Source organism: Hordeum vulgare, chromosome 5H, assembly GCF_904849725.1.
Source record: "Hordeum vulgare subsp. vulgare chromosome 5H, MorexV3_pseudomolecules_assembly, whole genome shotgun sequence".
Lineage (NCBI taxonomy): Eukaryota > Viridiplantae > Streptophyta > Magnoliopsida > Poales > Poaceae > Hordeum > Hordeum vulgare.
The window spans coordinates 569,697,058-569,769,146 of NC_058522.1; the positions used below are offsets into that span (position 1 = coordinate 569,697,058).

At 45.1% G+C, this 72,089-nt stretch overlaps 2 protein-coding genes and 2 pseudogenes across 3 annotated transcripts; all 4 read left to right on the top strand.

Annotated features, from left to right (window-relative positions):
- The first annotated feature begins 6,187 nt into the window (after positions 1 to 6,187).
- LOC123399350 lies at positions 6,188 to 8,808 on the top strand (annotated as a pseudogene).
- Positions 8,809 to 10,032: 1,224 nt separating this feature from the next.
- Positions 10,033 to 12,671, top strand: LOC123399380 (annotated as a pseudogene).
- A 14,352-nt stretch (positions 12,672 to 27,023) lies between these two features.
- On the top strand, positions 27,024 to 30,847 carry LOC123399351 (BTB/POZ domain-containing protein At2g46260-like). Of its 2 annotated transcripts, none has more exons than XM_045093770.1 (5): positions 27,024 to 27,241; positions 28,612 to 28,724; positions 28,803 to 28,866; positions 29,233 to 29,518; positions 29,671 to 30,847. In XM_045093770.1, the coding sequence occupies exons 1-5, from the start codon at positions 27,061 to 27,063 to the stop codon at positions 30,506 to 30,508; spliced, it is 1,482 nt and encodes a 493-aa protein (XP_044949705.1). In that variant the 5' UTR covers positions 27,024 to 27,060; the 3' UTR covers positions 30,509 to 30,847. The 2 variants fall into 2 exon arrangements, with proteins under 2 accessions (XP_044949705.1, XP_044949706.1); XM_045093771.1 differs by having other exon boundaries at positions 29,239 to 29,518.
- Positions 30,848 to 45,809: 14,962 nt separating this feature from the next.
- LOC123453193 (galactokinase) lies at positions 45,810 to 51,985 on the top strand. The gene is made up of 13 exons (XM_045129970.1): positions 45,810 to 46,076; positions 46,172 to 46,344; positions 47,310 to 47,356; positions 47,434 to 47,528; positions 47,615 to 47,697; positions 48,274 to 48,342; positions 48,804 to 48,989; positions 49,260 to 49,394; positions 50,500 to 50,634; positions 50,928 to 50,998; positions 51,155 to 51,232; positions 51,354 to 51,495; positions 51,663 to 51,985. The coding sequence occupies exons 1-13, from the start codon at positions 45,863 to 45,865 to the stop codon at positions 51,771 to 51,773; spliced, it is 1,539 nt and encodes a 512-aa protein (XP_044985905.1). The 5' UTR covers positions 45,810 to 45,862; the 3' UTR covers positions 51,774 to 51,985.
- The last annotated feature ends 20,104 nt before the right edge of the window (positions 51,986 to 72,089 follow it).

The following is a 72,089-nucleotide window of genomic DNA, read 5'->3' on the forward strand; positions in this document are numbered from 1 at the left end:
TCTCGAAAACTCTTAGTTGAAAAATATATGTGCGCCTACTATGCTTATCCTTCTCCATCCCATTATAGATAGTTGGGTAGAGTGAGGGATTATTCATTCGAAGTTTTTCTCTTCCATTTGGTTCGTTAGCCGCGGAAATGCTCGCTTCTAAAAGGCTTAAAGGTTGTTCTTGCCGGAGCGGGCGGTGCTCAGAGAAGGGGGTGACCCCGAGGACACGGAGGGGTTGTTGTGTGCAATCCGCCACTCCGTGAAGGCGCGGTGATTGGTTTCACCGCTAGAGCTCGATGACCCAACTGACATGGTGGACGAGCCGAGTTATTACAGCTCTATCCGCAAGTCGATGGGGGCGACCGAGGACCCGCTCGCCTTCCACAACGACACCAACGACGATGACGATGTCGGCGAGGTGGAAGTCATCGACCACAGCGGCCGCGATGGAGACGTAGTCTATTTTTTTTAAAAAAAAATCAAGTTTCGTTCAAATGGCGGTGTAAGATATCGGAAAATTTGAATGGATTTTGAGTTTTCTGGATGAATTATGAATGATTTCAATGAATTATGGGTTATTCATTAAAATTTTGAAATTTTAGAAACTAAAAGGACAACAGAAAAAAAAACCGCCATCTCGCTGGCTCGAGTGAGCGTAATCGGCCCATCCCGATCAAGCCCATGGATGAAATGGAAAGGCCTTTCGACCGCATAATGGCTCAGCGACGGGCCCCACAAGACAACGACGGGAGTGCTAACAAATTTGTAATTTGGCGAGATGATAAGGTCCTCTTGACAATTCTACTCGAAAAGGAAAAGGTTGGCGGGTTTTGTATTCGACCTCACTCTCCTCGCCTTCTCCACGAAGCCTCCGCGAGATAGTTAGGCTGCGTTTGGAACGTTGTTTTTTTGCTACACTCCTTTTTGTGGAATGTCTCCCTCATTCCCCCTCTCTTACTACTACGTATCTTCAGTCTTCCATCGGGGTTGAGCAGAAGCCGAAGCGGAGCGGCGACCTGCGACGCGGCAGCCGTGGCCGGGCTAGGCTGCTCGACGGTTCTTCTCCCGGCGCGCGTCGTGCAGGCTCTCAATCTCAACGTCGAGGACCTCGTCGCCCGACCGTGCTACCCAGGGACCTTCGTTCTTGATCACGGTAAGCAATTAATCCCTTCTCATTACGCACTAGCAACCGGCGCAGATGACAATCTCTATTCGGTGGGCTGAGTGCCGGAGATGCCATTAGAGGCTTTCATATTTTGTAACACACACACGCGGACTACAGTCCTGCTGGTTTCCAGCTCCGCCCCCATGTGCGCGCTCCAGTTGGCTGCTGTTGGTTGCCAGCCCCGCCCCCATGCGCGCGTTCCTGTTGGCTGCTGTTACTTGCCGTCGCGAATGGAGCCGCTGTTGCTTGTCGTTGGAACGTGAGCCCCTGCTGATCCGAGAGCGTCTGTTGTGGGGGAACTCTCATCTCAAGTTGTGAACCATGGTCGTGTCATGCGTTCGCCTCGCCCTCCTCCTCTGAACCAAAGAGATTCATCCACCGTTGCCTCACCTCGGAGCCTACGCAAATCCCCAGCCAACGTGTCGTGGCTGACCACCTTCTTCGATGTGGACCGCCCGCTCCGCCGCAGCTCCGGCCGGTGCTCCACGCTCCTGCTGTCCGCCTCCTTCGGCTCCACATTCGGCAAACCCCCCGCCACCGCCGCCTACTCCCCGTCGCGCTGCCTCGTCAAGGCGGGCGGCCGCGCCTCAGCGATCTCCCTCGCGGTGCTCGAGTGGCGCGCCGCCTGCCGGTGAGCCCAGCTGGACAGGGTCTTCGGTGTCTGGCTCGGCGACGCGGAGCTCCTCCGGGATAGCACCGCCGCGCCACCGCCCAACGGCATCGTCTGGTCCGTCTCCAAGGACGTGACCAAGTACGCGTCCCTCCTCGCCGCCGCCGGCAAGCCCACCTTCGTCGTGTACCTCGGCAACCTCGTCAACGCCACGCTCACCGGCGTGTACCATGCCAACGTCACGCTCCACCTCTACCTCCGCCGCACGCCGCCGACGAAGCCGCCGCCCGCCACAGCTCCGGCCGACCTCATCGTCCCGGTGTCGCGAGCCCTCCCTCTCAACGGCGGGATGTGGTTCCCGATCCAGAGCGCCGCCGACGTCGCGTCCAAGAGCGTCGCGCTGCCATCCAACACGTACCGCGCGGTCCTCAAACTCTACGTCTCGTTCCACCAAGACGACGAGTTATGGTACAAGAACCAGCCCGGGTACCAGAACGGCCTGTTCCGCGAGGTCATCGCTCGTGTCGACGGTGTCCTTGCCGGCTCCGTGTGCAAATGTTAGACGATGCAACCTTTTACTAATAACTTGCAAAATGGTATGCTTGATCCGAGAGCATGCTGTGCAGCAATTGTTTGATTTTTCTTTATTTGTTCACGTGAAGATATATGTTAACTTATTATCATCATACAAGGCAATAGAAATATGCAATGATTGCAAAGTTTATATATACTATGCATGTGTATTGTACTTTTGTTGATTAGTATGTTTTTTTTCGGCATTGCCAATGTGTTGCTTCCAAATTTATATGTTACATGTTTGTTTAAATTGTATAAGATGGCGCCAATTAATCTTAGATGTCAACGGACATTTGCAAACTTCACAGAAAACCCAGTGAAGCCTACGTAAGTTTAACATGCTTTCTCATATTTAAAAGAAATTGAAAAAAATATTATCTAATCTAATCTATTTGTTATAGATTCATAGACTTTGACGACTTCAACTGGTGGGATACATACAGAACATGTAGCATTTGCGTGAGGATAGATGTCAAATTTCCTGTTAATCCGAGTGGTGATAGACTTCACTTCATTCTGATGGATAGAACTGTAAGTCTCAAACATGTTTAGATTGGTAGAATAAACATGTGTTTGTCATCATCTAACATTTTCTGATGCAATTCTAAGGGTGCCAAAATCGAGGCTATAGTTGCCGGAAATGATTTAGTGCATGGGTCGTAAGTACATCATTCATGGTGTTACTATTCGGCCCAACTTTGAAAAGCTGGAGTGTAGATTCATTAACCACACATATGAGTGCTCCTTCAGTGCAAGGACATTTGTTGAGTCACTCTCACTAGAATTTCCAAGATATCCAAAGCATTTGATGTCCATCCATGAAGTTATGAGGTGTCCAAACAAAACATTCGTAGGTACGCATTCAAACATATATAATACTAACACAAAGATAACCTTTGTATATCAATTTGACTAATGATATTTAATACAGACATAGTTAGCATAGTTGTTCAATATGATGACCATCAACTCATCGGGAGACACCTATCTGCTGAATTGTACAGAGAGGTCACCTTCATGGATATTTGGTATGTGTAGTTAATATACATAATTGCAACTCTTTTATACTGAATTATAAGAATTAATTCGTGAAGTCCTTGTATAGTTACTATTTTCAAATATTCAAAATTGTAGGGGCAAACTTATAGTTATTGGCATTTCGGGTGGCAACTTGATTCAAAACTCGTATAGGTGGTCAACAACTGAAGGCAATAAATCTATTGTCCTTGCAACTATGCTTCGTAAGAATAGAAAATATGGTAATCGATGCATGTACATCTTTATGTATTGCATATTCTGAGAAAGTGTATTGTTATGTCGAGCTAAATAGTTTTTTAATCTTGACAATAGGAAATTTAGAAACTTCAAGTTACATCACCCTTGCATTTAACCCGGATCATCCTTCAGCACGTGCACTTGATGGTACTTCTGACATATAATCAAATACAAGTCAATTACTTGTGATTATTATTGATATGTGCATGCAAATTTTAAATACTAAAAATTACAACATTTCTAATAATTATTTTGCAGACATTCGCCAGAAAATAATAGGTGGGTTGATTGAGATGGAGTTTGTTTGAGAATTTATTGAGAAGAGGTCGGATTTGCTAGCAAGCGGGCTGTCTACAAATGATCCCCGACACAAGATGTATACAAAGAAAGCTCGACCCATGTAGTAGAGATAGCAGAAATCAGTTGTCTATTATGCATGATTGTGCCTTTCAATTTATAAGTTTAGTTGTCTCGTGATGAAGATCATATGTAGTATTTTTTTAATGAAGCTTAGTTATTGTTAGTTTTTGTTAAACACATGTGTTATGATGGATTCTTACGGAGCTGATCTGAGCTTCTGTTATCTGAAAATAATTAAGTCATTTTTAGCCTGTCTTATGTTTGTATATGCAATGTGTTTTGTTGAGGAAAAAAACCCTCTGTTATATGTAAACCCTCGGTCCGTTGAGATGCTGGGTCATGGTGAAGTTGGTGCGTTGCTACGGGATTTATGTCTGAGGATATGTGTGAGAGAGACAACTGCTGCCATATATGAATACAAACTAAATGTTATCATGTTTGACACATGTTTTTGAAACAAAACAATTCTTTGATCGTTAACATTTATTATTAACCCGTGGAAATGCACGGGCACTCAACTATGTTAGCTGAATGTTAGAGGGGGATCTGCCGTCTGTCGTGATGGTTCGACCACGGCAGATCCCCCGTCGGTACCAGGCACAGTTTCACCGATTTTTTTCTATCCCTCCTTAAACCTATCGATTTTTTTCATCCCTTCTTAAACCAAACCGGTTCACCCAGGACAAAACCTGTACCTCCCCACCTCGTATGCTCGTATGGTCAAAACAAAACGGTTGAAAAAACCCTCTGATGGTTCGACCACCTCTGGTGTCTAGCGATCCCGCTCCCGCTCCCGCATCCACCTCCCTCGATTCCGCTCCTGCTCCCCCTTCTCGTTTCCTTGTTGGATACTAGAAAATAGAAAAGAAAACGAAAGAGCCGCATCCCATAGACCACGACCCCGTTTTCTCCCAACATCCTCGATCTCGATCACCTCCATCTCGTGATGCCCACGATCTCCCCTCTCTTCTTCCCACCCGGCCAGGCAGGGAAGCCGTTTAATGATCCGCCGCCGGCCGTGCTCGCGCGGGGTAGGGAGGCTGCCGCCGACCGTGCTCGCGCGGGAGGAGAGAGGCCGCCTCCATCTGGCCGCCGCCGGCCGTTCTTGCGGGGGAGGAAGGAGGTTGTCTCCATCTAGCCGCCGTCGGACGCGTCCACGCGGAGGAGCTATCACCATCGCCTCTCGTTTCCCCACGCCGCACAAGGTAGGCCATGTCCACCTCGAGTCCATCTCGGGAGAAGATGCTCCCCTGCGTTGACCCCCTGCAGTCGTGATTCATCTGCTCCATAATATCTGTATACACAACAAATAATCTCTATCTGCAGGCCGTAGTGAATTGCAGTGCCTCAAGAACAATTTACCCTAGCAAAGCACGAGTTGTGGCACAAACCAAACAAAGCATAGATTTCTTATGGTTGCCAATACGCGGTGCACAGTGTCGTATGTGCGCCTTTTCAGTATGGGCGTGCGTCATCGCGCGTGTGTCTGCGGACGGCTCCGTCACGAGGGATGGGTTTGTGCCATGGCACAGGTCGTTGGTCCATGGAGCGTGGAATCCAGAGCCGTCATCCTGTCGGCGTGGCCCCGTCATCGCGGGGTTGCTCTTGGATCTCGAGGGAACGAGGGCGACGTCGAGGACGACCGGCGGCGTGGTAGGATGGAGGAGAATGTTTTGACGTCAAGAAAAGATTTGTGAATCAATAGATGGGGCGGCGAAAAAAAAGAACTTACCTGACCGGCATACGAGGGGTCCGTGGATTAAATGTTTTGACAAACCAGTTCACAATTTCCTGAGAACACGGTACTGTCTGCAACACACCAGGTTAAGACTAGGGAGTGCACCACCGGACAGAACTTTGTGCGCTTCACGGATGACTGCACTGGAGCAATCGATACGGAAGTTTGCTGAGGAACCGACAAAGAGTGTGATTAAACCAGAATTAGGAAAAAGTTTTGATTCGTTGGACGAGGCATATGACTTCTACAGTCTGTATTCATGGAAGTTGGATTCGGTATTAGATATGGGAAAAGCCGACTGAATGACAGAAAGAACCACAAGAGATAGTGTGCGGTTGTTTGCTGAGTTCTGTGGTACGGGATACTATGTGTGGGTTTCTTTTTTGTGCAGTTTTGGTTTGAAAAAATGGCATCATGGACTGAGCTGATGTGCCATCACTTTTTTTTCAGGGGAAGCCTGAGGAAGAGAATAGCCAATCATGCAGGTGCAAGTGTCAAAAATTTTGAATGAGTTTTTGTTGAGTTCCTGAGAATGTTGGGAGGATCACCGCCTACGACAACTTTGACAGGTATTTGTTGAGTTTCTGTATTTTCATCGGTGTCGATATTTGTGCAGTTTCTGTATTTTCATGTGTGCAGCAATGCTACATGCTGTATCGTTATTTTTTTTTTGTGAAAACCGTTTTACCTGAAGAATATTTCAATTAATTAGCTGAACTAGGGTAAATTGTTCTTAAAGCAGTACCTGCATATCTTGTGGTAAATTTACCCTAGCAATTCATCGTGCCGATCTGGATCATGGTCATTAGTGTTTGCTCCATAGCAAAGCCCGAGTTGTGGCGCAAGCCAAACAATGCATAGATTTCTTGGCCGTTTTACAGAGATGGTCTAGCTGAAAGCACATTTCTCCTAACTCATTAGGCTAGGGGAGTGCAACAATTTTTTCTCTCCTATTGCAACGCACGAGCATATTTACTATAATAATAAAGCAAACAATGTTTCCATCCGTTCCCGTTGAGGTGTTTTCTTAAAGAAGCCCTTGTAGTTTCTGTTATTCAACCCGCGGTCCTTTTATAAGTGGTTAATATGGAAAACGATTCGTTCTTGTAAACAACACCTTGCATTTTCGAGTATTCAATCTGCAATCCTTTTTACATGGCCAAACTGAGATAACATCTCGTTTGTAGGGGGCGGCCATGGCGGGCATGCGGCACTGCGCTCGGGGGCCGCATCTGGCGAAGGCGGCGAGGCTGGAGGCGGGAGCGGAGACGAAGGAGAAGAAAATGGAGAGGTGTGGAGGAGAAGCGGGCGAGCGGGAAGAGTCGGGGCGTCGCCCATGACGCAGACGAAACCAGCGCCGATCTTCCAGGAGCTTGCGGTGGCGCGGTCCGCGAGGACCTGTCGGATCTCGCTGGACCCGGTGGTAACTGGCGGCCATGCGGCAGATCTGGAAGAAAAGAGGTCAGAGCCGGATGGGACAGCGTGTCTGCCGCGGACATCATGGCGTTACCAGTTTGGCAGTTTGAGTTATATTCACCCATTCCCAGATCCCTCGTCGCTCCTCTCCAGGGTGCTCCCTCTTTGCTCATCCCTTCATCCTCTCCATGCTTTGCAAATCTTTCATTTGGTGTCACCCGACTCGAGTGGGGAAATGGGATAAAACATGCTTGAATTTCAGTGATCTGGTAGGTAGTACAACTAATTGTCCTGCAGATTATTAGATGGGAGTCATCCACATGATGTCAGCATATGTGTTCCTGCTCTGTCAAATCTGCTGAATTCCATTGATGGGTGCATATATCTTGCTTCCATTGATGGGAACAATATTGTACACGGATAGCGCAAAATTTACTATCTTATAACTTTAGTTCCATTTGACTGCATCCATCATCTGCTACTGCAGCCTGGAGTACAGTAGATGCATATCCAACCAGAGGACATGTAGTGATGAATGTACCCCTTTGTGTAAGCAACACCTTACATGGTAGTATCAATGAGTATGCTACTAAGGTTTAGTTCTAGCATCAAACTGGATAAAGACAATAGTCGAACTGCTACAACTGAATTCGGCATCCAAAAGACCAAAACTACTCTTTATTACTTCATAGATTTATGTTAAGCTTCATGTTTTAGCTGGAAATACGAGTACTATTTATAACATGTTCAACAATTGCTATTTTAGTGCTCCTGTCAGCGTGTACTTACCATATCTCCTGCTTTGAGTTGTCCCCTCACCCCTTCACTTTATCTTACCTAAAAAAAGGCATATGAAATATGTAGTGAACATCCCGTATGATGAGAGTTTTCTTTTTGGAAAAAACACTAGGTAGCCTTGATGTTAGTGCTCCATAAACTATGAATGAACCATGTAGTGCTGAAGTGTACTCCAGAATTCATTTTTGTAAGCTACACTATTTGAAGGATTATACATTTTTTATCTATTTAAAATAAGAGTCAACTTATAGAATTTTGACCTTAGACATTGAAGTCCAACATAATATTATACTGCTGAAGTTCTGTCATATCGATATTCTTCCTTTTGCAGGCATACATTATTTGTTCGAATATATCTGTTCTTGCTTTTCTTAGTGATCTTTACTGTACCTATTTTGATTTCGTAGCCGCGCATGTTGCTCTGCCCTCTGTTTGAAGTTGACAGAGACAAGAAGGAAGATGGGTATAGCGCAAATGTGATAGTAAATTTCATTATAATAAATATTTGTTGATTTACATGTATGGTTAGAAAATCATGCAACTCTTTTGTCAAGAGTGGAACCTTCTATTCTATTTACTAATTTCTTCAAATTTGTGTTACATCATATAAGCTTGCATCTGAATTGGGACAATGCTGCAGTTATGCCTGATGGATCAATTGGGTTATGCTGAAGCTAATATACTTCCCTGAGTTGCTTCAATCGGGAATGCCGATATACTTCCGCCAGTTGCTCCAAAAACCCATCTCTTGCTCTTCTTTGCGCCAATCGGACAAGAGGTGCGAGCCATTACTCGATGTTCTCTTCATCCTTTCTTAATATGGATTTTGTAGGTTGCCAGACGTTCTCTCGTTGTGGATTGGAAAGAATACTGTAACTCTTAGTCAGGGCTTGAATGAAGGTTGTAAAATGTCTTCATTGCACAATACACATCAATTTTATTGCTCGTGCTTGTCCGGTTGTAAAATCTGCTCAATATGTATATTGTCCTTTCGTGTCCGTCCCTTTTGAGATAGAACACTGAACCTTTTGGATATATCTTTGTATATAAAAATTGTGTTTTGTCTCCCGATTGAAATGGACCTAAATATAAATGCGAACCAGTAATTGTTTTGTGTTTTTATCACCATGTACAACAACAAATTTCTTGCTGCTGCTGATCCACGTGCCTCCTGCACACCGCCCTGAACTCCCTTTTGCCATGAACGCCCGTCCATTGAGTCATCCGTATATTGGAATACATATGATTAGATATGATAAAAGGTAGAAGCATCAGAGAATGTACACTCTTCGGCTCTGAACTGCTTGGTAATGCAAGTTCGATCTCATTACCTTATCGCTGATTCTGTTGTTAAATAACTTGTGAATTTATGTGGAAAAGTATGTCACTATCATTTAGTTTTTTAGCCTGTTTTGCAGAAGTAAAGTCAGAAATGGATCGTAAAATATGTATAACATATCTGAGCTACCTTTTTACCGTAGTCTACTGGTTAGAAAGTGTGAGGGCTGAGAGGGTGCTGCAGAAGAGGAGCACTAATCTCTAACTATTTCTTCTCATATACTCCCGACGTTCCTAAATATAAGTTTTTTTAGAGGTTTCGCTAAAAAACTACACACGAATGTATATAGACATACTTTAAAGTATAAGATTCATTCATTTTGCTTCGTATATAGTCCCTTAGCGAAATGTTTAAAAAAACTTATATTTAGGAACGGAGGGAGTATAAAAGGAGGATAAGCGGTGATATTTTTTCTTGGACCGTTTTTATTGGATAAGGGCTGGTAACATTTTTTTCTCCCGTTACAACGCACGGGCTTTTTGCTACAAATAAAAGCACCAACGCACAGGAACATAGTGTACAGAGATGTCTGGAATGGTTGAGATCGTTTGGATTCCTCCAACTTGTAAGTTTTTTATAATAGTATTGAAATAAAAAATATCGTGATTGGAAAAGGGTTATTCTCCCATGGAGCTTTTCTCAATACTGTAACTTAAATAATTATTTAGGGCACAAAAAGATTGTCTTTTTTTGTTTACTTTTGTATTGAACTGTTCTCTTATGAATTTTCTGTTTTCGTTTTACTTGGAACAGAGGAAAATGCCCTTATGGAACTTTTAAGCTATATGTACAGTGGAACGTTGACAACAACGAGCCCACTCTTCTGCTGGACATTTTGATGGCTGCACACAAGTTCGAGGTTAGAGTAAAAGGCGCTGGCGGTCTGAGAACTTGTCTTGTGGGTACACTTAAGTCCCACTACATGCAAACCGAAAAAACCCATCACAGAACTTGTGTTGCGGGTGTATCTAGGTCACACTGGTCATTTGGACCGGTCTGCCACCCGGTTTTCTTTTTTCGGAGGTCACGCGAGGCGCACGTGTGGCATGTGGGGGTTGTTTTTTTTTGCAGAAAAGACCCTCCTCTCTTTGCTAATCATGTATCAGGAAAAGAATGCAAGCAACAAATGGCATGATCGCAAGGTAATCTGATGGAGAGAACCTAATGGACGACCGTGGTAGAGCAAGGGTTTCTCCTAACACTTGTGCTGACGAGGAGGTGAATTTTATCCGCCAGGCCCAGCGTCAACTCCCTGCAATGCTGCACCTCCTCTGCCGATCTTCCTTCGAGTCGATTAATTACCTCCGCCGATCTTCCTTCTCCTCCTCTGCTGCCCCATGATCGTTCTTGAAGGAGGTCACAATGGAGATCGAAAGGCTAAATCCTTAACATTTGTGTGCCTCCATTAGACCGAGTCTACAATTGAAGAAGAACATGGTTAATTCTTGCCTACGTCAGCACTGAATGTTTTTAAACACGTGGTTAATACACATGACAGTGTCCAGGCCCCTTCCTTTCCTAACCAGCAACCAGGCAAGCACATCCACATCACGGTCGTGCTGAATCTTATCCAGAACTCGTTCCTAACAATTTCTGCAACCTGTCTCTGTTACAGGGTCACGACCCAAAGATTCAAGAGGTCCTATCATCTCCGGCGTGTTCCTCGTCTGGATTCAGCAGAACATCAGCTGGGGCCTTGGCTTTGGCATAGCCACTGCCTGCATCGCGCTCGCCTTCGCCGCCTTCGTGCTCGCCACACCCATGAACAAGCGCCGGATGCCCGCCGGCACGGTGCTCAAGACCCTCTGCCAGGTCGTCACTGCCGCATGTATGAAGATCAGCGTCAAGGTGTCCGCCAAAGCCGGACACCTCTACGAGGTCAGCGACAAGATCGACTCGCCCCAGTCCAAGAGAAGAGGGTCTTTTCTGCAAAAAAAAACAACCCGCACATGCCACACGTGTGCCTCACGTGACCTCTGAAAAAAGAAAACCGGGTGGCAGACCGGTCAAAATGGCCAGTGTGACCTAGATGCACCCGCAACACAAGTTCTGTGACGGGTTTTTTCGGTTTGCATGTAGTGGGACTTAAGTGTACCCACAAGACAAGTTCTTAGACCGCCAGCGCCTTTTACTCTCGAGGTTATCTCTTGCATGAGGTGTTGCAGTCAGCTGCTCACAAGCTTGCCTATGACAACAGAATCTGCACTGCTCTACATAGACCATCCTTGCTCGACTTCAATGGCCGCTGAGGTCCAGCATGTGATAGGTGTTGCCAAGGAACTCCTTGCCAATGAGTACAAGGATTTTCATAAGTTAGTGATCCCCATTTAGTGGAGCCATGTTTTATTTCCTTTTCTGAGAAAACTGTAGATATTGATGTCATGGAATCATGTATTTAGTATACTCATTGCATGGTCTGTCTCATTTCAGGTTCAAAGATGAACTGATGTGCATTTCTCTTGCTGGGATCGAAGCCATCTTTTCAAATACGGACATACAAGTGGTGCTTGAAGATTACATATATTACTTCATGCTTGAGTGGGCCCGTGCACGATACGTAGAACCAGAGGAAAGACGCTAGATCTTGAGTTCTCGTTTACTTCCGCTGGTTCGATTCAGTCATATGTCACGTACAACGCTTGAGGAGATCCTAGCATGCACTGATAATGATATAGACCACGAGCAAGTAACTAAAGGCCTGTTCGGATGTCCTCCACTCCACATCTCCACTCCCGGAGTTGAAGGAGCAGCAGGTAAAAATTGCAGAGCTGGCTAAGAGGTACTCCGCAGATTCTTAGATTTCATGGAGCTGGATGGTTACCGAACAGCTCCTAAGTGTATCGCTGAGGTACTTCTAGACAAAGCTTACCCAAGACAGATGAAAGGTGCTCTCAGTACACAAACCTGTCCGCAATTTGCTGAGCGAGCTTACAAGTACAAATCTGTGAAATTGGTTGCTTTTGATCGACCCCGTCCACAGGTTACAGTTTACCTGGATCTAACGCGCGAGGAGTGCTCTCGACTCTACCCGTCTAAACGTATATTCTCTCACTGCTTCTGGCTTGCTGGCTGGGACTTTTATCTCAAGGCTTTCTGTGAAATGGACAAGCAGAGTAAGTTGTGCAGTTTTGGCTTCTGCTTAGGAGTCCATAAGAATCAGAAGGGCCTCATAGATGTGACCGTACATATGGAGCTTGCTGCAAGGTATGGACCGTCAGGAAAATTTGTAAGCGGGTTGGAAGATAAGGTTACCTTTGATTCACCAGATTGGATGGAGGGGTGCAATGATTTTTTTTGTGTTCCATGGTCGACATTCATTGCTGACGACAACCTCTTCATCGATGGTGTGCTGCATCTGAGAGCTGATTTGAGGTTGGTGGCTGGTCAGCCGGAAATAAAATCTTGAACTCAGCAAAGTTAGGTCGACCGTGTTGGCTTTTGAACGTGCGTATGCAGCTGTACAGGCGTGCCTACGCGATTCTTGCTTCGGCCGGCTACTTGACGGAACTTGCGTAACTAGCGACACGAATAAAACTGATCGATGGATTCGATGGCTAAAGGCCCGTGTCGAGCCTTTGCTTTGTATTGCTTTTCGTTTTTCTGGTGTTACAATCAACACCCCTAGGGTGTCTTTTATACACGTCCACAAGGGACTATGGAAATAGACTAGGACTAGGAATCCTAATACTACTAGGACTCGGTTTGGCTTTCTTTCCTAATCCTACATGAGCAACATGATTAACATCTACATTCACCTCCTTAATCTTGTTGCTTGACTTCACTTCTTGCACTCCGACTTTCCTCCTCATCTCGATGAACTTCTGTCGACCGAGGGACTTGGTGAAAATATCGGCAAGTTGGTCTTTCGTGTTCACATGTTGAACCTCGATCAACCCTTCTTCAATGCACTCCCGGATATGGTGGAACCGGGTATCTATGTGCTTGCTCCTTTCGTGATGAACCGGATTTTTGCACAACGAGATTGCAGCTTGGTTATCGATCTTCAGTGACGCCTTCTGCACCTCCCGCTTTGCAAGAATAGCTAGGTGTCTTCTCAGCCACACTGCTTGACAAGCCGCCGTGCTTGCCGCTATGTATTTTGCCTCGCATGAAGACAGTGCCACCACCTTTTGCTTCTGAGAATTCCAGCTAATCGGATTCGGGCCAAGGTAGAAAACCATGCCCGTTGTGCTCTTTCGGTCATCAACATCACCTGCCATGTCGCTATCTAAATATCCACGAAGGATCAACCCTTCCTTTCCCTTTCTGTACGTGCAACCAAGATTAATGGTGCCTTTCACATAGCGCAAGATTTGATTGACCGCGCTCATGTGCTCGGTTGTCGGATTCTCCATGAAACGACTCACGATCCCGACTGAATAAGCCAAGTCAGGTCGGGTACGCACCAAATATCTTAGGCTGCCCACAACGCTTCGATACATTGTGGTGTCCACCGGCGGATTTGAGCTACGCTTGCTCAACTTGTGACGTTGGTCCATTGGAACTTGTGTCGCGTAGCAATCTGACATGCCACACTTTTCCAATAACTTGATCGCATAAGCCGATTGACATAGGAAAATCTCTCCGGAGCTTTGCTTCACTTCGATGCCCAAGTAATAGCTGAGTAATCCCATATCACTCATGCTAAACTTGTTCTTCATTTGCGCCTTGAAACGTTCAATTTCTTGTACGCTATCTCCGGTGATAATCAGATCGTCGACATAAACTCCAACTAGCAGGTTTGAGCCTTTGGAGTTCTTTGTATAGACTGCGTGCTCGAGGGGACATCTCTTGAACCCGAGCGAGACCAGACTTCGGTCTAACTTTGAGTTCCAAGCTCTTGGCGCTTGCTTCAACCCGTAAAGTGCCTTCTTGAGCTTGTAAACTTTCCCTTCTTCGCCTTTCTTCTCGTAGCCGAGGGGTTGTTCCACGTACACTTCTTCTGTGAGATCGCCGTTGAGGAAAGCGGATTTAACATCCATATGATGAACCTTCCAATCCTCTTGTGCTGCCAAAGCTAGGAGCACTCTCACCATCTCGATTCGAGCAACCGGTGCAAACACCTCATCATAGTCAACTCCTTGACGTTGAACGTAGCCCTTTGCAACGAGTCTTGCCTTGTACTTCACAATGTCACCCTCCGTGTCCTTCTTTAACTTGTAAACCCACTTCAAACCTATCGTCTTTTGGTTTGGAGGTCGGGTTACCAAAGTCCACGTGCCATTGTTCTCAATTGCCTTCATCTCCTCATCCATGGCGTGCGTCCAGCTAGGACTTTTTCTCGCCTCTACGAAGTTCGCCGGCTCCTCAACTCCGAACAGACATAGTCCGGAGTACTCGAGCGTAACTGGCTTTGTGTACTTGTAGACTTTCTTGAGGGTCTTGTAGCGACGAGGCCCTGAGGAGTCCGTTGTGGCTTGCGAAGGAGGCGACACAAATTGTGTCGGTGTTGATGCACTTGAGGAAGACGGCTGAGACCTTGGTGTGTCATCGACATCCGTGTCGTCGGCGTAGTCGTCGTGACCGTGACCATCATCTTGATTGTCGTCGTCACTATGTGCCTCGTTGTCGATGTTGTCGTCGAGATCTCCACCTGTGTCGTGCGCGGCGTTGTCGCTATCTCCTTGCGACCTATGCGCGTCATCGTCGGTGTCGGCACCATGATGATCACTACCATTGTGGTCACCTTGGTTGGGTGTCTTGCCAATCACCTGGACATCCTCCCCTGCATCATCATCAGTTGGAAATTCAACTGCAAATATGTTACTGTTTGGAGCATCGTCGGCTGCGGCGCTCCAATTCCACGCTTGGTTTTCTTCAAACACGACGTCGCGTGAAATCCGTAGACGCTTGGTTTGTGGATCGTAGAAACGGTATGCCTTGGTGCCAGAACTGCTCTCGTATCCGATGAACACCATCTTGGTGCTACGATCGGCAAGCTTTGAGAGGTGCGGCTCCGCTGTCTTTACATGTGCCACGCACCCGAATGTCTGTAGATGAGACACATTCGGCTTACGTCCGTAAATTGCTTCATACGGAGTCTTGCCGATCACCTCCTTCGTTGGAGCCCGGTTGAGAAGATAGACCGCCGTCGAGACAGCTTCTCCCCAAAAAATCCCCGGCAGGTTCTTGCTCTTGAGTAAACTCCTTGCCATGTCAACGACGGTTCGATTGCGCCTTTCAACGACCCCATTCTGCTGCGGCGTGTAAGGTGCCGTGAGGAACCTCTTTATGCCAATCTTCTCGCAGTAGTCGTTGAACTCATTCGACGTAAACTCTCCGTCGCGATCTGTCCGTAGAGCGCGAACCTTCAGCTTGTGTTCCATCTCCGTTGCAGCCTTCAGCTTCTTGAACGCTTCAAACGCCTCATCTTTAGACCGTAGGAGAACGACCCACATATATCTCGAGTAGTCGTCTACCACAAGGAAGAAATACTTCTTTCCAGCGTGAGTTGCCGGGGTGATAGGGCCACATAGATCACCATGGAGCAGCTCGAGTGCATCACTTGCACGATAGGTAGACTGAGCAGGGAATGGCCTGCGGTGCTGTTTTCCAACCAAGCACCCGTCACATACTCGATCAACATGGTCGATAACTGGCATCCCGGATACCATCTCCATCTTTGACATCTTCTTCAAGGCGTAGAAGTTAACGTGTCCAAATCTAGCATGCCATAACCACGAATCATCATCACTCTTGGCGAGCCAACACTCCGGTTGAGATTGATCAAGGTTGAGGATATAGAGCCTATTCCGTGTGCGATTAACACGAGCTAGCACGTTTCGGAGGTTGTCGAAGATCGTCATCACTCCGCTCTCTATATTCACCTTGCATCCATTCTCGTCAAGCTTCCCAATAGAGATGATGTTGTTGCGCAGCCGTGGGATGTAGTACACTCCGGTGAGTATGCGATGTTCGCCTGTGAGACCCTCAAAGAGGACAGATCCTTGCCCGCAAATCTCCACAGCTGAACCATCACCGAACTTGACCGAGCCTTCAACATCGTATTCCAGCTCGAGGAATTTCTCCTTGCACCCCGTCATGTGGTTACTGGCACCCGAGTCGAGATACCACGACACGTTCTGATCACCGGATAACTTTGGTGTCACTTTTTCCTCATGAAGTAGCACCTTCCGGCTTGGTTTTACAACCACCGTTTCAGCGAGATCACAAACTTCGGCCATCAGAAGACCTGGACCTTCGTCTTCCTGCTTTGCCAAATTTGCCTTGATCTCCCGCTTGTTAGGCTTTGGACAATCCTTCGCAAAGTGACCCATCTTATTGCAGTTATAGCACTTGACCTCGGACAAGTCCAAGTTCCGTGGTTTCTGCTCTTTAGATTGGCCCGCCTTACCACGACCTTGTGGTTTGCCTTTTCCTTTGCCTTTTCCGGTTTGTCCATCGCCCTTCGTGTTGCTTGAGCATTCGCCACCGTCACGCCTTCCTTTGCTACTTGGGGCCTCCCAGTCTGTGCGCGAGTACATGAGTTGGTCACTACCTCCTCCTTTGCCTTTTCGACAGCCACGAGCATTCTCTTCCCATGTCCGCAATCGTCCGATCGCCTCCGTTATGGTCATGTCGTCGATGTCGTAAAGCTGCTCGAGCGTGTCGATGATGTACGTGAATTTATCAGTGACAGAACTGAAAAATTTCTCCACGATCTCGGTCTCATCGAGCTTTGCACCAAGCGCGCGGATCTCTCCCACCAAAGTAGTAAGACGCATGGCGTAGTCATTCACCGATTCAGTTTCCTCCATCTGCAACTTGTGAAATTGGCGCTTCAGCACTTGTGCCCTTGCCTTGGTGACGCGATCTTCTCCGATCCTCATCTCCTTGAGTGCGTTCCACGCCTCTCTTGCCGTCTCGAACTCCGCCAATGTCATCAGCACGGAATTCGGCACAGACTGGGCTATGGCGGCCATGGCACCTTCGTCGGACTCGTCATCGACGTCGTCGTCCGTGATTGCCTGCCACACTCGAAGGGTTCGGAGAATAATCTTCATCTTCACCGCCCACACGCCGTAGTTGGCGTCGGTGAGCATCGGGTACTGGATGGGGATGTTGCGATGCGCCTGGACGTTAGCACCGCTCGTTCCTCCACCACTGGTTGCTGACTTGACGCCCTTCTTCACCTTGTCGCCGTTCTTGTTCGCCTTGGCACCGCCGCTGCCGGACTTGACCGACTCAGCGTCGCTGTCCGTCATCGTAGATCGTAGATCGTCGAGGCTCTGATACCAATTGTTGGCTTTTGAACGTGCGTATGCAGCTGTACAGGCGTGCCTACGCGATTCTTGCTTCGGCCGGCTACTTGACGGAACTTGCGTAACTAGCGACACGAATAAAACTGATCGATGGATTCGATGGCTAAAGGCCCGTGTCGAGCCTTTGCTTTGTATTGCTTTTCGTTTTTCTGGTGTTACAATCAACACCCCTAGGGTGTCTTTTATACACGTCCACAAGGGACTATGAAAATAGACTAGGACTAGGAATCCTAATACTACTAGGACTCGGTTTGACTTTCTTTCCTAATCCTACATAAGCAACATGATTAACATCTACAGACCGGCTCAATGTAATTTCAGTTGGGGTGGCATGGTGGTAGCTTGGTTCAGTTCAGTCGCATTTCGTTGTTTTTGTGCATGAAACGTTAGGCGGCATGTTGGCAGTGTGGTTGGTTTTGGCTGCATTTCGTTCTTTTGGTGTCTGCTGGAAAACTAGCCTGGCCTGGATGATGTAAGGAGGCTCTAACTTGCAGTGAGAAACTCGAAAGCTGTAATGATATTTCGGCACATTTGATCTGACTTTTTTCTAATATGTTCAAAATGTGATGGTCCAACTTTTTTGTTACCGATTCAGGATAGTCGTCTCTTCTTCTCTATATGCGTGATTGTTGACCCTTTTTGTTTGTTTGTTCTGGATAAGATTCGCCATCGCCAGCCCGGTTTTGACGACGAAGCTGATTGTCCATGGAAGCACAGCATGCGATCGCAGCAGTAGTATAGGCCAGAGAAGCTTCCTCGGATTGTGCACTGATGCAGATGCTTGCTGGGTGAATGAAGTTGTGTCTGAGGCACAAGCAACTTCATTTCATTCATTCATTAAGCAGACAGTAATCTGAACAATGGCCGACTTCGTTTCCTTGGCTTCTGGACCTCTGCTTCTTCGCCCGTCGCTATCTGGTCACTGGAGCCGGTCTGGCTGCTAGCCTGGGGCACACATGGACCTGCCTCAAAAATTGTTTTCAAAACATGTATTCTGTCCTGTAGAAAAATTACAAATTCAATGCTTGTTTTAGGCCATTGGACTCATTATTATTTTGCCTTCTAAAAAACACAAACAAGCATATTTTGTCACACAAGATGGGGCCTTAATGAGTGGTTGGTGCTAAATAGGCAAACCCTGTATGATGCTCGGAGCATCAAAGTGCTGTTGCAACCGCGCTGGACCGGCCCATTTGATGTTTTGAAGATTTGCACGCTGGTTTCAGTTCTGGGAACCTTCTAGAAGATTCATGAACTGTTTTTCTGGCTTCTTTACTATTTTTTATTTTTATTTTTTCCACAATTTCACCTACTTTTCAAAATTGTTTAGGATTACAAAAGTATTTTCTTTAAAAAAATGGAAATGCAAAGAATTGTTCACATTATTCCAAAATTGGTCGCTATTTTTTAAATGCTCTGAATTTTAAAAATATTTTCTTATTTCCCGAATTTTTTTTGCTTTTAAAATAATGTTTGGGATTGCAAAAACAAAATGTTCGAAATTTCAAAATTGTTCACAATTTTCAAATCATATTTGAAATCAAGGTACGTTTAGAGATTCAAAATGTGATTGTTTTTTTTTAAATTTCAGAAAATGACTTCATTTCAAAAGATATAGCCATTTTCAAAACATGTTCACTAGATTGAAAAATGTTTGCGGTTTCCACATAATGTTCACTCTTTTAGGTAAAAAAATTACAATTTTTTAACCGCCCACTATGCGTCGCGTTGCTATTGGACGAAATGAGTGTCCCAATAGGACTCCCTGCTAAATATATACTCAGTAGAATAAGATCGATCATCTAGGCTGGACAGAGGAGCTACACGGGTTGTTTTCATTGGACCGTTTAATTTTTTTACTTGGTCTATGTATTCTTTGGATATTAAGCACAAATAGGCAAACATGCCTTGGGAATGATGCACCTACTTTTTGATCAGGTACTTGCATAATTTTTACTTGTCTATGTTCTTTTGCTTTGGAATTTTGTCTCACCGAATAACATGTCCGAATGCCCAGTCCTATGTTATACTGTACAATGTTACAATGTATTTCATACTAGAGATTAATGAAAATCTTCTTCGCCACATATCACTTCGTGAAAAGTGGATAATACATGTGCCAACAAAGTGTATTTTGGACTTTGATGCAAACTTAAGCCAACATAGCTGCCTACTAATAGCTTGGAAAAATGTTTGCAAACCCAAAAGATGGTGCTTACGCATAAAAAACCTACTTACTAGAAATAACTACCTAGTAATAAAATTTGCATGTCGACTTGCAAACTACTAAACTGCTTTCCCTGGTAGAGTTGAATGTGGCTCAAATGAAAAAGATAAGGTAGGCACCGAGCCAAAAAGAAGATAAGGTAGGCAGCGTGGATGCGTGGTCCTGTGACGTGGGGCTTGCGAAAGACCCGAGTGATTTCTGAAAAAATTAGTCGGTTGATTCTAAATGTTTTTCAAATTATATTAGGTGAGCTGGTCATTGGTCTCATGCAAAGCCGAGCATTCCTGTGTTCGATCCCGGTTGGGGCATAATTGTTTACTCTCCTTTACCATGACCAATGATCAACACGAAAAAAAAAACAGCGAAGGGCTTGGAGCGGAAAAAGGCAAGAAAGAGCGATCGGGAGGGAGAGCTTGGAGCCAAGAAAAAAACAATGGAGGGAGCTCTTGGTAGGAAATCGAGATCGATGAGGCAAGAAATCGCTGGAGGTTCCTTTTGCTAGATGAAAAACGTCGTTCGGATCCGTTCCAAAGATCCGAACGTTGGAAAGTTACATATCTCGTTTTAATAAAGGAAACGTTTTCAATCAATCGGTTGATTTCTCCCGCACGCCATGCGTCATGGGTCCATACACCCACGGTGCCAACCTCATCTCTTTCTCTTAGTTTTTTAAGCCGCTCCCTATCTTATCTCTTTCCATCCCGAGCCAGATCCAACTCTACTTCATCTTCTACCTCCTCATCGAGGCTTTGGCCGTCCTCATCGTCATGATTCTCGTCAGAGCAGCCCACGGGGCGGCCTTTGCAGCACCCTCGGTGATCTAACACTCCACACTCCAGCATCTAATGTTGGGTAACGTAGCATAAATTCAAAATTTTCCTACGCATGTTCAGATCTTCCTATGGAGAGACCAGCAACGAGAGAGGGGAAAGAGCATCTTCGTACCTTTGAAGATCGCTAAGCGGAAGCGTTGCTAGAACGCGATTGATGGAGTCGTACTCGCAGCGATTCTGATCTAGTGCCGAACAACGGCACCTCCGCGTTCAACACACGTGCAGCCCGGTGACGTCTCCCGCACCTTGATCCAGCAAGGAGGAGGGAGAGGTTGGGGAAGAAGTCCAGCAACACGACGGCGTGGTGTCGGTGGAGAGACGAGGTCTCCCGGCAGGGCTTCGCCAAGCACCGGCAGAGAGGAGGAGGAAGAAGAGCAGGGCTGCGCCGAGAGGGAGATGAAACCGTGTGTCAAACAGCCCCGAACCCTCATCTATATATAGGGGGAGAGGGAGGGGGCGCAACCCTTAGGGTTCCCACCCCCAAGGGGTGCAGCAGCCCCAGATGGGAGAGGGGGCGGCGGCCAGGGCAGGGAGGAGGGGTGGCGCACCCCTCTGGTGGGCCTTAGGCCCACCTATGCTAGGGTTCCCCCTTCCCCCCTTTCTCTGGTGCGCATGGGCTGGGTGGGGGGCGCACCAGCCCACTTAGGGGCTGGTTCCCTTCCCCACTTAGCCCATCTAGCCTCCCGGGGTCGTTGCCCCCCTTCGGTGGTCCCGGTGGTCCCAGTACATTACCAGTGACGCCCGAAACACTTCCGGTGTCCAAAACCATCCGTCATATATATCAATCTTTACCTCCGGACCATTCCGGAGCTCCTCGTGACGTCCGGGATCTCATCCGGGACTCCGAACAACTTTCGGTAACCTCGTACAACAATTCCCTATAACTCTAGCGTCATCGAACCTTAAGTGTGTAGACCCTACGGGTTCGGGAGACAGGCAGACATGACCGAGACACCTCTCTGGCCAATAACCATCAGCGGGGTCTGGATACCCATGGTGGCTCCCACTAGCTCCACGATGATCTCATCGGATGAACCACGATGTCAAGGATTCAATCAATCCCGTACACGATTCCCTTTGTCTGTCGGTATAGAACTTGCCCGAGATTCGATCGTCGGTATACCTATACCTTGTTCAATCTCGTTACCGGTAAGTCTCTTTACTCGTTCCGTAGCACGTCATCGTGTGACTAACTCCTTAGTCACATTGAGCTCATGATGATGTTCTACCGAGTGGGCCCAGAGATACCTCTCCGTCATACGGAGTGACAAATCCCGATCTCGATTTGTACCAACCCAACAGATACTTTCGGAGGTACCCGTAGTGCACCTTTATAGTCACCCAGTTACGTTGCGACGTTTGATACACCCAAAGCACTCCTACGGTATCCAGGAGTTGCACAATCTCACGGTCGAAGGAAAAGATACTTGACATTAGAAAAGCATTAGCATACGAACAATACGATCTAGTGCTAGGCTTAGGATTGGGTCTTGTCCATCACATCATTCTCCCAATGATGTGATCCCGTTATCAATGACATCTAATGCCCATGATCAGGAAACCATGATCATCTATTGACTAACAAGCTAGCCAACTAGAGGCTTGCTAGGGACACATTGTGATCTATTTATTCACACATGTATTACTGTTTCCTGTTAATACAATTATAGCATGAACAATAGACGATTATCATGAACAAGGAAATATGATAATAACCATTTTATTATTGCCTCTAGGGCATATTTCCAACATCTAACGACTAGCAACATCGGCATCGACCTGCAGCTTCCCGCACGCCGCCTTGTTGTTGGCGGTGTTGCAAAGTGCATCGGTGATGCGTCGCCGGTCCCCGAGCGCCCGGTGTTGCTTAAGAGCGTCGATGCAGCGGCCTACCGGGGCTGCAATGGCGCGTCGCCAGTGCTGCAGCGATGACCGCGACGAGGAGCCGATGGGGGCTGCTACAACTCAACTCCGACGATGTTACCTTGAATGTGTTGGGAGCTGTTGGAAATATGCTCTAGAGGCAATGATAAAATAGTTATTATTATATTTCCTGTTTCAAGATAATCGTTTATTATCCATGCTATAATTGTATTGAATGAAAACGTAGATACATGTGTGGATACATAGACAAAACAATGTCCCTAGCAAGTCTCTAGTTGGCTAGCCAGTTGATCAAGGATAGTCAAGGTTTTCTGACTATATGCAAGTGTTGTTACTTGATAATTGGATCACATCATTAGGAGAATCATGTGATGGACTAGACCCAAACTATGAATGTAGCATGTGATCGTGTCATTTTGTTGCTATTGTTTTTGCGTGTCAAATATTTATTCCTATGACCATGAGATCATATAACTTAGTGGCACCGGAGGAATACCTTGTGTGTATCAAATGTCGCAACGTAACTGGGTGACTATAAAGGTGCTCTACAGGTATCTCCGAAGGTGTCCGTTGAGTTAGCATGGATCAAGACTGGGATTTGCCACTGCGTGTGACGGAGAAGTATCTCGGGGCCCACTCAGTAATATAACATCACAAACAAGCCTTGCAAGCAATGTGACTAAGTGTAAGTCATGGGTTCTTGTATTACGGAACGAGTAAAGAGACTTCCCGGTAACGAGATTGAAATAGGTATGCGTATACCGACAATCGAATCTCGGACAAGTAACATACCGAAGGACAAAGGAAATGACATACGGGATTATATGAATCCTTGGCACTCAGGTGCAACCGATAAGATCTTCGGAGAATATGTAGGATCCAATATGGGCATCCAGGTCCCGCTATTGGATATTGACCGAGGAGTGTATCCGGTCATGTCTACATAGTTCTCGAACCCGCAAGGTATGCACATTTAAGGTTCGATGATGTTTTAGTATAGTTGAGTTATATGTGTGGTTACCGAATGTTGTTTGGAGTCCCGGATGAGATCACGGACGTCACGAGGGTTTTCGGAATGGTCCGGAAATGAAGATTGATATATAGGATGGTTTCATTTGGTCACCGGAAAGTTTCGGGCATTTCCGGCAGTGTACCGGGGGTGACGAATGGGTTCCGGGTGTTTATCAGGAGGGGCCCACCCACCCGGAAGTGAGCCCAATGACCCTAGGGTGGCGCACCAGCCCTTAGTGAGCTGGTGAGGCCGGCCCAATAGGGCCATGGCACCACAAGGGGAAAACACCAAAGGAAAGAAGAAAAAAAGGAAAGAGGGAGGTGGGAAGGAAGAGGAGGACTCCTCCTTCCCAAACCGAATTGGAGAAGGAGTCCTCCTCTCCACTTCGGCCGGCGCACCCTTGGGGCCCTTGTGCGCCAAGGCTAGCCCCTCCCCTCCTCCTATATATACTGGTGGTTTTAGGGTTTTTGAGACACAACTTTGCCACGTGCAACTCAAACCTATTCCACATAGTTTTACCTCTAGATCGGATTTATGCGGAGTTTGGGCGTAGCCCTGCAGGCGTAGATCATCACCACCACCGGAGCGCCGTCACGCTACCGGAGAACTCATCTACTTCTCCACCTCTCTTGCTGGATCAAGAAGGCCGAGATCGTCATCGAGCTGTACGTGTGCTGAATGCGGAGGTGCCGTCCGTTCGACGCTAGATCGGAACGGATCATGGGACGGATCGTGGGACGACAGTGATTTGAATCACGAAGTTGTACCACTACATCAACCACGTTTCTTAATGCTTCCCGCTTAGCGATCTACAAGGGTACGTAGATCTAATCTCCTCTCGTAGATGGACATCACCATGATAGGTCTTCGTGTGCGTAGGAATTTTTTTGTTTCCCATGCAACGTTCCCCAACAGGAGCAGTGTCGGAGCTGCAATGAAACAACGACGGGGCGCTGGAAGCATCGCCGGTGATGCAATGGAGCTTCGTCAAAGGTGCAATGGAGTTTTGCCGGAGCCGTCGACGCTGCGTTGAAGGTCCGTTAAGGCTGCCATGGAGCTCCACAAGAGTTGTAATGGAGGTTCGTCGGAGCTCGACGCTGCGTTGGAGCTCCACCAGGTTGCAATGGAGCTTGGCCGGAGTTGCGATGGATCTTCGCTGGAGCGTCGGTGCTGCGTTGAAGCTCTGGTGGGGTTGCAATGGAGCTCGCCGGATGGCATCGATGCTGCGTTGAAGCTTCGCCTTGGCTGCAATGGCACTGTGTTGACACGCTACTGTCGTGTTGTTGTTGTAATCCAATGGAATGAGCGTGTTGATCCAATGGATGAATAGGCGAATGATTTCTTAGAGAAATCATCCGGCTGATTTATAGCAGTCCCAGGGTCTCTCTGACTCATTTCTCTATTTCTTCTTTGGAATTGGGGGCTCTCGTCAGGGACGAACTTTGATCTTTTCTGCCTTTTTTAGGATAAAGTGTTTGCTACACCTTTAACAACTTCTGTTGGGGGAGAGACAGAAACATCTCCCGACTATTCATATCAGTAGACTTTTTTTGCAAAAGATGAAGGTCTTGGAGACGAGAAGTATTTGTGGGACTTCAGATGCCTTGTATCTACCTGACCTAACTTTATTGCTTTAAACTACTGCAGGGAGGAGGGAACTACTAGTGCTGGTATGTATTACTAGCGTGTAGTGCACGGCGGCACGCCACGCTATATGGATTGACACATTGTTTTTTCTCAAGCAGATAACATCATATGTTGTTGCATAAGTATATGCAAATCATTTTGTTGATGTAGTTGTTTGTTTATTTCTTTTATCTGATAAGAGGAAGTGGTTTGTATGTTTTGAAGAGGAGAAAATTTGAGTGGTACAATCGAGTGTCTCTTCTGTCCTTCACATACAGACGAAAGGAACACATAACAGAAGTTTTAATAGATCACAGATGAAGGGAACACATAACATAAGTTTCAATAGATCGGGGACATCGTTTGTTAAGAACAGATCCACATACATATAATACATACAAGAGCTAGCCAATCCATTTTACACTTTGTAGATACCGTTCATTTCTTTTCATGTGTGAATCTAGGCGAGGTGGTACCAAAAGTTTGGCCTCTGTGTCAGTAAGCAAGGGGTACTTGGATCAACGAGGTCATATGAAAGCAGGTGAATTAATTCATAATTTCTTTTATAAGATTCCATTCCATAAAATGAGCCAAAAGGTGCGAACTTTGCTCCTGAAGTGGACTGAATAAACCATATATCCAAGACAATTAGTTCATCCATGAATTCTAGACAGAGGAATAAGCTTACCCTGTACAAACATCGGTCCATGAGAATACGAAAACAGAGTCAGTCCGCAGCTGTTTCTGACCAAAACATACAGTCAGAGTACTTTGACATCATAGTAATGATTGTAAAGCAAAATAAACTAACATACCAATGACATCATAGTACTTTGACATCATAGTCACAACTACTCATTTACTCTTCAAAAAAATGACATTGTATTTTTTTAATTAAGAAATCAAATTCTCTGACTACACATAATAAGTGTACAACATGCAGCTGCATACATATACTGAGATTATACATATAGCTCGCAATGATGAGTATTGCAGGTCCTGAACATACACTTGCTCTACTGAAACACACTAAATGAGATACAAAAAGGTCGCATGTAGAAGAGATGTCGAGATATTTGAGTCACAGCTAGAATGCTCCAATTAACATGTAGAGATCATGGGCAGTTCAATGCATGCCTAAAAGATTCCTATTTACTCACCAAATAGTACTGATCTGAAGGTCTTTTCATGCTCAATGAGATTGAATGGCTCAATGTAGTAGATCAACCCATCACTTAGCTGGCCCTGAATTCTCTGAAGAGCAGATCCTTCTATAATGTTGCTCTACATGTGCCCATCACTTAGCTCTCTCTCTCTCCCTCTCTCCCTCTCCCTCTCCCTCTCCCTCCCTCCCTCTCTCTCTCTCTCTCTCCCCCTCCCTCCCCCTCCCTCCCTCCCTCTCTCTCTCTCTCTCTCGACACAAGATGGGCGGTTAAGCGGTGCATGTTGATCTATTCACCGGAGTCTTCGCGAGAGAGTCAAAGAGGACAGTTGGAGGAAACTAAAAAGGAAGAGAGACCGGAACCAATCTAGAAACAACAACGAAGGACACCGGGAAACTACACGCACGTGTTGTACTCTTACTACTTCCCGGACTCTACTTCCAAATAAATTTGACTCATAAACGATCAAAGCGGTAGGATAAGACATGACAAACAAAGGAAATGAAGCACTTGCCTCACACATGTCATTTGTACAGCTGCCCTAAAAAGTCAAAAAAACCAAAAAAATAATAATTCCTTGCGGGCTTGCTGCACAGAAAAAAACTTTTAATAAAGACTGAAAGTCCCATTCTCCGCGAGAAAGTAAAAAAGGTTGGCGGGTCTCCCAAAAGTTGAACCTCGCCTTCTCGAAGGATCCGGCTAGGGCTGTACGGCCACGGCCCGGCGCCACCAACCTCCTCTAGCGGCGGCGAAGAGGCGGACACCGCGGGGACGCCGGCGGAGGCGGGGATGGACCCCGGCCTCTCGCGCGGGGGCGGGTTGCCCAGCTTCGAGTTCGCCTTCAATTCAGAGAACTTCTCCGACCGGGTGCTGCGGCTGGAGGTCGTCGCCACCGACGGCGTCGCCGGAGGACCCCTCCCCGACGTGGCGTTACACCGCGAGGACCTCCGCCTCCACAAGGAGGAAGCAGGTCCGTACAGTGCCTCACTCCTCCTCCCACGCCCTTGGAATTGGATGGATGGATGCAGCTGCTGGTGATCCATGTGCAGGATTCCCTGCCATTTAGCGCGATACAGATATGGATCCGTGCGAAATCGTTGGCTTATCTGTGATTCTTCTGTTCGTTCACTCAGCGTAGCTTGCCCTTGTTGACGATTAGGCAGGACGATATGAGCCTCACCTGTTGCTGTGTGAATTATGAATTATTTACCTGACTATGGAGGTTTTCTAGTCTGGATTAGTACCGAATCTGTTCAGATGAAGCAACCAACAAATTGTACATTGCCCATACGTACATCCAACTAGGATGCAGCAAATTCTTAGCCACATATTTAGGTGGAGCAGTTCTGATGTTCAAATAATTAATGTGATCTTCTTCCTAGTCAAGTTTGTCACAAAGAGTTTGTTATCTGGAAACATGTCGCTTAATCAGATTTTAGAGAAAATCTTATATGCTTGGAAATTTTCCTGACAAAGTTGTACTGAAGAAACAAATAGGAACAACATGTTGCTGTCAAATCTGTTATTCACTTGATGGATTTATATTTCGAAGGATGAGGAAGTTGGTTTATAATCCCCATCTTGTAAAAATTCTGATATAATGAGCAAATATGATACGCCGTATGTATTTCGAGAGAAGGTGTGGACTGTGGAGGGCGGGTTCCTACTCTAGAGCTCTTCACAACCATGTTCCCTGTTCAGCATTTAAAGTCAACAATATTCTGCCGTATTTACTGAAACATTTAGTAGTACTAGATATTAGTCTGCTTGATCATCATTATTTTAATGTTGTATCAATACCTGTGATGTATAGGTATAGTTGTTAGTTACTGCCGATACAATCTGCTGATCAACTAGATAATAGGCTTGCAGGTCGCGTGTTTCTCCATACGTGTAACATACTAGTTACATGCCAATAATGGCAAGATATCCACCAACTCTTAGTTAACCCCATGTCCCCGTTTTGTTACATGAGCTTGATTCTGGCACTAGATGCTTGCACAGTATAGAATGCTGTTTCTTCTTTCGTACTTGGACACAGTTATATGAGATTCCGATAGGATCCTTGGGACATTTACTGTCTCATTACTCGGTAAGCAGTGAGCATGCTTAGATTGCTTGGTGCAGCTAAATGAATTTAAAGGTTCATGATATTTTCTTAATGATTTCACCATATTTCTGAAGGTTGAATAAACGACTATGCGCACATAGAAGTACAGACTGTTCCAAGTATATTAAAAGCAGAAACTGCCTGCTGATTGCGTTTTATGCCTTTTACTTCGTTTTCCCCATTTGGCATTTATTTCTCTCTGATCTTTATATTATATATGTGATGGACAGATGGGCAAACTATTGACTCTTCCTGGACCATGGCGGCCACGCCAGTTTTACGAGTAAAGACCATTTACATCAGTTCGGTGGTTCTTGCTGCAAACAGTCCGTTCTTTCTTAAGGTAATTCTCATAACCTTCTGAGATTCATTTTCTTGTTTGGTCAGTTCATTATTTCCTAATATGCTTTATTCACGGTAGCTTTTCTCAAATGGTATGAAAGAGTCTGATCAGAGGCATCTAACACTCCAAATTGCTGATTCAGGTAAAGTGATAACATTCTTCCATCATATCTTATCCTGCTTTTCTGTTGTGATTATCTTGCTATTATGTAATCTGTACACACTACATTTTTTTAATATAAAACATGATTATTTATGGTATTGTGGGGATTATGTCCCCCAGTTTCTGTCACTTCTTATTTTCTTTCATAATAAAATGGTGTAGTCTCTTCTTACCGTCGCCTTGAAGTACCAAATGGTTATTTTGTTCACTCTTACTCTTCTGTATGGATAACTTTCCTAGTACTGAAGGTGTACTGTAGTATTTTATGCACAAAGAATCTGCCATTTAGTTATTTATCAAACTGTTATCATAAATCTTATGCCTCCTTGTTTTATTCTATTATTAGGAACAGATGAAACTGTCATGATGGAGCTTTTGAGATTTATGTACACTGGAAAGTTGGCAGCAACTGAACCCAATCTTCTGCTCGACATCTTGACGGCCGCCGATAAATTTGAGGTTCTTGCTTGCATGAGGCGTTGCAGTCAGTTGCTCACAAACTTGCCTATGACCAGAGAGACTGCACTGCTCTACCTAGATTACCCATGCTCCACTTCAGTGGCTGCTGAAATTCAGCATCTGACAGATGCAGCCAAGGAATTCCTCGCCAACAAATACAAGGTTTTTGATAAGTGAGTGACCGCTATCCGATGGAGACACTTCTTTTTTCTCTTTTTCCGTGAAAACTATAGATATCTTCTCTGAAAAAAGAAAAGGTCTAGACATTTATGACACAAAATCATGCATGAAATGTTTACTCATGGCATGATTTGTCTCATTTCAGATTCCCTCATGAATTGATGGACATGCCTCTTGCTGGGATCGAAGCCATCTTTTCTAGTTCTGACCTACAGATACCATCTGAAGATGCCATATATACCTTCTTGCTCAAGTGGGTGTGCGAGCAATACCTACAAACAGAGGACAGGCACAAGATATGGAGTTCTCGTTTACTCCCGCTGTTGCGCTTCAATCATATGAGCTGGAAGCAACTCCACGAGGTCCTGACATGCAGTGATGATGCTATAGACAATGAGGAAACAACGAAGCGTATTACCGATGCACTCCTGCACAAAGCTTACCCGGCACATGAGCAAGGTGCTCTTGCAGTAGACACAGCAACCTGTTGGCAAGTTCCACAACGAGCCTACATACAGAAACCTCTGAAAGTGGTTGAGTTCGATCGACCCCGCCCACAGGTTATTGTTTACTTGGATCTAACACATGAGGAGTGCTCCCGGCTCTTCCCAGAAGGAGAATTTTTCTCGCAATTGTTCCATCTTGCAGGGCACAACTTCTATATCATGCCAACCTGTGAAATGGAGGACGAGCAGCGTAAGCTATACAGCTTTGGCCTCTGGTTAGGGATCCATGACAAGCCGGAGGGCTCGACATGCCTGACATTCAATTTCGAGTTTGCTGCACGGACAAAATCGTCAGGAGAGTTTGTGCTCAAGTTGAAGGATGAGGTCATCTTCACAGGTGATTGCATGCAGGGATGCGGTGATCTTTTTGGGGTTCCGTGGTCGACATTCTTGGCCGACGACAGCCTCTTCATCGACGGATTGCTGCATCTGAGAGCTGCTTTGACGTTGGTGGAGCAGCCTGGAGTACAAACCTGATGATATCTCACTTGGCAGTGCTAGGTCGCTTCAGTGGGACTGATGCTTCTGCGGCCTTGTTTCGTCATTCGGGTGCCTGAATGACACTGTTACAATGAGAAAGTAGAAAACCTGTGTGCTAGACACTTTTGGTCTGACTAGACTTTTTTTTCTCGTCGATTACAGACCTGATGTTTCATTTCACCCAGCGAAATTAGGTCGATCGCTTGAATGGCGTTCGGTTGTAATATGATAGTTTAGTTAGTTGGCTGTGCGGTTTCATTCCGACAATTCCTTGTCTGTGCTGGAAAAGGAGGCTTTGGTGCCTGAATGATGCAAGGAAGCTCTTAGAATGGTGAAGTTGAAAAGATCTTTTTTTTTTTTAAGAAGTTGAAAAGATCTGTGCACTTCTGGTCTGACTTAAAACATTTACAGTCTCCGTTCTTTTTGTTCTGGATAGATTTGGCATTGTCAACTCTGTCAATGTAGCTGTGATTTCAAGGCAGAGGAACTTCCTGGGATCGTGCACAGATATACACATATGTGCCGATGCATGATGAGTCTGGACTGGAAGATGCCTGCCGCGACGGAGCAAGGGCAAACAAGCACGAACCTGTGCCTGGCTCAAACTCAAATGGTGACAGACAAAGAGCTGTCGGGATAAGTTGGTCGGCCGATAGTCGAGGAGGCGCGGTGTCCGTCGGAGAACGGAATGCGCCACCGGAGCACCTGGAGAGCGGCCTCGACAGGCGGAGGAGCTGCTGCTGCTGACGGACGGCGTCGTACTACACAAGTTGCTGGATCCTGAATCCGTAGGTGTTGGCTCGTGGTGGGTTCTACCTTCAGACAAAGGAAAGAAGGAGGCCAAGAAGCTTGATGCATGGTGTGTCAAGAATCAATGGCTTCGATGGGATTCCAGTTGTTTCCGAATACTTAATTAATTTTTACTGCAAGAAGAGATATGAAGTGTTGTTGATGCTGCTGACGGTGGCACTGTGGAGGGTAGCTGAATGCTGAAGACAGCCGCAGGTGTGGTGATGATGACACAAACTCTGAAGAAATCTGATTGACTCGATCGGTCGGTTGCTTCCGCAGGTCAGCGACACGCGTAGTGCATGGTGACCTTTACTCTGGATCCTTCCTTTCTGAGTGCAGCCACGGCACGAAATACGTGGGTTTTTTTTCAAGAGTACGCCGCGTATCATATTTTTATAAAAAATAAGAAAACAATTTACAAGAGGATCATGCGCAGAACATAGGTAAGATCCTACCTTCTCTTCGATCGATCGGTTATATGATGATACTCATGCAAGTACTGGTAAAATCGACGAGTGGCACTAGTACTGGTAAAATCGACGACCTTGCTGGATGGAGCTGTAGGTAATCGACTGGGTAATCACAGCTGCTGTGTCTCTCTTTCGGTGAGTCAACGTGGCCAAGTTCGCAAACTAACATGTGGTTAGATGGTTAGAGGAAAGGTGATATTTTCAGTTCATCAAGGTTCAAATCTTGATGCTTGCATTATTTTTGAATTTATTTCAGGATTTTCGGCGATACGTTTTCAGTGAAAGGAGATGTTTCCGCTGACGACGAGACGACTCCGATAACTTCGTAAATCATGTTGGCTCTGTCTTTCAGATGTGTTCATAAAGATAAAGTATGCATGTGTGCATCCATAGAGGTGGGTGTATGTACGTGTATAAGAGCGCTTACGTCTGTATTATGTTAAAAAAACTAAGTTGACTAGCCCAGCTGCGATGCGTCCGTGGCAAGCCTTGCCACCTAGCAATTGATATGAATGGTGTGTGCTCAGAAGAAAAAGGCTAAGATGATGATGTGCGAACAAAAACATTGTCTATGTACAGACTAAGCGACAAAGCGATCGAGCATTCCACCGAGACTAACGAGCATAAACACACAGATCGAATGATGAACCCAAGAAGAAAGAAGAAGGTGGTACGGTTGAGAACTCGACCCGTCGAGACTCAGCATCATGGTGCGAACTCGGGCCATCCCACGACAGTCGTCCGTCAAGCACACCCACCCACACAACTCACCACCTCACCGAAGGTTGCGTTTCCAAGAAAAACTAATTTTAGGGCATCGTAAATTTTCTCCCGGTTCGTGGATAGGGAACTAATCTGCGGACACACGTAAGGGAGTTCGCCATCCAAACATATCCGCATGCGTCTGGTCTTATTTTTTTTAAGTCCATACGATCAAATAACCACATACATAGGATACACATGTTTAAATAGCCCATGCAGCAGTAGTTTAAATTTTTTTAAAAATAAGTATTACATCACAACATTGTTTTTTTTCTTTAACCACACATTGATGCTTAATCAGATTTTTCTTTAGCTGCTCGTGAGTTGATCGGTGCCGAATTTATTGATGCAGTTGAATAAAACCATCCAAACGTGGCCTGATTCTAGTCAGGAAGTTGGATATGATCATCCATGTTCTTCAATTCTAGAGCTGCAGCAACATCGTTACCCTCATCCTTGATGATCATGTTATGCATGATCACATAATATGTCATCACCTCTCATAAGGTCTCCGGATCTCATTAGCAGGTCCACGAGCAACTGCAAAACGGGCCTGCAGAACTTCAAATGCCCCTTCGAAATCCTTTCCAGCTACTTCTTGTCTTTGGACAAATTGAGCCTTTTTCCGCCCAACTGGGTTAGAGAGGGTGCTGAAAAAAGTAACCCACAAAGGATAGATATCGTCAACTAGATAGTAGCGTATTTTGTACTCATATCCATTGAAAGTATAGTGACAAGATGAGCTTTTCCTTCGGTCGGCCTCGCAAATAACGGTGATGGCTGCATCACATTGATGTCGTTGTGAGACCCGGCCATGCCAAATAAAACGTGTCAAATTTGAAGATCTTGTGATGCAACTGCTTCAAGAATTATGATGGGTTTCTTAACATGCCCCTGATATTGCCCTTGTAAAGCCTTCTGGCAGTTCTTTCATTTCCAATCCATGCAGTCAAGAGATCCAATCAAATCCGGTCACTCTCTTGCTTCTGAGATTGCCAAAAGCCTCTCGGTGTATAGCACAGTTGGTTCTCTCAGGTACTGAGGTCCGAACACCTCGATCACGACAGTTACAAACCTGACCATGGCATCTCCGCATGTGCTCTCAGACATACATATGTACCCGTCCCACGAATCAGCGACTGTGCCATACGCAAGCATCCGGAGTGCGCCCGTGCATTTTTGGTAACCAGAGAACCCAATCGTTCCCACGACGTCCTTCTTTCGGATGAAGTAGCCATCATAGGACTTAACGCCATGGTATAAATGATCGAAGACAGTCTTGCGCCTCCGAAAACGCCGACAAAAATGGTCAGCGAAGAGTGCATCGGGGGCAAAATAGTCGGCCATCAGTGTCAAATGACCGCGCGTCCCTATTGCGGTCGAGCACTCCATGATCCTTGATCGGGCCCTTGAAATTGTGAACATGCTCCTCCACACGCTTGATGTCAGCTGTGCTTCCTCGGCAACGGCGACAGGAATAGTCGTGTCGACGGCACCAGGAGTCCTTCTGCTACGGCTACGGAGCCCTGCGTTGGTGTTCCCTCGAAGCGAAAAGGGTGATGTAGCACAACGGTGGTAGGTATTTCACTCAGTTTGAGAACCAAGGTATCAATCCAGTGGAGGAGTATCACAAGATCCTGCACAAACACAAAAGCTTGCTCCCAACGCTATGAAGGGGTTGTCAATCCCTTATAGATTGTTCGCTAAGTGAGAACTGAAAGCAACAAAGTAACAAAGCAAAGTAAAAGCGGAGGTGTAAACGATAGATGTGAATAGACCCGGGGGCCGTAGTGTTTACTAGTGGCTTCTCTCATGAAAGCAAGTAAACGGTGGGTGAACAAATTACTGTCGAGCAATTGATAGAACCGCGCAAAGTCGTGACGATATCTATGGAAATGATTATATCTATAGGCATCACGTCCAAAACAAGTAGACCGATACTTTCTGCATCTACTACTATTACTCCACACGTCGACCGCTATCCAGCATGCATTTAGTGTATTAAGTCCAAAAGAACAGAGTAACGCCTTAAGCAAGATGACATGATGTAGATGGACAATCTCATATCAACGACAGAGCCCATCTTATTACCCTTGATGGCAACTACTTAATGTGTGCCTTGCTGCCCCTACTGTCACTGGGAAAGGTCACCACATGGTAGAACCCAAAACCAAGCACTTCTCCCATTGCAAGAATCATAGATCTAGTTGGCCAAACAAAACCCAAGACTCGGAGAGACTTACAAGGATATCAGATCATGCATATAAGAAATCAACAAAGACTCAAATATATATCATAGATAATCTGATCACAAATCCATAATTCATCGGATCTCGACAAACACACCGCCAAAGAAGATTACATCGGATAGATCTCCATGAAGATCATGGAGAACTTTGTATTGAAGATCCAAGAGAGAGAAGAAGCCATCTAGCTACTAACTACGGACCCGTAGGTCTGAAGTGAACTACTCACGAGTCATTGGAGGGTCGATGATGATGATGAAGAAGCCCTCCAACTCCAAAGTCCCCTCCGGCAGGGTGCCGGGAAGGGTCTCCAGATGAGATCTCGCGGAAACGGAAGCTTGCGGCGGCGGAAAAGTATTTTCGAGGCTCCCTTGGTTTTTTACTGTATTTTAGGGAATATATAGGCCAAGGATCTAGGTCAGGGGCGCGGCCAGGGAGGCCACAAGCCCTGCCACCGCCGCCTCCCCTGGTGGCGGAGTGAGGGCTTGTGGGCTGCCAGGAGTCCTCCTGGCTTGGCCCACAGGCCCCCTGATCTTCTTCCATTCGAGAAAAAATCATTTCGGGGATTTTATTCCGTTTGGACTCCGTTCCAAAATCAGATCTGAAAAGAGCCAAAAACACAGAAAAAACAGGAACAAGCACTGAATTAATAAGTTAGTCCCAAAGAAGATATAAAAGGTACATAAAACATCCAAAGATGACAAGATAACAACATGAAACCATCAAAAATTATAGATACGTTTGAGACGTATCAATGCTCCGCTTCTTCAAGGACCGCCTGCATCATCACCGTCTCATCGGAGTACCGCTCAACATAATGCTCGTATATATACTCAAAGTTAGAATCCATTGCTAGAAAGAAGAACGGAAAACTATTTTTAGCTCCGGCGATTCATCGAACAGTTGCCAGGCATGATGAGTATAGCAGTAGGATGGTAGCTGGATGGCAATCAGAAGACATGGGTTAAACGGTGATGGAGGAGAAGCCAGTTGAAGTCCTGCTGGAGTGCTGGAGGTGACGGAGACGTAGAGTTCCGGCAAGAGTATGGTGTGGCGTCCGGGGTGTGTTGGGAAATGTCGCATGGGAAACAAAAAATTTCCAACGCGCACGAAGACCTATCATGGTGATGTCCATCTACGAAAGGAGATTTGGATCTACGTACCCTTGTAGATCGCACAGCAGGAAGCGTTAAGAAACGAAGTTGATGTAGTGGAACGTTCTCACGTCCCTCGATCCGCCCCGCGAACCGTCCCACGAACCGTACCGCGATCCGTCCCACGACCCGCTCTGATCTAGTGTCGAACGGACATCACCTCCGCGTTCAACACACGTACAGCTCGACGATGATCTTGGCCTTCTTGATCCAGCAAGCAAGACAGAGAAGTAGATGAGTTCTCCGGCAGCGTGACGGGGCTCCGGTGGTGGTGAAGGATCTACTCCTGCATGGCTCCGCCCGAGCTCCGCAGAAATACGATCTAGAGATAAAACTATGGTGTCTAGATATGAGTTGCACGTAGCAAAAGTTGTTTCAAATCAGCCCTAAATCACCACTATATATAGGAGGGAGGGGAGGAGGCTTGCCTTGAGGGCCAAGTCCTCAAGGGTGCGCCGGCCAGGGAGGAGGAGGAGTCCTACTCCAATCCTAGTCCAACTAGGATTGGAAAGTGGAGTCCTTCTCTTCATTCCCACCTTTTTTTTCTTTGGTTTTCTCTTCCTAAGATGGGAAGCGAAAGAATATTCTCAAGTATTAGCAGCTGAATGTGTCAGCTTCAACCGCACCTGAAAGATTAGTGTCTGCAAGCAAAGTATCAGTAGCAAGGTAATATGATAGCAACGGTGCCAGAAACAATCTGTTGACACGACAGACTATTCCTAACTGTTGTATCAATGGCGCCAGCACGTTGACGGGGGATTATTCTTGAGAAGAATGCTTCCCCGGCTACGGTCCAACAAAGTCTTGCAACAAGTAACAACGGAGTAGCAAGGAACAACAATAGCAGCAGCAGCAAAGTAACAAGTAACAACAGTAGCGACAGCAGCAGCAAAGTGGCCCAATCCCTTTTGTAGCAAGGGACAAGCCTAGGCAAAGTAACATAGCGAGAACCAGTAGTAAAAGACTTGTAGGTAGTGGATCAGTGATGGATGAGTATGACGGATGTGATTCATCATGTAACATCTATAACACGGAGAGATAAGTAACTAGCTCCCGTTCGTCAATCTAATGTAGGCATGTATTCCGTATGTAGTCATACGTGCTTAGGAAAAGAACTTGCATGACATCTATTTTCCATCCCTCCCGTGGCAGCGGGGTCCTAATGAAAACTACAGGATATTAATGTTCTCCTTTTAATAAAGAACCGGACCAACGCATTAACATGCGGTGAATACATGAACTCCTCATTCTATGGTCATCTCCGGGAGTGGTTCCAGCTATTGTCACTCCGGGGTTGCCGGGTCATAACACATAGTAGGTGACTACAACTTGCAAGATAGGATCTAAAACACACATATATTGGCGACAACATAATATGTTCAGATCTGAAATCATGGCACTCGGGCCCTAGTGACAAGCATTAAGCATAGCCAAGTAGTAGCAACATCAATCTAGAATATAGTGGATACTAGGGATCAATCCCCGTCAAGAACTAACTCGATTACATGATAGATCTCATCCTACTCATCACCATCCAACAAGCCTACGATGAGATTACTCACGAACGATGAAGCGCATCATGGAATTGTCGATGGAGAAATGTTGATGATGACGATGGCGACAATTTCCCCTCTCCGGAGCCCGAAACGGACTCCAGATCTGCCCTCCAGATGAAGAACAGGATGTGGCGGCGCCTCCGTATCGCAAAACGCGATGAAACCTTCTCTCTGATTTTTTTTCCAGGCGAAACGGAAGATATAGAGCTGAGATTGGGGGCGGTGGTGCCACGTGGGCCCCACAAGCCTGTACGACGCGGTCTAGGGGGGTGGCCGCGGCCTGTGGGCTTGTGGCCCACTCGCACGCCCCCTCCGGTGGATCTTTGCGCAGGTATTTTTCTTTTATTCCAGAAAAAAATCTCCGTAAATTTTCAGGACATTCCAAGAACTTTTATTTCTGCACAAAAACAACACCATGGCAATTCTGCTGAAAACAGCGTTAGTCCGGGTTAGTTCCATTCAAATCATGCAAATTAGAGTCCAAAACAAGGGCAAAAGAGTTCGGAAAAGTAGATACGACGGAGACATATCAATGCCCATATTGGATCCTACATATTCTCCGAAGATCTTATCGGTTGAACCTCAGTGCCAAGGATTCATATAATCCCGTATGTCATTTCCTTTGTCCTTCGGTATGTTACTTGCCCGAGATTCGATCATCGGTATCCGCATACCTATTTCAATCTCGTTACCGGCAAGTCTCTTTACTCGTTCCATAATACAAGATCCCGTGACTTACACTTAGTCACATTGCTCGCAAGGCTTGTGTGTGATGTTGTATTACTGAGTGGGCCCCGAGATATACCTCCATCACGCGGAGTGACAAATCCCAGTCTTGATCCATACTAACTCAACGGACACCGTCGGAGATACCTGTAGAGCACCATTATAGTCACCCAGTTACGTTGTGACGTTTGATACACACAAGGTATTCCTCCGGTCCCAGTGAGTTATATGATCTCATGGTCATAGGAACAAATACTTGACATGCAGAAAACTATAGCAATAAAACAACACGATCAATATGCTACGTTCATAGTTTGGGTCTAGTCCATCACATGATTCTCCTAATGATGTGATCCAGTTATCAAGCAACAACACTTTGCACATAGTCAGAAAACCTTGACTATCCTTGATCAACTGGCTAGCCAACTAGAGGCTTGCTAGGGACATTGTTGTGTCTATGTATCCACACATGTATCTATGTTTTTATTCAATACAATTATAGCATGGATAATAAATGATTATCTTTAAACAGGAAATATAATAATAACGATTTATCATTGCCTCTAGGGCATATTTCCAACAGAGTGGTGGAGCGGCGGCGAAGGCAAGAGAAAAAAGAAGGAAGAAGAGAAAATGAGGAGGATGGAGGCGTGGGATGCGGGAAGGCTTTTGGATGGACGGGGGTGTTGGAATCCTAAGTGTGTGGTGTCCACACTCACGCAAAGCTCCCCCATGTTTGTGTGATAGCCTAGCTTATTAGGGATGATAGACTACTCATATCAATAAGGAGTTCCTTCTTTTCCGGGTACCCATTCGAAAGTGCGCAAAAAAGACTAGTATTGATATGTGAGGCCAGTCTAGATCCCGCCAGGAGTAACGAAGCCGACCCTCGCGGTTACACGGATGTTTGCGGACAGGTGCGCAGTCATGTTGTTCATGAAGTTTGTGACCCATCATGGCACACGACATGATACATGTACTGGACAAGATGCACAGACGTTTGTGCCAAGAGAGAACGCTCCCGTGGCCCGACGAGGACGTCGGTTCCTCTGAGTGGTGGTGTATGTGATAGCCTGGCTTATTAGGGATGATAGACTACTCATATCAATAAGGAATTCCTTCTTTTCCGGAAACACATTCAAACAGAACTCCCAGGTTAAGCGTGCTCAGCTTGGAGTAGTTCTAGGATGGGGGACGGGAGTGTCCGGGGCGTTACAGTTTGCCTCCAGTCTATGGGAGAAAACGCGTCCGGACTGCCCTGTGGACCAATACATGCCCGTGTTGGATGGCTTCAACGGTCCGGACAGCATGGTCCGTACGGATGCAGGCGGTTTGTGTGTCTACCTTGGAGATGCCCTTAAGTCTTTGGTACACTACAATGGATTGCGATAATCAACTTTTCCAACAATTTTTTCTCGAGAGGGGACACACAATTTTGAACAAGTTAATTGGCTAATCAAAAGCCGCCCTTGTCGCCGAATCACAAACCCAACACACTATCCATCATCCTTCAGATGTCGTCGATGCACATCACATCCTGCATCCATTTTTTGATTACCTCCCAAACCTCACGTGGGCATTGGAGCAAACCCCATCGCAACTGCTGGAGTCCGAGGACACAAGTCCACTACAAGAATTCTATCACCGCCACCCCATCCTCGGTTGAACAAACCGATTTCCAAATCCATCCCAACCATAGAGCCGGTTGCCTCGTTGGAAAGGACCAGAAACTTCTTTATTCGATGCCGCTAAGCTATTTTTGGCATGAAACCTAAAGCTACACGAGATCACGGAGTTTAACTTTGTTAACATGTGTGATGGTGTGCTTTTGAATAGTGTTCCATCCTGCTGTGATGAAAGTTGCAATTGATGATTGAATATTTTTATTTAAGTAATACTACATGGGAGGTGTTTTTGAAAAAAATAACTAAAGCTACGATCGATGTCGTCAATGAAGGGAGCCGTCGGAGGGCTGAAGGAACTTCCCCGATGAGATCTTTCTTTTCTTCGTGGGGAAGAAAGACGTATATCATCGATCATCATGTATTTTACAAGCATTTTGTAAATTGCAAAAAAGTCAAAGAATACAGTAATAAAAGTAATATGATCTCAATATTTGCCCCTACATTCTGAGTTGAACAACGCTGCCTGAGTTTGACCTTTATGCGTTATAAAAGCAGTGAAGCTTTTTCTTCTTCTGCTGTTTCTCAAACTGGTGACTTAATTATATCTTTTTAGTAAGTTTGAGGTGTTTAACCAGACCCTCCTAGCTAAGCAAGTTTTTTTTTGCGCACACAATAGAGTTTTATTCTAAAATCACAGCTCCTCAATACATGATGAACCTCGACCTAGCCATACAACAGTGGTATTCTCCGTACGACTATACAAGGTCAAATCATCTGCAATCCTATTCTGAACACGACTAATCTTGCAAGGAATAAACTCTCTATCATTAAAAAAAAAGTCGAACCTCTGCAACAATGTGCTAAGCAAGTTTGACGTCTCCAAATTTTCTTTGTTCACGAATTCTCAAAAACCACTATTTTCAAGACATGGACACTGTGTGTGCTGTGTGTGTGCAGCGATGGGACGTGAAGCTTCTCCTTGGGAGCTCAAGTGCTTCCTGATGGGCAGTAAGATCAAACAAAATAATGAATTTTTTAAATTCCAATTTTTTGTGTTGACTAATGAAAAGTAGTCGCATGGCCATTTTTTTAATGTTCAGAATTATACCCTTTCTGTTCGATAATTCATGCCGTGGTTTTAACGAGCGAAGGGAGCACTTCGCGCGCAAAAAAGAGAGCGAAGGGAGCAAATAAAATCTGCAAACACACGGTTAACCATCACAATCACAATCAAATTAGAGATTGATTCATCAAAATCACACGTGGATTAAAATCACAATCACAATCACCTTCCATATCCATATGCTACAACGTGACGGACAGACAGGCCCGATCGTCGTTGTCAACCCAACTGCGACAAGTCAGCTAACAAAATCCTACGGAACGGGATAAACATCCCCACTACTTTTCCCCTTCGATTTCCATAGAAAAGACAATTTTCTTTTTAGGGTGGAGCCCATCTCCTAGTCCGTTACGACCACGTGGCGCGACGCCCCTATATACGCGGCCACCGCTTGTCACGGTTGCAACTCGTTTGCAGGGTCAAACTCGAGAGCAGGGAGAGTCCAAACTTCTTCCTCGAACCACCACCACCGGAGACAGAGAGAGGCGATGGCGGCGGCGACCAAGGAGGCCAAGGAGACTCGAAAATAAATGAATTTTATACCAAACTTTTATATTCTTCTAAACATATTGTTTAATCAGACTAAAACCAAAACAAGTATAATGTTTTCCACTTGGTTGCCATAATTAGTCACACAACAACATTGCTAAATATTAATTATTGTTTTCTTTGTCCTACGATTGTAACGTACATTAACAAAACAATTATACTAAATTTAAATTATTTATCCTAACAAAAATTAATTTGATGGTTTGCATAAATTATATATATATGGAGGGGGGTGAGTGTGCGCGTCCATGTTTATTTTAATATCGTCAAATATCATGATAAAGCTTTCTAAGGCATATTGTTTAAAAGAAGTTAATAGTGGTTTCTAGTGTATTATTGGGTAAGTATATCTATAGGAATTTATAGAGTATAAATTGAGTAGTTGCCAGCTGAATCTTGCAAATTAAGTTAATTAATAAACTGACACTATGTGCGTACTAGATAGTTGATTCTCAAGTAGCATCTCTATTATTAAAAGCACGAGAGGGCAGATCCAACTCTCAATCTAGACCGTTTAATTATATCATCAAGGGTCTAAAAACGTCATTAACGAAACTAACAGTTTTCGTTAGCGCTAATTGCCCATCCCACGTCGTCTCGACTCTGGCGGTCAATCCCCGATCGCCACGCTCGCCCGCCTCCCCCCCGGTACCCGCAGGCGAACAAACTAAAGACATGTTTTTAAAGATAAGGCACATAGGAAACCGAATGGAGGCACAACAATATACATGCATAATTAAGGGACCTCATATTTAAAGATCAATATAACTGGAAATAAGTTGATCACAACATTAGAAATCTAGTGGTGCACTCACGTGCAACTATATGACGTGATAGTGCAGCAAATCATCTAGACATTTAATTAAACTGCAGTTGTAAGCATTTATATTAGTGATTATGTGCAATCAGACGATTACATATCCACAATCCACATACAGGTCGAGTATAAAAGAAAACTCACCTTAAATATAACTGAAGTGTTGGATACTTTGTTCTATGATTTGAAATCACATAAATAATAAACATTATCCTGCACAAAGTTAATTTAGAGATAACCTAACTAATCACATAAATTAATCAACGGGAACAAGAAGCATCCTGGTTAATATTTTCTATTACAGTATTCTTGTGGTATCACATTATCTGTGTGACTAGAATTTCCGTTCTGAGCACCAAACATGTAACCTATCTGACAAGGTCTTGAGGAACTGCACGAGAACTGGTCCTATTCATATTAGAAATCATCATAGTAGGATGCTATAGACAAACAACTTTAACAACGGATCATATTCGTATTCTAGGCCATTCTTTTCCTTCTGTGAATTGTTTCTCTTGCCATGTGTAATAACAACTACAGTCTCCAGAAGGACGTGAACAAACATAAAATAAATTTATCATCTAGCGAACTACTTGGCAAAAAGCAAATTGACCAAATCAAATAAATGTGTTGAGTTCCAAGTTCTTATTCCAGAAGGTACATCATGAATAGATTAATTTCCAAAAATAATGCCAATAGAATTGTATATGATGGATTATAGTCAACTGAACAGAAAACAAACAAGCATTAGAGGGACACCATACTAAAATCATGGGAGAAAAAAAATTAGTGGGAGATACAGCACACTAACATTATGAAAGAACGGGTACAATTCCAACGAGGTTGTTTTAGTAGAGCCCCAAATTTAAAAGAGCATGAAAGATGACTTAGTAAGAAGTATCACTTGTTGTACTTCCATATAGAAAAAACAAGTGCCTCTGAACTATTTTGAGTACAGGTATGCTAGAATATTTACCATTAGCAGGTGTATTCATTTACACGTAACTCTGCCCATTATCCACGTGTTGTTTTTTCTTTTCAATTATAATCAATGCTATCTCCTCATCAAAGCTCTTCCTTTTGGTTTTCAATTTTTCATAGGTAGCAACCAAATACAATAGTAACTATTCTAACAAACAATTGTTCTTGCATGTCATGTCGTTTTGCACTATGAGAAGAGTACATATAATGACCTTTCGGCATCTTTTGGGGGAAATGGGACTTGTGTACAAAGGATGGTCACATCTACTGATGATGTGAGATGAAGCTATTCTTACATGGTACTACAAAACTAAGAACAAATCAACTACATCACCATGGGAAAATAAAGTACACCGTGTAATTATGCATCAACAAATAAAGCAAGACACAAACCTAAATCATGCTAGTGGTTGGAGATGGATGAAGAGAAGGCCGGATCTATAATATCATGACCAAAAAGTGAGGGACTCTCACCGATGAGCTTCCAATTCCCAACGAGAAGGAACTCTACATAGGACGCCTCCCGCCTCATCTTCCTGCTCACATTTGCCTTCCTTCCAAGGCAACACCAACTAAAATCAGAAAAAAAAACTCAGTACCAAATCCTAGAGACGAATAGAGGGAGGGAGAGAGATAACAAGCGAGTGAATTACCAAGTGCACTTCTTGCAATTTCTTTCTGGCGTTGGCGGCTTCTGTTGTCAACATGTCGATCTCGGTTGTCCGACGTCCGCTTGTCACCCTGCCATCGATCTTGGATTGTGCCCCCGCTGTCTGTCATGGATTTGGGGTATGGAAGCAAGGACGCGGGGAAAGTCGAGGCTGGGCGAGGTACATCGACCGCGCGTGCCCATACGCGGTTGACTGGGGTGGCGGCTTGCCCGACATCTGCGATGGCGCCGTGGCGCTGTGCTTGCTGCTGTGGCGATCCCGTGTGACGACGGTGCGGTTGGGAGACATCGGGTCGCGGCATATGGAGGCGGTCAGGGCGGATGGGGGAAATGAAGCCTAGCACGAGGTGGGAAGTGCTAAGAGGAGGAGGTGGTGTGCAGCCTAGCTGAACATCGGGAAGGAGAAGTCGGGTGGGCTCAAATGTCTTCACCGCGGGAGCCATTGTTGGAGGTGGGGACAAAGTGACGGAGGAAATCTTGGCCGTGCCACAGTTGCGGTGTTCAGTGGTGGCGGATAAGAGAACCATGTGGGAGGCATGGGCTGCCAGGAGGATGGAAGAGGGAGAGAAGGGAGGGGCAAAGGACGCTACGTGCAAATGGGAAGGGGAGATCGTGGGTGGGTCGCGGGCATCATGGCGATGTGACAATGGTTGTTTCTATTTTGTTTCGCAGTTTTTTTATCATGAGGACAGAACGATCGGGAGCGGGATGATGTATCGCTAGGATCGGTAGGTCGAACCATCACCACGACGGCAGATACTCCTTTAATATAGTATATATATATAGAGAGAGATTTCACAGTTTTTTTATCATGAGGACAGAACGATCGGGAGCGGGATGATGTATCGCTAGGATCGGTAGGTCGAATCATCACCACCACGACAGATCCTCCTTTAATATATAGTATATAGAGAGATATAGAATTTTTTTGAAGAAAATATAGAGATATAGATAGTTTAATGTTTGGGGCCCTCATCCTCTCGGGCCCGGGGCAGTTGCCCTGTTTGCCCGGCCTATGGGCCGACCCTGGTCACGTCCATGTGGCGCGGCGCCGCTATATACGCGGCCCGGACAACAAATCGCCGCTTGTCACGGTTGCAACCTCGCTTCGTTTTCCAGGGTCAAACTTGTTTGGAAAAAGTCCAAAACAAACCTTAAAGTGGTAGACGAAAGCTAAATCAAACCCTGAACTTTGAATCCCGGAAATTGGCACTCTGAACATGTGTGTTTGTTAAAAATGTATAATATTTTGAAAATGTGTAATGATGTAAAAACAATGTCTATGTAGTTTTATAAAATATTTGTTGTCATTTAAAAATGTAAACACGATTTGTAAAAGTATTAAGATGTATTCAGAATATCTTTTAAAACATAAATTTGAAAATGTAAATAATGTATCACAAAAAAGGCAAAAGTGTATCAAAAAATATTTCATGTGTCCGCTAAAGAATTACATTGATACTGAGAATAATTAGATATGTGTAACCAAAAAAATCGGTTACACGTAAAGAAATAAAACAAAAGCGATAAACAGATAATATGAAGAAAACCAAGAAAGAAGAAAAGAAAAAAAAGTATAATGAAAAAACCCTAACAAAACTACTAAAAAGAAAAGTACAATGAAGAAAAAAAACAACAATAAAAAATATATAAAAAACAGAGCATCACGAGCGACTGTATTAATGGACCGGCCCAAACTAATCAAATCCCAGTAAAATCCTCTCGAGGTTTAAAATAGATCTAGATCGGGATAATAAAGTTTGGTGTGTTGATTTAATTTAGCTTTCACCTATAAATTCAAGGTTTGCTTTGGACTTTTTCCAACTTGTTTCGAGAGAGTCCAAACTTCTCCTCCACCACCACCACCGGAGACACAGGCGATGGCGATGGCGACGGCGGCCAAGGAGGGGAAGGCGGCCAAGGTGGTCCCCGCCGGCGGCGAGGACGAGGAGCTGATCCCGGCGCTGGCCTCGCTGGAGCCGGTGTACGGCGCGGGGCCGGCGCTCGACGAGGCCCGCCTCCGCTTCGCCCGCCTCGCCGACCGCTTCCGCTCCCTCTACGCCGCCGGCCCCGCCCTCTTCGCCCGCTCCCCAGGTTCGTCTGTCCGTCTGTTAGTTAGCGTGGCGGCGCCGGCGATCTAGGCGCGATTGGTTGGCTGACTGGTTGCGTGCGTGCGTGCGTGCGTGCAGGGAGGGTGAATCTCATCGGGGAGCACATCGACTACGAGGGCTACTCGGTGCTGCCCATGGCCATCCGCCAGGACATGATCGTCGCCATCCGCAGGGCCGACGGCGGCCTCGTCCGCGTCGCCAGTGTCGACGACAAGTACGCCACCTGCGCCTACCCCGCCGACCCAGACAAGGTAGTCCAGTCCTCAATCCCCCACCTCCGCTTCGCTTCCCTCCGCCCTGCTATGCTCCGAGATCGGGTTCCCGAATATTCCCCTCCACGCAACGCCGTGATTGAAGCGGATGGACGGACTGCTATCCAATCCGCCGAAAACGGAATCTTTTTTTAATTATCATAGGATTGTTTTTTTTTTTTTTTGAACCTGCATAGGATTGTTATTTTGGTCTGCCGGGGAGGTTGGGCACGCGAATCTCGTCTCGTTCCTAACTTATGGTGCGGCGGGCGGTTGCATTATCATGATGCATCTGATAACAGGAAGCCCGTGATGCGTGCCATGGACTGTCCTGCAGTTTGTTTGTTTTTGTGTCACGCCGTTCCCCCTTTCGACTCACTGGCGCGTGGAGCATCCTGCTTGTGCAGCAGATGCTGTTCCCCTCTGCCTCGGATGCCCGATGAAGGGCTGTGGGAGCTCCACAAACCCGCAAGGAGGTGCTGTAATCCATCGGTTTATTGTTACTTTAACGAGTTGACCGGTGGTTTAGCTGGTATTTTTGTTCACAATACTGAACGCTTTTGAGTTCAAATTTAGACGGGTCTTTCAGGAGTCTAAATTTAGACGGGTCTTTCAGGAGTCTAAATAGACGGGTGGTTCCATGAGTATTTAGCTGGAAGTGTGCAGTAAATAGACGCAGTGTACACTGAATGCAATGGGAGTCTGTTGATTCAGAACAAATGCAGATAAATAAAGATAAGTCTGTCGTGCTCGAGAATCAAAACAAAACAAGCGTGCCCTTTTTCTATTTTATTTGGAATCATTTGGGATAAATACTCATAGCACCGTCACCTACCTTGCGGTGGCACAAGATTTGCTTTTGTGCATGTCGCTATCTGTCATCAGATTCACCTGCATGATTCTTTCTGTCTGATACCTGTGATACCTTTGATTGGGCCATTGATTGCTAAGCATTTGTTGTGCAGGAAATTGACATAAAGAACCACAAATGGGGCCACTACTTTATGTGTGGGTAAGTTTAGCTACCTACTGGTGAAGTCGTTGCTCTGTTTATGTCTTTCGCTTGAAACCTTAATCCCCTGTCTGCAGATACAAGGGCGTATACGAGTATGCTAGGTCAAAAGGGATAGATATGGGCGAACCTGTTGCTCTTGATGTTGTAGTTGATGGCACAGTCCCTCAAGGTATTATAGGAGAATTTACTTATGGTTACCATGAATGTTGTCATGTGCACCAAAGTTTGTAATCTTTGCGTGTTGCTCTTATTCAGGATCTGGACTTTCAAGCTCAGCAGCATTTGTCTGTTCAGCAACAATCGCTATCATGGGGATTCTCGGGAAAAACTTCCCAAAGGTATTTGTTTTTTACCACAAATCAAACATTGCTGTAATCCCTGTTCAAGCCTAAGGGACTATTCCCAATAATTGCCACAATAAACCAAAACACTATATATATAGTCTTCGTCACATAATACAAGAGCATTTTCTACACTAGTGTAGTGTGAAAAAAGCTCTTATATTATTGGACGGAAGGAATATAATACAAGGATGCCATGGATGGCATAATAAGTTGATAAACTTTCAGGCTCTGGAAAATTGATATGTTAATTGTGAAATTTGACCCTGAGCAGATGCATCTTTTCTTCTTGTGTCAAATGGACATGTAATGTTTATCTTATGAAAGAAAATAGACGCGTGGTGAGCTAGTGGTGATGTAACGTGCTGAGCTAGTACTTGACTATTACAAACTGTGGAGATAAAAATGATTTTGGTGGTGCTAAATTGTTGCAGAATTGCTGTTATTGATATGATTTCCCATGGGACAGTAACTTGGTGTTTCCAAAAACATTTATCCAAATTTTTGGTGTGTTAACAAACAGGGTTCTTCTAATTCTTTCTTATTTTTAATTGTTCGATTCAAATCATGCAGAAAGAAGTTGCTCAATTTACATGTAAATCTGAGCGTCATATTGGGACCCAGTCAGGGGGTATGGATCAGGTAATTGACACCATACTGTTTATAGACGACTCCTAGTTTCCTTTTCTGCTTAGTTCATGCCATTTAAGTAAAATCAAAATAATTTGGTAAGATAAAAAAGCCTTTTATATGGAACTAACTTGTGAGTAGGAAAGTATGTATAGCTGATTTACTAAAGTGAATGTCTACTACATTCAGTAAAAATATTATACCTTACTGGGATACCATAGAAGAATCCTAGCAGCAGGTTACAATGTTTGGTATGACTTACTCTTGGCAGAGTCAGAAGGTTTCGCTTTATGTTCCTAGATCTTTTCTGTGTATCATGCTTATATGCAAAAAATAATATATGAGAGGAAGAGGGGTATGTGTTCAATAAAGCTTGTAGAACGTGATATCTGGCTGCATGCATTACTTGCACTATTTAAGAAGCTTTGATCATCTTTTTTTTAATTACTTCATTTCTCTGTATAATTTTCCAGGCTATATCTATCATGGCGAAACCTGGATTTGCTGAGTTGATAGATTTCAACCCAATCAAAGCAACCGACGTGCAACTACCCTCTGGTGGTACATTTGTGATTGCCCACTGCCTGGCAGAGTCCAAGAAAGCAGAAACAGCTGCTACAAACTACAACAACCGTGTTGTAGAGTGTCGCTTGGCAGCGGTAAGAGATTCTTTGGTTTCCAAAATGAGAATGATCATGTTAAAAAAAGGAAGGATGATCACACAATGCATTCTATTGCACCTGTACCGCTAGACAGCTATAATGCATTTCTTGTTTTGAATTAAATGTCTTCAGAATATAGAAGGTCTTAATCTAGAGATTTTTTCCGCTGTTTTCAGTTCTTGCTGTTAACTGTGCAAAAACAACTTGAGGCATACGTCTTCATTTGTCATCTATTGAGCTAATATCTTTCTGTTTGCGTTTTTACAGATTGTTCTCGCCATCAAACTAGGGATGGATGCAAAAAAAGCCATCACATCAGTTACAACCCTCTCTGATGTTGAGGGGCTATGTGTCTCCTTTGCTGGCAAAGAAGGTTCTTCGGATCCTGGAGTTGCTGTGAAGGTACATAATCTTACAAAGAATTTAGTATATGGCTGAGGAAAATGTGCTTTTACATGCAATGAATACGTGTGCTGCTTTCGTTTTCTCTGTGCATGCCCATGTTGCAGCAGATAGATACATTTGTATACGGCAGGATATAATATGGATAACTGCAATCCGCAATTTCATAAAATTCCAGTATGGAGAATTACAGAGCTACAGTATGTTAAGATGATAGTATGCATAACCAGAGAAGGCAAATCATGACCTATAGGATCATAAACCAAGAAAAATGTATAGTTGATACATCGGATTTAACATACAAACTTTTAGTCTTCATCAATCAAACACACAAAGAAAGTTAGGTGATTGCAGTGGGTTAGGCATCTAAATTGTTGGCAGTACAATTCATCTTAATTCTACAGAGAATACAGACAAACATAGGATGTGATGTATGCCTGATAAAAGCAAAAACTGCATATGATTCCCATATTCCCGGTATGTGGTTCAGCTAATTATAATTTCAGTGAAGTTCTTGATGTCTTTGTGATCTGTCCCTTTTGGAGTTTTGTCAGCTAACATACAAGGGAAAAAAAATCTATATTTGCTAATATACGAACAGAAAATTCTGAATTATAACATATACTCCCTCCGTCCGGGTTTATTAGGCCTAAGAGCAGCACAAGCATGTCCCTCTTTATAAGGCCATGCTTTGAAAAGCAGCCATTTCATTGACCGTAGCGAGAGGCATTGTTGATAGTCCCAGGTTTGTTGTTAAAAAGTTCCTTCTTCCAAATAACCACAAAGCCTGGGTGAACCATGTCTGATCTTGAAGTTATGTTAATGTTCCTAGTTAGTGATCTCAGCACTTGCCCGGGTTGCCATTAGTGCCACCTGAAGGTGAAATTTGGATCTTTGAAGTATGCTTTGAGAACTGCCTTTGTTGCAAAGGAGTCTCTCTGCCATACTTTCTTGTTCAGAAATAAACTTTGGTACTAAGAATAAGAATTTTATTATGCCTAGTTATACATATTATCCAGGAAAAGAAGTGCTGCTTTGCAACAGTAAATAGTTCACATGTTTTGTTTTTACCTTGCACTTCTCTGATCAGTGTGCAACTCTGCAGAAGCTATTGCATGAGGATCCATATACGTTGGAGGAAATAGAGAAAATTACAGGTCAAAGTCTGGCAACTGTCTTTCAGAGCTCTCAAACTTCCTTGGATGTTTTGAGAGCTGCGAAGCATTTCAAGTTATTTCAGGTGAATTCAACTTCATTGTTTTGTATTTTCTTACATACATCAACGAAGATACACATCGCACCCTACTTTATTTTGGAGACTCAATTTTCTCCTTCCTCAACACCCTATTTTGGTGCCATTCCATGTCAGCACAACTGATCCTTGACTTTCACCTAAAGTGTTCACTCTTTGCAAGTGTAGCAAACTTTAGTTTACTTTAACTTCAGTCTCGTGTAACTTCAGATTGATTTTCTCTTTGTCGTATGATGCTAGATCATATCGAGTCTAGTTTTCTAACGTGTGCGTAATTTCAGCGCGCCTCTCATGTGTACTCTGAAGCAAGGCGGGTGTACGCATTTAAGGATACTGTATTATCAAAACTCAGGTAGAGTTAATTACTTTCAACCTCAGTCACCATGTATTATTATTCTCTGCATATTCCCACATCATAGTTGACCTGGGTAAAGTGTGTTTGACCTGTTATACCCAGCGTTTTCCTTCTAAACTCGGTGATACGGCGTTGACCCTTACTTGCTTGCAGCGACGAAGGCATGCTTAAGAAGCTCGGTGATCTAATGAACGATAGCCATCATAGCTGCAGTGTGCTATATGAATGCAGGTATGTGTTTGATGCAGTACTCTGTTATTTATTAAAATCCAGACACTCATGTGTCATGAAACAGTCTTCTTTTCTTTTAACAATTAACTAATGAACAATTTGGTATATCCCTCTGCATTAGCTGTCCCGAGTTGGAAGAGCTTGTAAAAGTGTGCCGGGACAATGGGGCGCTTGGAGCTCGGCTCACAGGAGCCGGGTGGGGCGGCTGTGCAGTCGCCCTCGTCAAGGAGGGCATCGTCCCACAGTTCATCCTCAATTTGAAGGTATATACTGGAATCCTTCAGCTCACCTAGAACCAGTGGCGTTGTCCAAACTGGTGGCCGATGCACAGTGCTTTTCCCTTTTAACTGGCCCTCGACCTGTAACAAGGCACGATATGAGTATCAGTCATTCAGCAACTAAAAACGGACCGTTTTCCCCCTCAATGCAGGAGAAGTACTACAAATCAAGGATCGACAGGGGAGTGATCAAGCAGAGCGACATTGGCCTGTACGTGTTTGCTTCGAAGCCGTCGAGTGGCGCGGCCATACTGAGGCTGTAGATCGGCCACTTCCGGCCGTGGTCGGTCACTTGTACATGCATGCACACATACTCGCCCGCAACCTATTGATCGAATAAACGCGTGCTCGGAGGTCCGAGCACGCTGCCATTAGCTGAATTAGTCCCCACCCATGCGTGTCTGAATGTACAATACTACAATGTGTAGCCTCTATTTATCGTTGTTTCCGGGCGTTCTGAGTGCCAGGTTATCTACATGCCGATCTTGGTCCTCTCCTAGAGGCACGGAGACGGAGTCCGATGGTTGATGGATCGCTGATGTTTTTCTTTTCGTTTTTGAGGTGTGGTTACATGACCAGACACTCACGTCGACTGGCTGAGAACAGCGGGAGAGCTCTGCTGTCCTGGAAACTTTGGAGAAACGACAACAGCAGAAAACCAAAGCTCCACCAAGACACTTTTTTCTTAAGGCCAAACGCTTTTTTCTTAAGGCCTCGTTTGGTTAAGGAGGATTGGAGAGGGTTTGAGAGAAAAATCCCCGGAGGGTCCAGAAACCCCACAGATCCTCGCGTGCCCATTTGGTAGAAGGGGTTTGCTTAGCCCAATCCCCTTCGTTCCCCTTCAATCCCTTCCTATGCATGTATTTCAAAACCCTCCTTGAGGGACTAGTGGAAGCAAAACCCCGGGAATTTGAGAGGACCCCTGAAATCCCTTCCTCTCAAAACCTTTCCAATCCCCTTAACCAAACGAGGCCTAATGTTGGCAGGAGAGCTGCTCAAGATGGCGACGGTGGCAAAACTCGATGGGTTTTTGCTTGCCCAAACCCGCCCCCGTGAGAAAACCGTACATGGTTCAACAAGACACAAATCACCAGCACAAAGGACCATACTACATATTTTGCCCGGTATGACGGGTTTTAAGTGCTACTGGTTTGAACCTGTCAAACATGCCGGGTTTTGTTGACTGGTTTATCGAGGAACACCGGACGAAAACTTAAAATATTGCTTATAGCTAGACTAAAACACCACACTACATATAACACGGTAGAAGGTGACACCCCACTGCACACGTGACCGGGCACTTGAACGCCTACCCCGTTACAAGAGTGAACATAAAACCAACCTATCAATATAGGTATGTCCCACATGTCAAGACACATATTGTTGTGCCATGCTGGTGAGAGATTGTCGTGTGCCTTTCGGGCCAATAATAAGGGCCAGTTCTTTTCACCTCATAATTCTTTAGAATCAGAATTCTAAGAAACTGTCCACATAATTGTCTGTCCAGTTCTTTTCTGTAATTTTAACATGTAATTGTTGTATGAATTTCCTGTTGAAATGTCTGAAACGCCCCTAGATCGAAATGGAGAAGGGACAACGGCGGCGCAGGGTGGCGGCCTGGCGGTGCAGGAGCAGAGTGGTCGGGCGGGGAGGCGTTGAGATGTGGCGGCCCAGCGGGAAGGAGAGGAGGAGAAGAAGCGGCGACAGAGGAGGAGCAGGGTGGCCTCGTGGGGGAGGCGTCGAGATGTGGCGGCCCGGCAGAATGGAGAGGAGGAGAAGGGGCGGTGGTGGCGCACGAGTAGGGTGCCCGGGTGGGGAGGCGTCAAGATATGGTGGTCGGACGATGCAAGAGCAGGGTGGCCGGGCGGGGAGGCGTCAAGATGTGGCGACCCGGCGGTATGGAAAGGAGGAGAAGGGGCGGCGCCCCAGGCGAGGAGGCAGGGTGGCGGGGATCTGACGATGACGGCGGCATTGGGGTGGGGAAACGAAACGAGAGGCTCTGTTTTGGCCCTGTTGCGGTCTGACCCGAGTGACAATTTAAACGTAATATCGTCATCCAATAGGGATAGCAGTTTAAAATGAAAGGTTTTCTTTCGAAGGGCTGGATAGAATTGTCATGTTCTTACAATTCTAAAATGCATCTGTAATTCTCAGATAATTTCTGAGAACAGTTCTTTTGCGATTGTAATTTTTGAGGCAGTAATTATTTAGAATTAAGTCAAAAGAACTGGCCTTAAGAAAAACCAATGCAATTCTTTTTGAGAGAAACCGTTTTCTAGAACACTGTGACAATGGAGACTAAGGACAATTCCAACAAACAACCGTCACACGTCACTGGCGTCAGGATGTTTCCGTGGATACTGGGTAGCGGAGCCGATCGACCATTCAAGTATTCAACCCGATGCACAAAATAGCGGCCCTGGGTCTGACCTCCTCCATTTGACATGCATATCTAGACCAACAGAAATTTAGCACATGCAAATATAAGTACAAACATATCCAATCACAACCAAAAAAGCGTTGGAAGTCCTTGAGACCATTGCCTGGTTGGTCGTTGTCCGACTGCTACTGGGTCTGCGTCGACTGCAGGATGTTTGACAACTGGTGTGCGTTTGTTGGGTGTGTGGCACCTGGGTGCGCGTGTGCTAGCTGGGTGTTCACTTTCGATTGAGATTCCTCCACTTGCCCGTACGTCTTCGTGGCCGTACGTCGTTGTCATGGATCATGTTCATTCATCAGTGCCTCCTCATCCATCGTTGCACCCGACTATGATATTTCAGCTAACAGAGGCCGAGCATCCGCTAACGGACAAGCGACTGTGACTCCGTGAAGGTATGTATGCATAGTCCGCCTTGAGGCAGCTGATGCTCTATGCTACGTGATACGACAGTGAGTGCACCACCGGCGGTCAGGGTGGCATGCATAGTAATATGGCGAAACCACCTGTGTTGGCCAGGGCGGCAATCTTTGCAGGGCATACGATCGCACGCGCCCGACACCTACCGATTCCCACACTTTGTCCAAGGAGTTTCTGGGTGACCGGCAGATCGATGCAAGCGTCCTCCCTCTCCTTCTGCTTCCGGCGGCGAGCGGTGCGTGTTACCATGTTGGTCGGCCTTGCGGGCGGCCATCACCAGAGGGTCCTCTGGCTACGGCGGGACTATGAACATCTCTTTCAGCACCTCCTCCAGCGATGATCGGGCTTGACATTATAGGAAAGGGCGGACTATCGCGCGTAAAATGGCTGAAATGTCGAAATATGCGGGCTGTGCCTCGGCTTTGGATGGGTCCGGGTGTCGGACGGCTACGTAGTGCCTATCCGGATTTCCGATACTCCCCGAATTTACCTTATGGAATCTAGGATTTCGAACATGTGTTCTGGTTCATGGGCGTTGGATGGCATGAAGTGTCTGGACCGTGCTGTCCGGACTTTTACATGATTTTTTATGCATGACATTGAAGATGCCCTAAGCAAGAAGACAGAAACCTTAGACGGAGTTACCATTGCCACTTTGCCAGTGTCATCAACAAGCCTTAACACGACCTATATAAAGACCAACGAGCACCTTCGAGACGTCGTCGGCGTGGAATGGTGTTGGGGAAGATTCTTGGTGTTGCTCCTTCTACCCAACAACGCACCTTGATAGGCGAACTCTACTCGCATGTACAAGTCGAGGAAACCAAGGGCCATCTTCCCTCTCGTCAACAAAGTGGCAAACAAAGAGCGGAGGGACCCATGGAGTACCCTATTCATGTTGAGTGGATGAAAGAAGGAGTGAAATGATAGGAGCTTGGTTTAGAAAAAGTGACATTGTCGACAGGGGGACGGAGATGGCGACCTATTTCGCTCGTGCCGATGGCGACCAGGATGCGACCTCGAACCCCCCGATCCTCACCATTAATGGTCCTCCCCACCTACCCTCTCGTCATATTCCCACCGCCCCAGCTACCCCACCCCACCCACCGAGCCTCGAATCTCACACCCTAGTGTGTGATGGTGGGGGAAAGGCGTGGAGGACGAGCGAAGCGCGCGCGTCCTGCGGCGATGGTGCCGGCCCCGATGGCTCCTCCCGTGCCGATTCCGGTGGCGCAGCTGCCGGTCGTGGAGTTGCACTCCCCGGAGGCGCGCGTGGAGATGCTACGGGTGGTCCCGGGGCGCTTCCCCGACTGATCCAAGTGGTCGGAGATCATGGTGGATATTATCCGCAGACCCATGATAACCCACAAGTATAGGGGATCGCAACAGTTTTTGAGGGTAGAGCATTCAACCCAAATTTATTGATTCGACTCAAGGGGAAACGAAAGAATATTCTCAAGTATTAGCAGTTGAGTTGTCAATTCAACCACACCTGAAAGATTTAGTGTCTGCAGCAAAGTATCAGTGGCCGGTAGATCGATGCAAGCGTCCTCCCTCTCCTTCTGCTTGCGGTGGCGAGTGCGTGTTGCCATAATGCCATGTTGGCCTGCTTTGCGGGCGGCCACCACCAGAGGGTCCTCCGGCTCCGGCGGGACTATGAACATCTCCTTGAGCACCTCCTCTAGCGATGATCGGGCTTGACAATATAGGAAAGGGCGGACTATCGCACGTAAAATATCGAAATATGCGGGTTGTGCCTCGGCTTTGGATGAGTCCAGGGTGTGGGACGACTACCTAGTGGCTATCCGGACGTCGGTGTGGAATGGTGTTGGGGAGGATTCTTGGTGTTGCTCCTTCTACCCAATAACGCACCTTGATAGACGAACTCTACTCACATGTACAAGTCGAGGAAACCAAGGGTTATCTTCCCTCTCGTCAACAAAGTGGCAAACAAAGAGCGAAGGGACCCACGGAGTACCCTATTCATGTTGAGTGGATGAGAGAAGGAGTGAAATGACAGAAGCTTGGTTTAGGAAAAGTGACATTGTCAACAGGGGGACGAAGATGGCAAATGATATGTCTCCAACGTATCTACATTTCCAAACTCTTTTGCCCTTATTTTGTACTCTAATTTGCATGATTTGAGTGGAACTAACCTGAACTGACGCTGTTTTCAGCAGAATTGACTTGGTGTTATTTTTGTGTAGAAATAAAAGTTCTCGAATTGACCTGAAAATTTACGGAGAATATTTCTGGATTTAATAAAAATACTGGCGAAAGAATCTACCGGAGAGGGGCCACCCCCAAGCCACAAGCCTGCAGGGCGCGCCCCCCAGATCGCGCCCCTGGCTTGTGGGGCCCATGTTGCTCCACCGACCTCGTTTCCACTCCTATATATTCCTATCAGGGGAGAAACAAATCAGAGAGAAGAGTTCATCGCGTTTTACAATACAGAGCCGCCGCCACCTCCTGTTCTTCCTTGGGAGGGCAAATATGGAGTCTGATTTGGGCCCCGGAGAGGGAAAATCGACGCCATCGTCATCACTAACCATCCTTCATCACCAATTTCATGATGCTCTCCATCGTTTGTGAGTAATTCCATCATAGGCTTGCTAGACGGTGATCGGTTGGATGAGATCTATCATGTAATCGAGTTAGTTTTATTAGGGTTTGTTCCCTAGTATCCATTATGTTTTGAGATTGATGTTGCTATGACTTTGCTATGTGTAAGTGCATCTAGTGCCCCTTAGTGATTTTGGTGGTTTGAAGACTTATAGGTTAAGTATCTAATGTGTTTGTGAGTGTACACAGGATCTATAAGTCATTGAGGAGTTTGAGATATTTGAAGAATATCGACCCCTAAAAATATATGTCTTTAGTTGAAGAGATTGGTCTGAAGCTGAAGAAATGAATCGCGAGGAATCTGCGATGAAATTGATATTCCTCATGAAGATACTGATATTGAGAAGTCCGGTGGTTCCTGAAGAAAATCACTCTGAAGAATTGAAGCATGAAGATTTACACTTTCTGTTTTACTTTCTTCGCATTCGAGTAATAGGAACACCGTACTGTTAAAGGGGGTCGAAGTTACACTATGGAATGAATTTCCTCAAGATGCTCAACCCAAGCCTAATCCTCAAAAGCCTCAAAGTGAGGAATATGAGTGACATGAGGACTGTCACAGTTGAGGGTTCCGACCGTTTCGATAGCCACGCCAAGTCACTGGTCTTATCCACTCCAACGGTCATATTACTTAAGGGCATTAGTGTCAAATCATGTCAGGATGCTCCCAGGCTATAAATAGCCACCCCCCACAACCACTAGCTGGTTGGCTGCTCCGTTAGAAACTGACACTTGTCATAAGAGCAACCCAATTCCTCAGAGCCTTCGAGAGTAAATCATCAGTGAGGAAATACACCATACACCAAAACCACAAATCAAACCTAGTGATTGAGCATCACTGAAGAAGTTGTTCCTGTGTGGGACTGAAGCCTTTTACCTTTGAGGACTGTGCATCCTCCAGACAGTTAGGCGACATGGTCTAGAGCTTTCCAGCAGTCAATTGTGGATCGCCGGGTGACCAAGTTTGTGAGGGTTTGGAAGTCTGCCCTGAAGACTTACCACGAGTGTTGGGCGAGGACTGTGTGTCCTTAGCTCAAGGAGAATACGGTAGGGACTGTGTGTCCTTTGGTTTCAATACCAAGCCGCTCCAAACCAGATGTACGACTGTCACAATAGTTGGAACTGGGTCATCAACGACTGTCTTCACTGAGAAACGGGTTCTAATTCCTCAACTCCTTACTTTCCTCGTATTATGTGTTGATGACTTTCACTGCGACTGTTTGAAGAATTTGTTGAAGACTTTCTCTGAATTTCCTCAACCCCAAATTCCTCACGTTAGTTAATCCTCATCTGTATTCTGCGTGCCTGCTCACACTGCAATCTGTTTTCACATTCTTCACTCTGAAAAACTGTTGTTGTGAAACTTTGCACATCTGATCCTTTACTGTTTCCGCTGTAAGTTAGTCATCAGTGAGGAATTTCCTCAAAAGGAATTTCCTTAATGATGAAATTCTAAAAATCTCCTATTCACCCCCCTCTAGTCGATATAACGCACTTTCAATTGGTATCAGAGCAAGGTACTCCCTTGTTCTGTGTGATTTTGGTTTAACCACCTGGAGTTTTAGTTATGTCGACTGCAGACATGTTTAAGGTGACTGCAGCATGTCCTACCTACGAAGGAAAGTACTTTCCCTTCTGGAAGAACAAAATGCAAATGCATCTACAAGCTATTGATAATGATCTCTCGTATATTGTGGAAAATGGCGTCCCCATCATCTCTGCCAGTGTGAGTGCGGCTGATGTGAAGAAATTCAAGCAACTCGATTCTCAAGCGAAGAACATCATCTGTGGCCATCTGAGCCCAAGCCAGTTTGGAAGAGTAAGTGCTTTGGGCTCTGCAACACTGATCTGGGAGAGACTGTGCAAGGTAAATGAAGGAGTATCAACCCAGCGTGACTCTCGTGTTGATATTCTTCGCAATCTCTTCAATCGCTTCAAGATACATGACAATGAAAGCTGCCAAGACACCTTTGATCGCCTCACTGACATATCAAATGAACTGCAAGCACTGGGAGCTCGAGACATCACTGATCACGAAGTTCTGAAGAAACTGCTGAGATCTTTGGATTCTTCATTTGATACTTTAGTTCTGATGATTCAAGAAAGACCAGACTACAAGATGCTTGATCCAGCTGATATACTTGAAAGGATAAATACTCATGAATTCCAGCTAGAAGAAAAGAGAGATCTATATGGACCAAACTATTCCAGACCACATGCACTGAAGGCTAGAGCAATTTCCTCATCTGAAGAAGAAGACACAGATGACAACATATGTGACCCTGAAGAATTTGGACAGGAGCTTGCAATGCTCGTGAGGAAATTCCAAAGATTTACACGACGTGGCCAGTTCGGTAAATCTTCAAGAAGAGACATGAGGAAATCATAATCTTCATCTGAGGACTACAAGAAACGAATCTGTCACAAGTGCAAGAAATCAGGTCATTACATTGCTGATTGTCCCCGTTGGGGAAATGAATCAAAGAAGAAGAAATACAAGGATGAAAGTTCTGATGACTCGAAGAAGAAGAAGAAATCTTCAAAATCCTCATCTTCAAAGCCCTCATCACACAAGAAGACTAGTTTCAGAAAGGCTCGGGCACTTATTGGCAAGGAAATGGACTCCGAGGCAGAATCAGAGGAATGTGATGAAGAAGAGGGTTCTGATGAAGACTCAGAATCCGGACAGGCTAGTCTTGCACTGGCAACCACTTTCGTCAGCAAGTCAATCTTCAATCTTGAAGAAAATGATTGCACCATCCATACTGATGACTATGCTGATGGCTTCGCTCCAACCTATTGCTTCATGGCAAAAGGTTCAAAGGTACCAAATAATGCCTCCTCCTCTGATTCAAGTGACTGTGAATCTAATGATTATAAGAAACCTAGTTACAGTAAAGTTGCTATCATTGCCACTAAACAACAAACTGCTCTGGAAAAGCTTCAGAAACTTCTAGATAAAAGTGATGATCTGTTGAATGATGAAATGAACCTTACCCAAATCCTCACCGATGATGTGAAAAGTCTTCAGTCTAGATTTGATAATCTTCAGGATCGTTATGATACACTCCTCACTGATCATGAGAAGCTTTCCTATGAATTTCTTCAAAGGAAGCTTGATCTTGAGAAGCTGAGGATGTCTCATGATGATCTTCGTATGGAAAATGATTCATTACTAGCTCAACAGATCAGCGCTGGTCAAGTTGAATTTATTCCTCCATGTCTTAAATGCATTGAACGCGAAACTGCTAATTCCTCACCAGAATCATCAAATGCTACCATTGCTACAAATGCTTCAACTGCACCTGCTGTGTCTATTTCCTCACTTGAGGAAAGCACGAATGTTACTGATGAAAATGCAGGGTTGAAGGAATTGTACGTGACAGGCATGTACAAAAGCCTCAAAGGACATCAAACCCTTTGTGATGTGCTCAAAAAGCAGATCTTGAACAGGAACCCGAGGAAAGAAGGAATTGCCTTTGAGAGGAAATAAATGCTGATGGATCTTATTGGAAACCCGAGCAGTATCCCAAAACCTCATGGGTTGCTGCTACTGGGCCTCTTTTTGATCCATCTAATCTAACTGGCTTTTCATGTGAATTATCCTATTCCTCAGATGAGTCATTTGACTCCAACTATAACTGTTCAAAAATCAATCTCGTGAAGTATTTGCTCGATATGTTGGAACTAACTGCAGGAATGGCCCTCCCTTGAGGAAAATCTGGGTTCCCAAAAGCTGTCTTGAAAATCTTCAGGTGAATGTCCTCATGACACCACCACCGAAGAATCTGAACCCCAGATCAAATTCCTCAGGAGGACCAAAGTCTTCAAGAGGATCAAAATCCTCAACTGGTCAAAACTATGCTCGTACCCGTGCTAATGCGTCTAACGTGCAGGGAAACTACATTGAATATGAATATAAGCGTTACTCCTCAAATCATTATGTTCATAAATCCTCTAACCAGTTCTCTGCATATTCATATGAGTACTTTAACCCCCTACTGTTAAGAGAAGTGCATTGGCTTCAATGCCACCTTTCTCATATGGTTCTCGCAGGATGATGAATGCTTTTCCACCCCTTCAGATGTGGGTGGTGAAGAAATCGAACTAATCACTTCTGCAGGTCAGGTCTCCAGATGAAAATCATCATCTGAAGAATTTGCTGGAGACCTGAGGAAATGCTTGATAGGACACAAGCTAATGATTGATGAAATAGAAATATTTCACACGTCCTTAAATTTCTGTTATGATGAAATTACTGATGTGATGAAATTAGTATCATATTCTTCAAATCTGAAGCATATGAGATGGTAAGCTGTACTAATTCATCTGCAGGATGACAAACCCAAGAATACTGAGTGGGTTCTTGATAGTGGCTGCACACATCACGTGACTGGTGATAAAAGCTTACTGATGAATATGCCACTAACTCCATCACCTCTGAAGCAAATCACATATGCTGACAAAGGTAAAAGCAAGGTATTGGGACTTGGCAAAGTGGCTATTTCCAAGGATAGGCATATGGACAAAGTGATGCTTGTTGAATCCCTTGGTTTTAACCTTATGTCAGTCTCGATGCTTTGTGATCTTGATATGATTGTTATCTTTGGTAGATATAGATGTGTAGTCATCATGGAATCTGACAGATCCAAAGTCTTCGAAGGTGTAAGAAGAGGGGATTTGTACATTGTTGATTTCTCTACAGGTCCTCAACCAGCCACTTGCTTAGTAGCAAAAACCTCAGAAGGATGGCTGTGGCACCGAAGACTAGGTCATGCAGGCATGAGGAATTTGCACACGCTCACGAAGAAGAAGCATGTCATCGGCATCGAATCTGTCAAATTCCTCAAGGATCATCTCTGCGGTGCTTGTGAATCTGGGAAAATGACCAGATCCAAGCATCCCTCTAAGACTATCATGACCACTACACGTCCATTCGAATTGCTTCATATGGATTTATTTGGACCTACTCACTATGCCACACTAACCAATGCAGCATCATTATATGGCTTCGTCATAGTTGATGATTATTCCAGATATACTTGGGTGCATATCATAGTGTATAAAACTGAAGTGCAGGAAATCTTCAAACGATTTTCTTCAAGGGCCTCGACGAACTTTGGCATCAATATCAAACATATCAGGAGTGATAATGGAACTGAGTTCAAAAAAACTGGTCTTGATGATTATCTTGATGAACTTGGTATTACGCATGAATTATCTGCTCCTTATACTCCTCAGCAGAATGGTGTCGTTGAAAGAAAGAACATGACTCTGGTTGAAATGGCAAGAACTATGCTTGAAGAATATCAGACTCCTCGTCGCTTTTGGCCTGAAGCAATCAACACTGCATGCCATATCATCAACAGGGTATATCTTCACAAATTCCTCAAGAAAACCTCATATGAACTCCTCACTGACAAGAAACCCAATGTAAGTTATTTCAAAGTCTTCAGTGCAAAATGCTGGATTAGAGATACTCACCATAGCTCAAAATTTGCACCTAAGGCACATGAAGGTTTTATGCTCGGTTATGGAAAGGACTCGCACACTTACAGAGTCTTCAACAACTATCACAACAAAGTTGTTGAGACTGTAGATGTGCGGTTCGATGAAACTAATGGCTCGCAAAGAGAGCAATTGCCTTCTGATCCAGATAAGCTGTCTCCTGAGGAAGCAATAAAGCTCAAGCCTACTGAAGACATTGTCCCCACTGAGGAAATTGGTGAAGAAACGATCCCCATCACTGATAAAAATCAAGAAGATGTTCCTGAGGAAATTGCACCAGCACCAGTTCCTTAGCCTAGACAAAATCCTCAACCAGCTCATCCAAGGATTGCAAACGAAGTAGAACTTGACAAAATCCTCAACGACATCAACGCGCCAGGTCCTCTCACTCTCTCAAAAGCTTCACACTTAGTTAACTTTTGTGGGCATTTTTCCTTTGTATCCATCACAGAACCCTCAAAATTGCTGAGGCTTTTCTGGAACCGGAGTGGATCCAAGCTATGCAAGACGAACTTCTTCAATTCAAGCTGAATGACGTATGGGAGCTCGTCAAACGACCAGATCCTCGCAAGCACAACATCATCGGCACCAAGTGGATTTTCCGAAACAAGCAAGATGAGGACGGTCAAGTGGTGAGGAACAAGGCACGACTAGTAGCCCAAGGCTACACTCAGGTTGAAGGAATAGATTTCGATGAAACTTTTGCACCTGTTGCTAGACTTGAAGCTATTCGAATACTACTTGCTTATGCTAATCATCATAACATCATCTTATATCAAATGGATGTGAAAAGTGCATTCCTCAATGGTAAGCTTGAGGAAGAAGTATATGTTGCTCAGCCCCCAGGTTTTGAGGATCCAAAGAATCCAGACAAAGTCTTCAGACTCAAAAAGGCTCTTTATGGTCTCAAGCAAGCCCCTCGGGCATGGTATGATACATTGAAGGAATTCCTCATTAAGAAAGGCTTCAAACCTGGTTCACTCGATCCAACTCTTTTCACAAAATCCTATGATAATGAGCTATTTGTATGTCAAATATATGTCGATGATATCATATTTGGCTGTACTGACAAACGATATAGTGATGAATTTGCCTACATGATGAGTGAAGAATATCAGATGTCCATGATGGGGGAGCTGAAATTCTTCTTAGGTCTTCAAATTCGTCAACAAAGCAATGGAATCTTCATATCACAGGAGAAATACCTCAAGGATGTTCTGAGGAAATTCGACATGCATGAATGCAAAGGTGCCAAGACTCCAATGCCTACCAACGGCCACCTCGGCACTGATGAAAATGGTAAAGACTTTGATCAGCAGGTATATCGTTCTATGATTGGCTCTTTATTGTATCTATGTGCATCTAGGCCAGATATAATGCTTAGTGTTTGCATGTGTGCACGTTTTCAAGCAAAACCGAAGGAATCACACCATAAGGCTGTGAAACATATTCTTCGATACTTAGCTCACACACCAACGCTAGGATTATGGTATCCCAAGGGCTCCAATCTTCATCTGGTAGGGTATTATGATTCTGACTATGCTGGTGACCGTGTGGATTGCAAGTCAACTTCTGGCACATGCCACTTCCTCGGAAGATCACTAGTTTGCTGGTCCTCAAAGAAGCAGAACTGCGTATCACTCTCCACTGCCGTAGCTGAGTACATTGCTGCTGTTTCTTGCTGTGCTCAATTGCTATGGATGAAGCAAACCCTCGAGGACTACGGCATCAACATGAAGAATGTGCCTCTGTACTGTGACAATGAGAGTGCTATCAAGATTGCATACAACCCAGTACATCACTCGAAGACCAAGCACATCCAGATTCGTCATCATTTTCTTCGGGACCATGTCCTCAAGGGCAGTATCCTCATCGACCATGTGAAGACTGATGATCAACTGGTAGATATCTTCACTAAGCCCTTGGATGAGAAAAGGTTTTGCAAGTTACGGTGTGAGCTAAATATCTTAGAATCTTCAAATGTTTTGTAAAAACATGCACACATCCTAACACTTATGCAAAGTTGATGACTTAGATGTGCAACCCATGATGAATCGATTTTCTTCAACTAATGAAGAATGTCACTCTGAATGTGAAGAAATTAACGAAGAAATTGATTCTCAGGGCCCTACGACAATTGTACGCGGCATCTGTAGTCAACATTCTTATATGGTGGGTCACGCCACCGCCCAATATGAAATTCCTCAAGTTGATTTTCTTCAAATGTTATATTTCCTCAAAATGTGTTTTTCTTCAAAACAGTTGTTCTTCATTGTGATGATTTATCACAAAATCTTCAAAAAACACTTGATGACTTTCATTTGACCAGGTAGACTGTGATTTCAAGTCCTCAACAGCATTCACTTATTGCTATTTCTTCAAGTTGATATTTCTGCTAAGTGAATGTGATCGGACCCTACTTTCCCTCTATGCTATACTCATCCAGTCTATTCAGTTCTTCATATGCGTTCTACTTGAAACTTTGTTCAAAATCCTCACTGCGTCCTTGTCAGCTGATGATTTTGTAACGAAAATCCTAAAATCTTCAAAAATTGTTTCTTTAAGACACAGTAAGTGAACCCCACTTCCCACGATCGGATAACCACGATCTCCACTATCTCCACCGCATCGTACGGGAGCTATACGTGTCCTGGGAGACGTAGAGGCAGGGGCTGTTTGGTCCGAAATTCTCGCGCCAACAGTAACTTTTGGCTATAAATATGTCCTTATCCCCCTCGGCATACTCTTCTTCGCTCCATCGCTCTCCTACCACAGCATACGCCACTGAACCCTAGCGCCATCGCTGGTAGTCTCGTCGCCGGTGAGGAAGAGCTTCACTGCCTCGACTTCTCCGTCGCCGGAACCACGCCGGAGTCGGACCATCTTCGTCCACCGCCGCCGTAGACGTCCTCTGTCGCCGGGTTAGGGTGCATTGCACACACGACCGAAGAGCTTCTCCACACACACCTTTCTGTGTTCTTCGTGCGCACCTTCCAGGGTAAATAAATCCCATTTTTACAGCAAGTTAGATCTAAAATTTTACATCTTCTATGTGAAATCTGTTTTCCCTCAAGAAACGATAAGCACTTGATTCCTCAAACACTGCCTATCACCACATCATTGATGAACTATGCTAAGCATCTAAGATTTTCACGAGATTCCTCAATTGTGCGAATTTTCGGATCTGTACAACTCTGGAACCCAAGAACAGTATGCTTAGGCAAATTCCTCAACCACTGGTTATATTCCTCAAACTGTCAAACTTTTTCATTTTCTTCAAATCTGAGAACGCATATGACCTCTCCAAATTCCTCGCAACTATACTCTGTTCACAGGTACACACATGTCAGCTGATGAATCTCTCGGTTCTCATCACATTAACTCATTTGCAGCGTTTCTGGAAGAAACTCTTCAAGTCTCATCAGAATCCTCAAGAGTTCAATCTCATCAGCAAAATTCTCAACTGAAGAAAATGGAGGAAGACAGAAAACAGAAGGGAGGAAAGAAACTTGAGCAAAACACAGCTGTGGACATCCGTGAGGATATTTACTTGGACTATTGCACGCCTGATGAAAATGAGACAATGGCCAAGAGAAAGATACGGCTGCAGAAGATAGAACGCCGATGGGCGAAGGAATGGAAGGAATACAGGTTTGTGACTCCCAAATATGCGAAGAAATTCGCTCTGAAGCCCCCTGGCAGAAGGGCCCCACTTGAGGAACATCAAGTAGCACATCCCTCAAGCCTCATGACTATTGATGACTATCCAGATGAGAAGGAAAAGCATCTGGCTAAGCTCAAAAAGCAGGCATAAGCTGCAGTGAGGAAATTCAATGAATCCTCAGCTGCTGCCTCAACTGCTGCTACTTCCTCTGCCGCAGAAATCTCTGGATCAGAAATTCCTCAAATGCAGTCTGTGCCATCAAAGCCAAGGGCTCCAAAGCCTCAAGAGAAGTCTGCTCAGGCTTCAGTCACAAAACCTTCAGCACCAAAACCTTCAGCACCAAAACCTTCAACACCAAAACCATCAGCGCCAAAGCCCTCAGTACCAATCTCCTCAGCTCCACCTCCAAAGCCTCAAGAGAAACCAGTACAGAAGCAAGTCATGAAGCCTATGACCGCCAGCTCCAGCTCCTTACTCCCAGCTGCAACCAGCTCGGAGGCAAAGTCTTCAACACCTCCTGCGAAGACTTTGGTAACCGCTGAACATGCAACTCTGCCCAGCCCCAGCAAAATCATCACCGTCCCGTCTGCATCAGAGGGAAGTGATGAATTTGATGATGAAACCCTGCAAGCCATCATTAGAAACAAGCAGGAAAGAGTAGCTCAAGCATCAGGCAGTGCCATTCCTCTAGCCATGGACCCCAAGGTCCTCCTTGACTATATCAACATCTGGTATGAGGACCCAAACACTCCAGTTGATGATTTGAAGCTTCCACCTGGCATCAGTCACATGGTGACCACTTTCATCAATGAAGCCAAGTGGAAAGAACAGCAGGCCAGGCAGGCCAAAGTTGCAAAGGTTAAAAAGGAGAAATTCCTCAGGCAGAATATCCTCAAATTGACTCCCGATGCACTGGTGTCAACATAGGCCGAGCTGAAGAAATTGACTGACAAATACTCCAAGTTGTCAGATCGTAAAAGCCTCAAGAGCAATTTCATCAAGCTGGCCACTAGTGCTATTGATGACTATAACAAGAAGGCCGCACCCCCAGCACCAACTCCTCAGCCCTTGATTGAGGAGCCAACAGATGAATCTCCTCATGATGAGGAAACTCCTCAAGCTGAGGAAATACACCAAGAGCGCCGTGTTGATGAACCGGCTATTAAAGAAATCATCATGGAAACTCTAGCTGATGAGACTGCCCCTGATCCAGCTGCTTCATCAAAGCAGGCTGATGACTCTGTTCCAGCTGGTTCCTCAATACCAGCTGAAGAATCTGTAGAGAGAACCCCTTCACCAAAAGCTTCAAAGGTGAAGAAGATGACTCCGTCTGCATCAGACGTGAAGAAAACCAGGGCTGATGAAAAGGAAGCCAAAAAGAGAAAGGCCTCCTCAGCAGAAGAAGAAACAGAAGCAAAGCGCCTCAAAGCACTTGAAGAAGCTGCTCCTCTCGACCCTGTGCCCCTGAATGTCGCTCCTTCCTATGAAATGGTCATCATTGATGATCCAGCGAAAAAGGGAGATGAGGAAATGAAAGATGTCGCCCCTGAGGAACACACTGACGAGGAAATTCAGATAGACGACAGTCCTCAACCTTTCATTCTTCAAAAAGACAATGTTCAAGCATCAGCTGCACCAGCTGATGAAACTGCCTCTGCCACCAAGCCAGCCGAGGAAAAACACACTGAAAATCCTCAAGCTGATGAAATTCATAACTCTGAGCAGAATCCTCAAGATGAGGAACAGGCTGATCCAACTCCTCCAACTGAGCAAGAAGAAGAAATTCCTCAGCCTGAAGTACAGCCAGAGCAAGCTCCTCAGCCTGACGCCCAGCAAGCACCATCTCCTCAGCCTGAAGTACCAACTGTTGAAATTCCTCACCCTGAGGAAAATGCTGAGGCGAATGCACCTGACCAAGACAATGCATTCGTCGTGCTCAACCCAGAGACTGCCATTGTTGTCTCCCCTCCTATTCCTCAGCAAAATCTTCAGCCAGTTCAACGTCAGCCATTCTCCAAGCGTCCAAAGTTTCAAAAGGAAAATTTCTTTGAAGAACACATGTACTTCATTGGAGATAACCCCTATGACAAACCTCAAATGAGGCATCTGAAGTTTTGGACTAGGACTCAGATGAATTACTATGCCTCTATGCTATGTGGACGAAACAAGATAGTCCAGCACAGGCATATTCCTCATGTTGAACTGGAAGCAATACCGTGCCTGGAGCCAGTCCTCAGTGTACTCCATGATGCAGGTTTACTCCCAATGTGCTCCGACATATCTGACTGGAACATCGAGCTAATTCTTCAGTTCTATGCCACTCTTCACATATCTGGCAACCCTGAAGACATTAACACTTGGGTGTTTGACTGGATGTCACAAAACACTCACTACAAGGCTCCTGCTACTGAACTCCTCAGAGAACTGCCCGTACCAATTCCCTCAGATGAGGCTGTGAAGCTTTATGGTGAGCGTGAGCTACTAAATGGGATGATGGAAGTCCTCATGAAGCCTTTGGCTGAAGGAAAACCTCCGAGAACAACCTTCCTCGTCCACGAGCTCAAGCACACACCCAGGTCTGTCTACAGAATCCTCTGCAGTGTGCTCGCGCCGATCAAAGGCCATGATGATGAAGAAGATGTTGTAGGCCTCATGAAGAATATCTTATTCAACATCATTCATGGTATTCCCATCAACATCCATGATTTCTTCTTGAGGACTTTGTCCGACAATGCTATGTGTCCTTTTGATCACAAGATATATGCTCCATGGATCATGAGATTCATCAGGACAAGGACAGGCATCAACTTCCACGCTGATTTCCAAAACCATGTTGGTTATATGCCTCCTATCTGGGTCAACAAGAAGACTTTCGAGTCCATTGAAGGAAAAGGCAAATCTGTGATTGAAGAAGGCAGTAGGCCCCTTGATGGCCAGTTCAGAGAGCCAGAAGCTTATTCTTCATGGGATGATACTGAGACTCGTCCGGCAAGCCCCGTTCCTTCTCACGTGATGAATACCAGAGAGCTCCTCCTCAGTCTTCACCAGAAGGTGGATCGCAACCACAAATGGGTCAAACGACAATTTGGTGCCATTGTGAAAACCCTCACTGAAACACAGAACTCTGTGAAGCTCAACCATCACTATCTGCATGAGGTTTTCGATCGCACCTGGGCTACACTTGCACATCTGAAGACTCAGACTGAGCTTGAAGAAATGGACTTTGAGCGAGACTTTGATTGGTCGTGGCCTCCCAAGAAGAAGTTCAGGCCTATTCCAGTGCCAGACCTTGAAGACAGCTCCTTTTCTTCATTCCGCACTGCTGAAACTGATGAAGAACAACTCGACACTGCTACCGGTCCAAGGAAGAAGACTACTCCCAAGAAGCATCACGGCTCTTCCTCAACCGCCAAGAAGTGAAGTCTTCACGAGCGTTAGTCCTCAGTTTGTCCCTTTTTGTCACTTGATGACAAAGGGGGAGAAACTTGAGAGTTAGTCTTCAAGTGGGATATTTTTGGGCCTTATGAACTATATTTAAGTTACAAACTCTTGGCTCTTCTGAAGTTTTTATGTAATGAGTTGTAACTTAAGCCCGATGGTACTCTGACGCTTTTGAACGTTTTTCTTTGCATGCTTATTCCTCAAGTTTTAATGCACGCATGCTGGAATTCGTCAGATACCATTTGTCATCATGCATCTTCATTTTCTTCATATGATAAGTTAGATGTATGCATGATTTACAAGACTCAGGGGGAGATCTCCATGATATAAATCATCAATGTGCATTTGCTATAAAAGCAAAATCCTCAAGATACGCACATCTTCAGGGGGAGTCTCTCTGAATCTTGATTTCAAATTCCTCAAATGAGTATTTACACTTCATATTTTTGATCCCTGTTGAAGACATAATCTAATTGTCATCAACCACCAAAAAGGGGGAGATTGTAAGTGCATCTAGTGCCCCTTAGTGATTTTGGTGGTTTGAAGACTTATAGGTTAAGTATCTAATGTGTTTGTGAGTGTACACAGGATCTATAAGTCATTGAGGAGTTTGAGATATTTGAAGAATATCGACCCCTAAAAATATATGTCTTCAGTTGAAGAGATTGGTCTGAAGCTGAAGAAATGAATCGCGAGGAATCTGCGATGAAATTGATATTCCTCATGAAGATACTGATATTGAGAAGTCCGGTGGTTCCTGAAGAAAATCACTCTGAAGAATTGAAGCATGAAGATTTACACTTTCTGTTTTACTTTCTTCACATTCGAGTAATAGGAACACCATACTGTTAAAGGGGGTCAAAGTTACACTATGGAATGAATTTCCTCATGATGCTCAACCCAAGCCTAATCCTACCAAAAGCCTCAAAGTGAGGAATATGAGTGACATGAGGACTCTCACAATTGAGGGTTCCGACCGTTTCGATAGCCACGCCAAGTGACTGGTCTTATCCACCCCAACGGTCATATTACTTAAGGGCATTAGTGTCAAATCATGTCGGGATGCTCCCAGGCTATAAATAGCCACCCCCACAACCACTAGCTGGTTGGCTGCTCCGTTAGAAAATGACACTTGTCATAAGAGCAACCCAATTCCTCAGAGCCTTCGAGAGTAAATCATCAGTGAGGAAATACACCATACACCGAAACCACAAACCAAACCTAGTGATTGAGCATCACTGAAGAAGTTGTTCCTGTGTGGGACTGAAGCCTTTTACCTTTGAGGACTGTGCATCCTCCAGACGGTTAGGCGTCATGGTCTAGAGCTTTCCAGCAGTCAATTGTGGATCGCCGGGTGACCAAGTTTGTGAGGGTTTGGAAGTCTGCCCTGAAGACTTACCACGAGTGTTGGGCGAGGACTGTGTGTCCTTAGCTCAAGGAGAATACGGTAGGGACTGTGTGTCCTTTGGTTTCAATACCAAGCCGCTCCAAACCAGATGTACGACTGTCACAGCAGTTGGAACTGGGTCATCAACGACTGTCTTCACTGAGAAACGGGTTCTAATTCCTCAACTCCTTACTTTCCTCGTATTATGTGTTGATGACTTTCACTGCGACTGTTTGAAGAATTTGTTGAAGACTTTCTCTGAATTTCCTCAACCCCAAATTCCTCACGTTAGTTAATCCTCATCTGTATTCTGCGTGCCTGCTCACAGTGCAATCTGTTTTCACATTCTTCACTCTGAAAAACTAATGTTGTGAAACTTTGCACATCTGATCCTTTACTATTTCCGCTGTAAGTTAGTCATTAGTGAGGAATTTTCCTCAAAAGGAATTTCCTCAGTGATGAAATTCTAAAAATCTCCTATTCACCCCCCTCTAGTCGATATAACGCACTTTCACTATGCTTAATGCTTGTCACTAGGGCCCGAGTGCCATGATTTCAGATCTGAACCTATTATGTTTTCATGAATATATATGTGTTCTTGATCATATCTTGCAAGTTATAGACACATATTACGAGTTATGATCCGCATCCCCTAGGATGACAATAACTGAGATTCTTTCCGGTGATTACCGTATTTTGAGGAGTTCATGTATTCACTAAGTGCTAATGCTTTGGTCCGGTTCTATATTAAAAGGAGGCCTTAATATCCCTTAGTTTCCATTAGGACTCCGCTGCCACGGGAGGGTAGGACAAAAGATGTCATGCAAGTCCTTTTTCATAAGCCCGTATGACTATATATGGAATACATGCCTACATTACATTGATGAATTGGAGCTAGTTCTGTATCACCCTATGTTATGACTGTTGCATGATGAATGCCATCCGACATAATTATCCATCACCGATCCATTGCCAACGAGCTTTGTACATATTGGTCCTTGCTAAGTTACTTTTCCGTTGCTATTGTTACGATCACTACAAGAGTGCTACTGTTATGTTTGTCACCATTACTGTTACTTCCATACTACTTTGATACTAAA

Bases quoted from the DNA above. Each gene is read 5' to 3' on its own strand.
- LOC123453193 (XM_045129970.1), top strand. From the start codon at position 45,863: ATGGCGATGGCGACGGCGGCCAAGGAGGGGAAGGCGGCCAAGGTGGTC. The intron at 47,698-48,273 runs GTATTTGTTTTT...CAAATCATGCAG, and splicing joins TCGGGAAAAACTTCCCAAAG to AAAGAAGTTGCTCAATTTAC. The intron at 49,395-50,499 runs GTACATAATCTT...GCAACTCTGCAG, and splicing joins ATCCTGGAGTTGCTGTGAAG to AAGCTATTGCATGAGGATCC.
- LOC123399351 (XM_045093770.1), top strand. From the start codon at position 27,061: ATGGACCCCGGCCTCTCGCGCGGGGGCGGGTTGCCCAGCTTCGAGTTC. The intron at 28,725-28,802 runs GTAATTCTCATA...TATTCACGGTAG, and splicing joins ACAGTCCGTTCTTTCTTAAG to CTTTTCTCAAATGGTATGAA. The intron at 29,519-29,670 runs GTGAGTGACCGC...GTCTCATTTCAG, and splicing joins AAATACAAGGTTTTTGATAA to ATTCCCTCATGAATTGATGG.